Raw genomic sequence first — 72,089 nt, 5'->3', positions numbered from 1 at the left:
CTAAGACTTTTCAACGGTAGAGATGGCCCTGCATTCAGTCCAAACCACAAGGGCAAAAAAGAGAGAATAGAGTAATCGCAGATGAGAAAAAAACAAACCTCAAAAAGTGCTCTTGTATGCTGGACCTCTATCTACCAATGACTGCGAGCATAATCACTGAGATTTAATGGGGCTTGAAATGGGTGGTGTGGCCTAGCTCCCATTGAATGGTATTTGGGCAAAAGCAGTGCCTGGTCACCTGTAGTATTCCAGAAAGATGCACCTGCTGCAGGGCTTCCTTAGTCTGCTCAGGGTATCCTCCGATAAACCAGAGTGTGAGTCTTAATCAGTAATCGGCTATGGGAGATATTGCGAATGAAACTGTGAGTCACGAGTTTGATTTCCATTGCTAACCCTTTATTAACATATTCATTAAAGACATTTCACAGCCTTTTGCTTCCCCACTTGTGACTGCCAGCCAAGATGCCCCCTGCCTGACATGAATAGCTAATAAGGCGTCAGATATAATGAGACGGAGCTCTGCATGTATAAATATGTGGTTGATTTGTGAATCCTGGGAACTCTTTCTCTCTCTGCATTTTTTCTTTTAGACGGAGGAAGATGCCGGGGATTTTTTTTTAACAATCTCTGCCTCCCAGAGTCTCTGCTGAATTCTAAAGAGCTGTCTACACTTGTCAAAGCACTGATGGTTCTTAAAAAAGAAAAAAAGTGGTCACAAAGATTTATGTTAAATGCAAGAGATGGGTCCCCCCCTTCCTTTCTTTCTTTCTTTCTTTCTTTCTTTCTTTCTTTCTTTCTTTCTTTCTTGTGTGGCCATAAAACAAAAATTAATTGGTTTTACTATTCAAAATGTAGATAATTGCTGACAGTGGGATAATCAGTGCCACACGCTGCAATTTAACCTTGATTGCTTTCAAGCCCACAATCCACAGGGAAGGAAACACTTCAGGCCACACACTGGTTTGGTTCAACGCTATCTGCAAACCATATGCAGGAGATCATCTCTTTCTGGCTTTTCTCTGCCCCCTTGACCGTCATCCATCTTCCTTGAAGCAGGCAAAGTGGGATCCTCGGACTGACTGTTAGAAAGAGAACCTGCTGTTAAGGTGATATACAAGGGAGCGGTGGAATCCAAAAAGATAGCAAATCTACTGGGTTTTTAAAATATAAAATTGGCATCTGGTTCCTCACTGAAGTGCTGGTCCGAGTCCCAAATTGGATTGGAGGCCCCAGCATGTATGCAGTCACTGCTGAAAAAGTGCTAGGCCTAAAACAATTAGATAAAACAGTCAAAAGTAATATTTTCCTTATGCTACTTTGACTTCAGGTTTTAAAATATGGGGTCCTCCTCTCTATCCAATGAGAGGTCCTAAAAGGTCCTATGTTCAATCCCTAGGATCTTCAACTGAAAGGATGATGTAAAAGCCTGAGACACAAGTGCTGGTGTAGCCAAGATGGGTGGAATCTTGACACATATAAAAACATTGCAAAAATGCTATTTTAAAAAAAGTTTTGAAAAACATGTTGAATTTGCCATAGCTCACCATCGCCATCTAGTGTCACGTTTGTATAATGCACTTAAAACCTTTTATTTGCAGCTGTATAGCTAAGTCCATGGTGTTCTCCAGATGTTGTTGGACTACAACGCCCATCAGCCAACATGGCCAATGGTCAGTCAGGGCAAATAATATTGTGCTGGATGGACCCAATGATCAGAATCAGTACAGGGCAGATTTCTATGTTCATGACTGTAATCTATATCAATGAGTGTGAATAAAAAACCAGGGGATCTGTATTTAGTCCAAATTAATCAGTGCAGAGCACAGTAGCATATGCAGCGTAAGTCACATAAATAGCTCATTAAAGAAAAAGAAAAATCTGCCACAAGTGATCTCTGTTATCCAAATGTCATTTATTTGAATACACTAGCAGAGACATTATGTTGCATACCTTTTAGCATGCAATTATTTCCCGGAAAAGTAAAATGAGTGAAGTCGCTTTAAGGTTTTCAGAATAGCTACCAGTTACCACAGCAGCAGCTCTGAAACTCCTATAGCATTCCTTTGAAGCATGTGCCTGTGTGGCGCACAGCATTATTATTCAAGGTGTACCACACTGGGGCATCCTACCTACATAACCTTCCTTGCCACTTCATGAATGTTTTAAAAGAGCTGGAATAGCAGCATGAGCCGCAGCAGCAGAAATATAATGGGAAATTCTTGTGCATTAAGCGTAGGGTGGCCACTTACACATTGACCTAAAATAAGACAAAAGGAGACACACAGATCTGCATACAATTCACATGTTCTGATTTATATATACAGGTGCAAATGTGAAATAATTACTATTATTCAAATAGAACTACAGTGGATCTTACCATTGTGTCCGAGGGCCCTGTGCTCAACCTGTTATCCAGTTGCCAACCATTGATGGACAACTTAAAGGCTTCAGCTGCTCTCCTTTCTTGGGGTTCTTTATCTTCAAAGCAAACTGGACAGCCCTCCAAATAGAGGAGGCCTTCAAACAGGTTTCCTAACCTGTGGGTTGCCAAGGCTATGCAAGTGGGTCATGGGTGTTATAACTATCGGTATACCCCCAATAATGATTGATTTTAACCCTTAAATTGTATGATGAATGCTTCTTACAACTTTTGTTCTGCTGGCATGTTATAACCCAGTTTCGATGTTCATCTTCTTTGGCGATCACTCGTAGCCAAATAAGATTGTCTTCCATAAACACGGTCTTAACAATGAGTCTGTAAGTGACTGTGGAGGCCAATTCTGGGTCCACACATCCTTCCACAGGGGGGACATTGGTTTCCAGGCAGGAGTTGATCACGGTGTGGATTTGCCAAGCATGCCTTCCTCCTAGCATGTTTCTTCCTTGCGTCCTGAGTTCGAGTGTCTTCAAAGCCCATGACACCTTTGGTAAAGGCTGTTCTCCAACACTGGCTCGCAGGCCAGTGTTTCCCAGTTATCAGTGTTTATACTACATTTTTAAAGATTTGCCTTGGGACAGTCTTTAAACCATTTTTGTTGACCACCAGCATTACGCTTTCCATTTTTAAGTTCGGAATACAGTAGTTGCTTTGGAAGACAATCATCATGATGTTCATAGCCAAACATTGGAAAGGCTGAATTATTGCATTTTAATACTTAGGAGCCACTCTCTGGTGGCTGGCAGAAGATCTGGTGATGGTTTGCCACAAGGTGCTCATAGGTGTTATGTAAAGTTTTGCTTGGGTGTCTCAGGTTATGGTTATAAAATAGGCTAAAATGCAGGAAACCAATGGCTGCCAAAGACCTAAGGTTCAAAATTATGGTGGCAATTAATCAATGGGTCACCACACCTAGTAAATTTGGACTTGTGAGTTGCCATGTCGAAAAGGTTGGAAGCCACTGAAATAGAGAACTGACCTTTGAGAGTCCTTCAGATGGTCCTCTCTTGGATGTATGGCAACCTTAATTAATCATGGCAGATCTCTCCCTCATGTAGAAGCAAACATGGTACTGTCTCTAGCATTTCCTGTCAGCCCACTGGATTTTCTTTAGTTTTCTCACCTTCACCAGAAGCCATGTGATGCTAGCATTTCACTGTTCTGTAAAGCAAGAAGAGATAGACGGGTTGATTTTTAGAGAGAACTTTTCAGGGACCAACTGGTCACTGAGAAATGGTGGCAGGATATTGATGAGTGGGCACCTGGAGAAGCAGGGTTGGACCTGACTTGGAAGAAGGCATCAGTAATCCGGGGGAGCCTATAACAGCCAGGAGATTAAAGTCAGAGGCAGGAGAAGGTGCAGAATTCAGGAGTGAAGAACAGGTGCAGGAAGCAGGAGAGATAGGTCAGGCTGGTGCAGAGTCAAAGGCTTCTAAACCTCCTCCTCCTGCCCCCACTTTTCCTGCTCCACTTCTATTAGGACCAGAAGAGGAATGAAGCAGAGCAGAAGGTTACCTGTGCCTGCCAGCACCATGACAGAACTTCTCCTTCATCCTGTTGTGACGTGGGGTTTGTGATTTCAGCTCTCTTGACATAATATGCTGGAGACAGTTCTCTAGTAACACTTCTTTATTAAAGCAAACAAGACTGAGACTTGAGGAGGGGAGAGCTACATTTATAGGGACAGGGAACAAGCTAGAAAGGATACATTTTGAAGGGAACACAGTCCTGCCTTTTGGAGGAAACCAATAAGACAGAGGATCCAAATACAGCAGCTTAAATGAACCAATAGTAGCTGTACCCTCTGGAACCAAAAGGCAGTTTACTTTACCCTAATGCAATACAGACAATAATAATACAGATATAAAATCCTTTGACTCAATACACAACACATCCCACAAGAGAGTAAAAGATTCCAGCTGACCTCTGCTGCTTAGCACTTCATCAAACCAGTCAAACCCAATCATTCATTATGAAACACTAATGGGTATTTTTAAACAGCTGTCTTCCTTATAATGAACCTGAGAGAGGTGGTCTGGTTCCTTTGGGATGGGCTTGAATTAGTATCCTCCTTTATTGTTTGTGGAATGCAAAATAACCAGTCGCCTCTGATTCTCATGCAAGCCAAAACAGTAGTGGAGTAAAGCAGTTCATTAAGCAGCAGCTAGACTCAGGGTAACAGCAATGGTTTGGTTGCCTATCATTATGTCAGTGCTGCAGAGTACTTTAGATTAAGGGGTTAAGCAAAACACTTCCTCCTTCCTTTGTGGAAAGACAATTCAGATGTGTCTGATATTCACAGACAGTTGGACAGCAGCTGAGGTTTCATTAAGAATCTCACATATGACCCAAAGAGGCATCTACTTTGGTGTTTCCGGGAGCCGCAGGCAGCCAGAGCAGATGGGAGAGATCATCATCCACAGACAGTCAACAGGGGAACCTCAGGCCACATGCTTGAATTTTTCTCAATGAACCGCATACAAGCGAGGCATTCAATCCATGTGACTGCAGCTGCTCGGTCCTCCGGGAAGAGGGAGGCTTCTGATTGGGCGAGCTCTTTCACAGGTTATTAACAGGTCACACTGTGACATTAGTAGGCCGGAAACATCCTATCTCCCAGGAGGCTGAAACAAAAGCGGGAGAGAGGTTCCTGCTCATAATTCAGCCACAGTTCAGTGCTTACAGATTACGCCACATAATCTGCTTGGCAACCGCACCAGCTCTCAGAGGCGCTGCTATCTGATTTATTTATTTATTCTCCCTCTTTCCATTAGGAACGCCAAGAAAGGCTCTTTTTACATTCTGTGTCTTGCAGACCTCAAAAGGAAAGAGGCTGCTGCTTCCCTGCAGCTTTTCGGCATCAATGGCTGAGACAGAGAGCAGCTCTGATGGCCGCCCTGCCTCGCTCAGATGTCCCTTGCTGCTTTTCTTCCATTCGTGGCGTCTTGTACTCTTATTTCGCTCTTTCATCGTGTGATTTGTCAAGTTGATTCAATCAGCCATCACACTGAGCTATTACCTTTCTACGATGCTGCTTAGTGCCATGTAAGAGGCAACTACAGCTTTCCTGACAGATGCCCCTCCCCATTCTCTGTTTAGATAAAGTGAATGAGAGCCCACTGCAGGATACGGACCCAGCTCATGCCAGAGCCTAGGGCTTGCCAATCAGAAGGCCAGAGGTTCGAATCCCTGCGACGCGGTGAGCTCCCGTCACTCTGTCCCTGCTCCTGCCAACCTAGCAGTTCAAAAACAGTCAAAACAAGTTTTATACTTTTCTACCCAACTTTTTAAAAAGTTGGGTACGATTTCAAAGCTGAGATGTTTCTTTTAAAATTCTGGTCACATCTATGTTCCGTTTAAATTTCTGAGGCATTAAAAAGGGAGATGGGATTGGGGAACTGAATTGATGTTCTAATGCAAATGTATGGACGATCATTTCCAAAGATCACACGGAACAACCTTCTGGTATGTGAGAGTAAACAGATGGGATGGGAGTTCTTTTTCAGACATCCGTTTAAGCAGTTTAAAAGAATGCCAGAGCAATGGAAGCAGTGTCACAAATCAGCCATCTGTTGCGAAAGTTAGACTCTGAGGCATCCTACTCTGCATTCTCTTAGAGAACAAGAACAATGCCTCTTGCTCAGGCTATATGTGGGTTAGCACGGAGATCCGTTGCTAGAAAAAATGCATGACATAAACTTCCTATTGCAAAAATACAAATGGTGAGCGGCCTGTCACACAGAAGCTGCATGTGATCCCTGATTGTTGCCCAAATACCGCAGGCCCTTGTTGGTCTCTAGAGAACCCCTAAGGAATTGCTTTTTCTGCTGCGATATGTAGGCATGAGATATTGGGGTCAGGGAGAGAAGAGACCCACTCTTGGCTTTGGCCCTGTCCGCCACCAGCATGCAACAGTATTGGAAAGAGCAAACTAGTTTACAGTTTGCCACAAAAAAATTGGCTGACGAGTAGGTCTGCAGAGGAAAGTGCCAAGAGTGAAAAGGGGCTGTCACATGGCCTCACACACCTCTCATAGATAGGTTGGGCACAATATAGCATGTCCTCTCAGAAGATCCTGCCAGGGGTGTTGTGAAACTAGATTCCTCTCCCACCTCCCTGAAGAGTTAAGATTTGACTGAATTTGAAAATCGCTATCATGTCCTCTCCCTAATATTCATTTCTCTATGCTAAACTTCCATACGCTTTGCTCCAATTTTAGCATATTTCAGAAGAGTTGTTTTCTTAGGCTAATGCAGATTAACAAAAATGTTACAATATAAGCTTTCAAGGGCCGTATTTCCAATGCATGAAGTAGTCAACTATGTGAGTAGATTAGATTAGATAGGGTGTTGTTGTTGTCGTTGTTAATATTCTGAATTTCTACGCAATATTTTATTGTATTTTTCTTCTCCCTGTACTCATGAAAGCTTCTAATAATACTATACAGGTTCTAGTTGTTATGATACCACAATTCTGTTGTTTTACATCTCCCTTGCTTTTCACTTAACTCTGTTCAATAAAGCATGTGAACCATTTCCTGAATGTGACACAAAATAGAACTAAGCTCCAATAAGCAAGGAGTATAGAAGAGCTGTATTCAGGAAACCTGCCTCTTTGGCTCAGATACAACAACCCACCTCAGCTTGGAGGATTGGACTGACGCTTTGCTTCTCCTTGAAACTGAGGCAAATCCTTACTTCCTCATTTCATTTTCTGAAGCCCTAGCTTTCTTCCCTACTGGAAACCCTATCACACCCTCCAAGTGTCCCTATTTTCCAAGAACACCCCTGATTTAGACAAGCCATCCTGGTTTCTGATTTGATCCTGGAATGCCCTGCTTTTCCTTAGGATGTCCCTATTTTCATTGGAGAAATGTTGGAGGTTATGGAGTTATCCAGCCCCCGAACCGTCTGAAGGCAATCCTGTATAGGAAAGGTTATTTTAAAAATGCTTAATGTTTTATTATGTTTATTATTATTATTGGGGCAACCTAATAAGAAGTGTGGGGTATAAATACTAAAATTATCATTATGGAATGGGATGTCCCTATTTTCATCTGAGAAATATTAGAGGATGTGCCCTATACTGGGGTTCAACCCTGTGGCGACCCCTCATGTTAGACCTCATCTTTCCATTTATTCAAATAGGTGGGTTTTCCCCCTCTGCTCCACTCCAACTTCTTGTATTTCCACACCTATGAGGAAAGGAAATATGGCAATAGTCTAATTTTATGATCCTGTCACTTGTCTGAGGGTTTTGTCTCGGAAACACAAAAGTCTTGATCACTATTACGAAGTTTGAGAAGCCCCCTCGGGTTTTTAAGGACAATGCAATAGGTCAAATGTCAGGCATCTGCTGGCTGTGAATGTCAACTCCGGCCCCATGACAGCAGCTCTCGTATTCATTCATGGCTAAAGTTTAAATGTGAAACAACAAAACGGTATGACTTCCCACCCTGGATATCCTTTCCAATCCTCTTACCATCTTCCTCAGCATCGAAGGCCTTAGCTCTTAGTGACTGGAGCGTGTGCTGACTTGTCCTAGTTTACGTAAGTTTTCAATGCCCTTTGGCATGTACTTAGAAGACTCTGTAGCAACAATGAGCACTCTTGTCAGCAAAGCAGACTGGCTGAATGCACCTCCGTGCCGGAGGGAAACATGCAAAGTTCAGCCATTACAAAACACGACGCAAAAAGAAAACATCCCGTGTAACTTAACTCTAAAACTTTTTTTTTTTTTAAGATGGCAAAGTTTTCTCAATGCATCTTTCTCCTCTCTTGTAAACAAACACAGCAGTCTATCTTTCCCAAGCACCGCCAAGCGAAACAGAGCAATTCAACAGGAAAGCTGGTTGGGCCTCTGATGGTCCTTATAGTTCTTCCTCTTGCTCATTTGACTGTGAATGGGAATCCAACTAGAACCGTGTTTCCCAATTAACTAAGTACTGCAGATCTCCTGTTTCTCAAAAGCCAAGCCATGGACCCCCTACTTTAGATATTTGATGTCTCTATGGTAGTTTTTGTTATTTAAATGGTGCCACGGACCCCCTGGGTGGGTTATGCAGATCCCCTGGGGTTCACAGACCCCTAGAACAGGTAGGAAACCTCAGGCCTGGGGGCCATATGCAATCCTCCAAGCCTCTCTATCTGGCCCTCGGGACTATGCCCAGGCCATGACCTTCAGCCTGGCTGGAATGTGCCCTTAAATTATTATAACAATGCCTCTTTGCTTCCCGTATGAAGCTTAGAGAAGAATGTGTGAGGGTGCATAGAAACCAGCCTACAGTACAAAGGCAACATTCACACTCATTACTCTGCCAACTTTTGCCTCAGGCCCCACCACCACTTTCACCTGTGGCCCCCCAGAAGGCAACCCAGAAGGGAATGTGGATGGAAAATGATTCTTGACTGCTGAGCTAAAACAAGGGTGAAGAACCTTTGGCAAGCCAGATGTTGTTGGACTACAACTCCTATCATCCCTGACCAATGGTTAGGGCCGTTGGGAACTGGAGTTCAGTAACACATGGAGGGCACCAGGTTCCCTACCCCTGAATTAGAAAGTGAACAGCCTATTTGCGTTGACCACCAGATACGACATGGTGAGCAAAGTAGTGGTTTGTGAAGAAAGAGTGGTGTGTGTGTGTGTGTGTGTGTGTGTGTGTGTGTGTGTGTGTAGAATGGCAGCACTGGGAAGGAGACTGGGCTGACATGACCTATTTTCACAAAGTGGCATAGTCATAGCATACTAGCATGCTCACCTCAGTGAAGGAAGTGGGTACGCTCTGCATTCTGCATATGGGCACTTGCACATAATTCTTTAGAAATCATCTCATTTATATATTAGATTCAAGTGTTTGGTATGCACTTTCTTCCTTTGAAGGAAATCCACACATATTAATGGCTTACTATGTGGCCACTTCCCTTTTAGCACACCTGGCAAGGCTCCTGCTTACAAACTGCAAGGAGAGCACAGCAAGGTCAACATGACTTATTTAATACTTGGCATCCGCATCGAAGGACAAGCCTTGGCAGGTTGAGCCACATGTACACTGACAAATTTGTTCACTGGCTTTTCTCACAAATCTATTTCACAGACCTTCTCTGCCCATGTCAGATGTCAGCCTCTATTTTGTTTTGTTTTGTTTTAAAAAACAAAGGTGTAGATTTCCTGTGCCATAAAGCACACCTTAGCTTTACAATCACCATCCTATCTCTATGACTTCAGGACTGATTACAAGTCAGTGGAAGCGAAGGAGCTGCCCTCGGTTTTTTGGCTGGTGGTAGACACCAGATTATCTTTCCTCTCACTTCTGCAGTTCCTGGAGACCTGGGAGTTGTTTCTTCATTTGTCAGTTTGCTTCTTGTTTATTTATTAGGGTTCTCACAGATTGGGCAACATGCATTTATTGGGGAGCAAGCCTTGTTGGGTTCCAGCTCCAACCAAGTTATGAAATAAAATTCACATTAACGCTCTCACCATCAATGTACTTTCTTTGATTACCTATTGCAATTTCAATTCCCTATTGAGTTTGATAGCATTCACTTTCCATTGTGGCTCCATACACACCATACTGTTATAATTGGGAGGGGCAGTCTAGATGAAACCCTGGGTCCCCTTCCAAACCTTGTGATCCTGTGAAGGTCAAATGCATAAGGTGGAGCTTGCCAAACCAGTTCCTTTGTTAAATTAATGGCTTTGGCTGGCTAGTTAAGTACCACAATCTACCATATCTAAAGAAGTTGCTCTGTGCCATAGAACAAAAATGCAGGCCTTTTCCCTGCCCAGCTGGTACATAGGAGAACAATAGCCAGAGTTGTGTGAGAGTGAGCTGGAAGCAGCATGGAAGCTGGAGACACAGATACATGTTTGCTCTGTGCTGGACTTTGGGGGTTATCCCTGGAAACCTAAGGAGAAGCAAGATCTATGGGCATGCTAATATGGTGAGCCCTCCATCCTATGCTGAAGTTGTAAAACCATATATCCTAAAGACACTACAGTCTCCGCTGACCTTCCTTTCAACATAACTGAGCCCTGACTAAGTGCACCCCCCCCCCCCCCGGAGATTGGGGTGTTGCATAACAATACATTGAATGAACATTTATTTTATGGAGAGATAGATAAATGGGTATAATTTATATATTTTATGTATAAAATCCATATATTTTATGGATATATATAGGAATATTAACTAGACATATATATAGCAGTAATCTACCCCTCCTGGAGCTATAATTCCCAGCACCCTTAGCAAACTATAGTTCTCAGAATCCTGGGGAGGATGCTTTCAACATAGGGTATGTACAGCTCTCACACCTGGTGGTTCTTTTCATAGCACTGGCCTAAGGGAGTCGTGGACAGCTGGAGCTGTGCAGCTTTCAGTGCCAACACCCGCCCCCACTGCTACCTTCCTCCAGGATCCATCCTATCTATGATAAGCATTGTGTGGAGTGCAGGGGATGCACCTAGCAAGGGTCCCTTCAGGCCCTGTACCAGCCCTGCCATAGGGATAAGTCCTTTGCACTGCAGGATAGTAATTAGCCTCCATTCCGCATGCAGGTATTAAAAAAATTCTAAGTGGTCTATTGTTCATATTCTTGTGAGTCACTCTGTGCCATTATCCAAGGTGTCCTTTGATCACTAGCAAATGGATGCTAATTCATGTGCAACCCATGTAGCAGATCACATTGTCTGCTCACCCCATCTCTCCAGGGTGAAAGGAGGCTGTAAAACTCCTTTGTCCAGACTCAGTGACACTAAGGACAAGGAGAGTGAGAGCAAAAGCTGACAATATGTAAAGGAGGTGAATACATTTCAGGTAGCTAGTAATCTAATGGGGGGAGGGGGGTGTATTTAAAGAGCTGTTCAAGGGGAGCCAGTCAGGATCAGAACAAGTGCAAAGGTAGATTTCATCCTCAGAAGCTGCCATTCACTTTGGCTAGGGAAGTGGCATTAGTGCCTTTAAAAAGCAACTATTTGGCTCCATATACTTTGTGTTTGTAGGGATCAGACATATTAGTGTGATTTTACTCAGGGTATTGGCACTACACTTCAGCTAGCCAAGAACAGATGTGGCGAAGCTGCTGCCAGTGAAATAATTTGCCCTGATCTAATGCCTACTGCACAGATGGCGCTTCTGCAAACATGGGCTGACTTATTTGTTTCAATGGAGGGGAACAGATCAACATATATAAAGCAAAACTGGCTAGAATTCTGTTGGAAAGTGTGGAAGGTCATATAACCAACATGCACAGGTCTAATTAATGCATGAAGGGGTTAAGATCATAGAGTAAGCTGTCCAGCCAGGCTTAGCTAACTCTGTGTTCTTCCATCCCACCATGTGAAACCTACAAGTGAGGAGATCTGAGCTGGTTGCTCCAAGCTCAGACCACATGGCTTAAGCAAGCCATCCTTTGTGTTTCTATACAAATAATTTAGAAACCTCCACCACTTTGGAACCTAAGTTTTCCTGCCTGTGTTTTCTGACTCTTGTATGGAAAAGCACAGGAATCTGACATTTGTAAGTAAACCATTTTCAACTTACCAAATGTGTGATCTCTTTCTATACGTGAAGAGGGGAACTTTGAAAGCAACTGAAAAGGGGATGTTTTAAAGGTCTAACAGAATATTTTTCAGCACTTCACTGCGTATTTTGTGATTTTGTGATCTCTGATTTAAAACACCAGCAGAGGATACCCAACTGAGATCAATGAAGAGGCTTTTCAAGGTGAAGCTGTGCACCAGACTGCTAGATCAATTGGTATGTTTGTGCACAGGCTAAGCAAATCAGAACTGCACTTGTAGGAAAGTAACTTGACATTTATTTCACCCAGTTCTAAAGCTTTCAGAAAACTATTAAAGAGAATGCATGAAAAAGCACAAACAAAATGATTCTACTGTCTCCTAATCTCCTATAAGGCCTATGCAGCTCAGGACCAGATTAATTGAGAGATTGCCTTATCCCTTATATACCCAGTAGATGGCTGAAACCCATGGGTGAGTTTCTCCTGCTAGTTCCAAAGATCTCAGTAACCCAGAGCAGGGCTTTCAGTGTGTCTGTCCCTCTTCTGTGGAACAGTGTTCCTGTCTAGGCTCCTACTTGATAACACTAAGGTTGCTGGTTCAATTTCCCATATGGGACCCCTCAGGGTCTCTTCCAACACTACAATTCTATGATTCTATCTGTCCTTTCCAGAAACAGCTGAAGAATTCTTGTTCAAACAAACTTTCTCAACTGTAAAATGAGTTTTTGCCCTCAGTGTCTATTTTGTTTTACAAAATGTTTTAAATGTATTGGTGGACAGGTTCTGGTGTTTTTCTGTCTGGTGGTTTTTTTTGGGGGGGTACATCACAATGAAATGATTGCATAGAAGGTGATTAATACATTTGAGCATTTCTGTAGAGTCAAAGTCCTTGTTTTGTCCCGTTCCCCAATAAGAAAAACAATATGCTTGCAACACAAATGGAAACGAATAGAAGTTATCGGTTAATAATGTGCAGTGGATTTAAGCAGCTTAATCGGAAACAACATCCACCATGATTAATAGCTAGGGAAGCACTCATTGAATTGAAGGCTTCAAGGAATTACAATCTGATTAAAATTCCATTTTAGAAATGAAGGGAAGTAGGATGCTAATCAGTCTAAACCACTGATTATTAGGGATAGCTGTTTGCAACAGCTGGAGCTGCTCTGGCCGGAAAATAAAAAAAAGAAATCCAAGAACAACCAAACAACCTTGACTCATAGAAAAGACTGAAAAATATAGAACATGTCACACTGAATTTGCCCCACATCCACATTTAGAACATGTCTACACATCCAGAAAACTTTTAAGCAGAGGTCTTGCCAGTAGTGTTTTTAGATTTTTTGGGATGGTTTTAGATGTTAGAATTGTTTTATCATCAGCTGAACATGTGATAGATAAAGTAAGGATATGTACAATTTTACATGCAGAAAACAATATATGTAAAGAAATCAGGGAGGGGAGCTGAGGGAAGTCCTTGGTGGGGGGGAGAGGGGGGGTTGAGGGAGGGGGGAAATGGGGGGGGAAATAATGTAACTGATTAAGAGGATTGATAAATTGTTATGTGAAAATTGGTTAATTTTTTTAAAAAAAAAGAATTGTTTTATCATCTGTGTTTCCTGGCCTGGGCTCCTTTCGGACGCAGGGTAGGATATAAACCTAATAAATATTAGTGTAGTAAATAATAATTTTAAAGTGGGACAGCCTTATTTGCAGTTCTCCAATTAATACACACCCCTTCATGGATCACTGCCTTGCTGTGGCGAAGGGGCTTGAAGAACTCAGAAAAGCTATGAACTATGCCGAGCAGGGCACCCAAGATGAACAGGTCATAGTGGAGAGTTTTGACCAAACGTGATCCACCTGGAGGAGGAACTGGCAAGCCACTCCAGTATCCCTGCCAAGAAAACTCCATTGACAAAGACAACAGGCATATAAAAGTTATGACGCTGGAAGATGAGCCCCTCAGGTCGGAAGGCGTCCAACATGCTACTGGGGAAGAGCAGAGGACAAGTACAAGTAGATCCAGAGCTGATGAAGCGGCTGGGCTAAAGCTGAAAGGACGCTCAGTTGCGGATATGCCTGGAAATGAAAGGAAAGTCCAATGCTGTAAAGAAAAATATTGCATAGGAATCTGGAATGTAAGAACCATGAACCTGGGTAAGTTGGATGTGGTCAAAAATGAGATGGCAAGAATAAATATTGACATCCTGGGCATCAGTGAACTAAAAGGGACGGGAATGGGCGAATTCAGTTTGGATAACCATCATATCTACTAGTGTGGCAAGAAACCCGCAAAAGAAATGGAGTGGCCCTCATAGTCAACAAAAGAGTGGCAAAAGCTGTACTGGGATGCAATCTCAAAAATGATAGAATGATCTTGATACGAATCCAAGGCAGACCTTTTAACATAACAGTAATCCAAGTTTATGCACCAACTACTGGTGCTGAAGAAACTGAAATTGACCAATTCTATGAAGACATACAACACCTTATTTAAGTGAAGAAGGATGTTCTTCTCATTATAGGGGATTGGAATGCTAAAGTAGGGAGTCAAGAGATAAAAAGAACAACTGGCAAGTTTGGCCTTGGAGAGCAAAATGGAGCAGGGCAAAGGCTAATAGAGTTCTGTCAAGAGAACAAGCTGGTCATCACAAACACGCTTTTCCAACAACACAAGAGATAACTCTACACGTGGACATCACCAGATGGGCAGCATCGAAATCAGATTGATTATATTCTCTGCAGCCAAAGATGGAGAAGCTCTATACAGTCAGTAAAAACAAGACCTGGAGCTGACTGTGGCTCAGATCATTAGCTTCTTATAGAAAAATTCAAGCTTAAACTGAAGAAAGTAGGAAAAACCACTAGGCTGGTAAGATACAATCTAAACCAAATCCCTTATGAATACACAGTGGAAGTGAGGAACAGGTTTAAGGATTTAGATTTGCTGGACAGAGTGCCTGAAGAACTATGGATGGAGGCTCGCAACATTATACAGGAGGCAGCAACAAAAACCATCCCAATGAAAAGGAAATGCAAGAAAGCAAAGTGGCTGTCCAATGAGGCCTTACAAATAGTGGGGGAAAGAAGGCAAGCAAAATGCGAGGGAGATAGAGAAAGATACAGGAAATTGAATGCAGATTTCCAAAAAATAGCAAGGAGAGACAAGAAGGCCTTCTTAAACGAGCAATGCAAAGAAATAGAGGAAAACAACAGAATGGGAAGAACCAGAGATCTGTTCAAGAAAACTGGAGATATGAAAGGAACATTTCGTTCAAAGATTACCATAATAAAGGACAAAAGTGGTAAGGACCTAACAGAAGCAGAAGACATCAAGAAGAGGTGGCAAGAATACACAGAGGAATTATACCAGAAAGATATGGATGTCTCGTACACCCCAGGTAGTGTGGTTGCTGACCTTGAGCCAGACATCCTGGAAAGTGAAGCCAAATGGGCCTTAGAAAGCACTGCAAATAACAAGGCCAGTGGAAGTGATGGTATTCCAGCTGAACTATTTAAAATTTTAAAAGATGATGCAGTTAAGGTGCTACACTCAATATGCCAGCAAGTTTGGAAAACTCAGCAGTGGCCAGAGGATTGGAGAAGATCAGTCTACATCCCAATCCCAAAGAAGGGCAGTGCTAAAGAATGCTCCAACTACCGCACAATTGCACTCATTTCACACGCTAGCAAGGTTATGCTTAAAATTCTACAAGGAAGGCTCAAGCAGTATGTGGACCGAGAACTCCCAGAAGTGCAAGCTGGATTTAGAAGAGGCAGAGGAACCAGAGACCAAATTGCAAACATGCCCTGGATTATGGAGAAAGCTAGAGAGTTCCAGAAAGATATCTAGTTCCAGAAAGATATCTACTTCTGCTTCATTGACTATGCAAAAGACTTTGACTGTGTCGACCACAGCAAACTATGGCAAGTTCTTAAAGAAATGGGAGTGCCTGATTACCTCATCTGTCTCCTGAGAAATCTCTATGTGGGACAAGAAGCTACAGTTAGAACTGGATCTGGAACAACTGATTGGTTCAAAATTGGGAAAAGAGTACGACAAGGCTGTATTTTGGCTCCCTGTTTATTTAACTTATATTCAGAATTCATCATGCGAAAGGCTGGGCTGGATGAATCCCTAGCCAGAATTAAGATCTCTGGAAGAAATATCAACAACCTCAGATATGCAGATGACACAACCTTGATGACAGAAAGTGAGGAGGAATTAAAGAACCTTTTATTGAGGGTGAAAGAGGAGAGCGCAAAATATGGTCTGAAGCTCAACATCAAAAAAACGAAGATCATGGCCACTGGTCCCATCACCTCCTGGCAAATAGAAGGGGAAGAAATGGAGGCAGTGAGAGATTTTACTTTCTTGGGCTCCATGATCACTGCAGATGGTGACAGCAGCCACGAAATTAAGAGACACCTGCTTCTTGGGAGGAAAGCAATGACAAACCTAGACAGCATCTTAAAAAGTAGAGACATCACCTTGCCAACAAAGGTCCGTATAGTAAAAGCTATGGTTTTCCCAGTAGTGATGTATGGAAGTGAGAGCTGGACCATCAAGAAGGCTGATCGCTGAAGAATTGATGCTTTTGAATTATGGTGCTGGAGGAGCCTCTTGAGAGTTCCATGGACTGCAAGAAGATCAAACCTCTCCATTCTTAAGGAAATCAGCCCTGAGTGCTCACTGGAAGGACAGATCGTGAAGCTGAGGCTCCAATACTTTGGCCACCTCATGAGAAGAGAAGACTCCCTGGAAAAGACCCTGATGTTGGGAAAGATGGAGGGCAGAAGGAGAAGGGACGACAGAGGACAAGATGGTTGGATAGTGTCTTCGAAGCTACAAACATGAGTCTGACCAAACTGCAGGAGGCAGTGGAAGACAGGAGTGCCTGGCGTGCTCTGGTCCATGGGGTCACAAAGAGTTGGACACGACTAAACGACTAAACAACAACAACAATTGATACACAGATCAGAACACAGCTATCCTTCAGAGCGTGCCCTTCTTTGAATTTAACAATGCAGTTCTTGGCTCAAAAAAAGGCCACTGTGGTGTAAATGTTTAACTGTTGGACTGTGACCTGGGAGACCAGGGTTTGAATCCCCCCTGGGTGACCTTGGGCCAGTCACTGTCTTTCAGCCTTACCTACCTGACAGAGTTGTAGCTGCTTGGTGAAAAGCTGAGTAATACATGTGATACAAAAATGTGCGTAACAGATAGAAATGTGCACACACCCAAAGGATTCTAGGGAAAATGTTTGCAATGTACATGCAAAATTTTCTGCATTTTTTTAAATTGGAGAAATTAGGACAGAATGGACTTATGATGCAACACATGTGAAGCTGGTATCGATCAGGCATGCATTTAACACCCTGTTCTACATCAACTGTGCAGATCCAGAGTTGTGTAAACTGTTTTATATGCTCCCCTCACAACCCTTTTTTAAACTGCTTCTTCTTTGCTGTCTTTTTCTGGACTAAGCTCTGCCATTTGCTTGGTCCCTAAGAGCATGTTCCACTGAATTATCTTGAAACAGTTCTTGTTCCCTGTGAATGATTTGTAAAGCTGGGGCACATATGCTGTTGCTTGGGATGTGTTGAATTCTTTCTCCTTAGCCTCCATGTGAACCTGACATCACTTTTCTCAAAGCACTTGTTCTGCTCTTCCTAGAAATGTTTTATGTTCTTTGTGTTTTCTTGACTTTGTTATTGGCAAGACCAGTTTGTCCGGCCAAAGGCTTTGTGATTACTAGATACAAGAACAAAGATTCCTGACATTTTGAAGGCGAGCTGAGCCATGCAGCCTCTACGACTGAAATCCTTTAATTGGAGTCAACATCTGCTACCAATTGAAAGGAGCAAGCATTAACCCAAATATGTAACTATCCAGCAAATTGAAATATTTTCTAAACATTTCTCATCATAATCACAAACTTTACTTTGTTTTTGGAGACAGATGGATGAGGTCTCTGTTTGCCTCTCTCATCTAATCTGTACTGTAAACACACCATTGTGGCTTCTTAAAAGGCACAGTGCTTAACATAAAATCTAGATCTTCAGGAAGTATTTACACAACTGAACTGAAAATTTGTATAGATAATTTATGCAGGTCTGAATCATAGTCATTTGTATTGATCCAAGATTAAGGGTGTTAAATGCTAGTGCTAAGAATAGCAATGGATATTGGTATAGTTAATGTGATCACCTAAAAGGTATGGGAGGATGTGATGCTATTGTCCAATACCAAGATGAAGGTCTACCAGGCTTGGGTGTTGAGCATGCTGCTTTATGGAAGTGAGTCATGGGCAACTTACAACCACCAGGAGGGACGGACGCTTCAGTGCCTTCCACATGCACTGTGTAATGAAGATTTGGGGCATCACATGGCAGGACAGAGTCTCAAACAAAATCATAGAACTGTAGTGTTGGAAGGGACCCTAGGATAATCTAGGAAGGTGCAGCTGTCTCATACGGGGATTGAACTTGCAACCTTGGCATTATCAGCACCATGCTCTAACCCAGGGGTCAGCAAACTTTTTCAGCAGGGGGCCGGTCCACCAGTGGCGTAGCGTGGGGGGTGCAGGGGGGCCGGCCGCACCGGGTGCAACATCTGGGGGTTAGGGTTAGGGGGTGCAAATCCATGGGTTAGGGGGCACAAATTACTTGCCTTGCCCCAGGTGCTGACAACCCACGCTACGCCACTGCGGTCCACTGTTCCTCAGACCTTGTGGGCGGCTGGACTATATTTTGAAGGGGGGGGGGAATGAACGAATTCCTATGCCCCACAAATAACCCAGAGATGCATTTTAAATAAAAGGACATATTCTACTCATAGAAAAACATGCTGATTCCAGTACTGTCCGTGGGCCAGATTTAGAAGGCAATTGGGCCGGATCTGGCCCCCAGGCCTCAGTTTGCCTACCTATGCTCTAACCAGCTGAGCTCTCCCTAGCCTACATTCCCAGCATGTTTGCACTCCTGTCCCAGCAATAACTACATTGGCTTGGTTATGGCCACAGAATGGAAGACAGCAGGAACCCCAAAGGACGTGCTCTATGGGGAGCTGGCTTCAGGCACCAGGCCCACTGACATTGTAACTCTGTGTTACAAAGCTGTCTGCAAACATGACATGAGGGCTGGCAACATCCACCCCGGTGTGGGGGAATCCCAGACTTCAGTGCCTAGAGACAGACAGACAGGTCATGCATCCACAGCAGTGACCAGAGGAGGGATGACCTCTGGGAGGAGCACAGAGAGAAGAAATGTCATGGTGCATCTGCAGCAGAACAACCAAACGTCTTTTATCTGCCCCAGCTGCAACAAAACATGTCTCTCCCATATTATTCTCTACAACCACAGCAGATGCTGCAACCTTCCAACAGTTTGACCTCACCCCAAAGGTACATTCCTCCATTATCTTCTGAGACAAACGAATGCCAACTCTAACAGTTTTACTACAAACTGATAGAAGTTTTATACAATGGTATGTTCCCCACCTATAATGGTTCTAGGGGTTGCTCGTGCGTAAGCCGGTGGCAACACCTGGCTGGGTTGCCTGAGTGAACCTTTTCTGTCCAGACAGCCACTCACCCGTGGCTGTCTCAATCGCTGGCAGAATCCTTCAGTGGGCGTTTCTTAAACTTCTTCCAGCAAAGAAGCTCTTTGACGCCTAGTCTCCTCCTACTCTCCCTGCGCGGAAGCCTTCTGCGCAAGGAGGGCATAGGCAGCGGAGGACCCTTACTCTCCCCGCTGGTCCCCGGCAAGGAGTCAAGGGACCGCCTCACCGATTCCCCCATCTGCTCCCTTCTCCACTGGTGCTACGCTGATTCTCTTCCCCAGAAAATGGGCTGCCTCTCCCCATCCCAGGACGCTCTCTGGAATCCCTCTGGAGCTTGCTGTCTCCCTCCGGCACTGATGGCAGTTCCCTGACATCCACCTCCTCCTCAGGACACACCCCCCGGCGCGATTTTTCGATACAACCTCCCCTCCTCGGCCGACGATGCAGGGAATCCCCTGAAGGAGCTGTCATCATCTTCTGAGGATTCAAAACCAGCCTCCCATCCGCTCGGATCTCTTCCCTCTGGTTGAACCTCCCAATCTGATTCTTCTCCCTCGGACACCTCCTCTCCCTCCTCTTCAGAGGCAGGAAAACCCACAAAGTCCCCTTCGTCTGTGGGTCCAAATTCTTCCTCCCAGAATCTAGCTAATGGTTTGGGCTTATCTGGGAACAAACTGTGGAATTCTTCCACCAGATACCCGTCAGTGATTGATTCAGCAGGGACCCACGTGTTTTACGACTTAGGTTCCCCCTCCCAGGCTACCAAGTACTCTACCTGGCGACCTCGCCACCTTAAATCGAGTATTTCCGTGGCTTCGTTACAGTGTTCCCTATCCTCTACCCGCGGGTGGGTGGTAACCTCTCCCTCCCGTCCCGGGAATTCCCGCCCCTCCCTGTAAGGTGAAAGTAGGGACCTATGGAACACCGGATGTATCTTCATGCTGTCAGGCAACTTGAGCTTAAATGCCACTGGGTTAACCTGCTGTATTACCTCAAAAGGCCCCAGCCGCCTCGGCTGCAACTTCTTGCACCCTCCCTTTAGGGGCAACCCTTGGGATGACAACCACACCCGGTCTCCCACCCGTATGGCCTCCCCCTCCCGACGGTGCCTGTCCGCCTGCCTCTTGTAAACTTCCTTGCCCCGCTCCAAGTTCAGACTGAGTTGCTGGTGTAAGGCCTCCATTTCCTCCACAAATTGCTCAGCTGCAGGTACACTCCATCCTTCCTCCCCCCGCCCCGGGAAGGCCCTAGGGTGACACCTGTAATTGGCCATGAAAGGGCTCATTCCCATGGACACGTGTTCAGCGTTATTGTACGCAAATTCAGCCAAAGCTAATTTCTCTACCCAATTGTTCTGTCTCTCGCTGACATAGCAGTGTAGGTATTGCTGGAGTATACCATTCGCTCTTTCGGCTTGTTCGTTGGTTTCTGGGTGCCTCGCCGTCGAGAAGCTCACCTCGACCTGTAGCAAGCTCATGAGCTTCCTCCAGAACCAGGAAGTAAATTGTTTCCCGCGATCCGAGATTACCCTCAAGGGAGCCCCATGCAGTCTAAAAATGTGATCCACAAACAGCCTGGCTGTCTCCTCTGCCGTTGCTGCATGTGAGCAAGCTACGAAATGGCACATTTTAGTCAGTAGATCGACTACTACCATGACCGCTGTCTTTCCCCTTGACTTGGGCAGATCTGTAATAAAATCAATGGACACCACCTCCCAGGGTTTTCCCGGTGCAGGTAAGGGTTCCAGTAACCCCGTGGGGGCAGCCCTTTCCCCCTTAGCCCTCTGGCATTGGTCGCACCCTCGTACATATTCTCGTACGTCTTCCCTCACCTTTGGCCACCAGAACTGCCTGGTGACAAGTAGCATGGTCTTGTGCTGTCCAAAGTGCCCAGCTGTTGGGTTGTCATGGAGTTGTCGAAGTTCCTTCCCCCTCAAAGTCTCCCTCGGTACATACAGCGCCCCCTTATAGTACAGTAGCCCTTCCTTTTCCCCAAACCCTCCATTGTCTTCCTTTCCATCCCGGAGTTCCCTGATTTTTGTCTGAGCGAACTCATCGTCTCTGGTGAGCCCTGCCAGTTCTTGTTTCCCAACCAACGCTCCCACACACACTGGTCCTCGGGGAACACGTGCCTGGTCTCTGGTGGTCCCTCTCCTTCCATGTACTCCGGTTTCCAGGAGAGAGCATCTGCCCTTACGTTTTCCTCTCCCGGCACGTATCAGATCTCGAAGGAAAACTTGGCGAACTCCTGGGACCATCTGATCTGTCTCTGGTTGAGCACTCGCGTGGTCCACCAGTATTCCAAGTTCTTGTGGTCAGTTCGGACCTGGATCATGTGCCGCGCCCCTATCAATAGATGTCTCCATTCCCGAAATGCCGCATAGATCGCAAGCAGTTCTCGGTCATACACTGTGTAGTTTTGCTCTGACTTGCTCAGCTTCCTTGAGAAAAAGGCACACGGCCTCCAGTTCTTCTTGGCCCCAGGCTGCAAAAGGACCAATTCAATGGCGCAGTCGAATGCATCAGTCTCCAGTCTCATGGGTTTCTCCGGATCCACGTTCAGGAGCTGCTCTTCCGAGGCGAACGCCTTCTTCAGTTTTTCAAAGGATTGCTGCGCACCCTCTGTCCACGCGAACTTCTTTTTGCTACTAAAACAATCTGTTATGGGCGCTGTCAAGTGAGCGAAGTTCTTTATGAACTTCCTGTAGAAGTTGCTGAAGGGCCCCAACATGTGGTGCATGAAGGCTTGAAAGCAGGCGGACCCCGATTGTAATCCAAATGGCATGACTAAGTACTCAAAAGCCCCCAGGGGGGTGAACATGGTTGTTTTCCATTCGTCCCCCTCCCTTATCCTAATCAGATTGTATGCTACCCTGAGGTCCAGCTTGATAAAAATCTTCTCCTGAACAGCAAAATATTCTCAATCCTGGGCATTGGGAAAGTCACGGGTTCTGACACCAGGTTTAGTGCCTGGTAACCCACGACTAATCTGGGCTGATTAGTCTCTTTTTTGTCCACAAAGAACACCGGACTGCCCCCCACCGCCTTTGATTCCCTTATGAAACCTCTCTTCAGGTTCTTGTCAATAAACTGCCGCAACTCCTGCAGCTCCCGGTCGGACATGGCATACAGCTTACCCACCGGCAACTGAGCCCCTGGAAGCAGGTTGATCTGGCAGTCAAAGGGCCTGTGGGGGGGGCAGTCTATCTGCCTCCCTCTTGCTGAAGACCTCCTTCAAATCAGCATATTGTGGTGGCACCTCCCCTTTTTGCTCCAGGGTCAACCCAGCCACCCTGGCCACAGTCATTCTTGGTTCCTTCCCTCCCAGACAGTGTTCTAAGCAGTAAACTTACCCAAAGGTGACCGACCGCTGATGCCATGACACCACTGGGTCATGTATTGCCAGCCAGCTCATTCCCAGTATTATTGGGGGTCCTGCCAGCATGGCCACATGAAAGGCAATGGTTTCCGTGTGCCTGGAGACCCTCATTCACATTGGCGGTGTCTGGTGTGTCACTTCCCCTCCCAGGAGTTCCCTGCCATCGATGGTGGTCACCTGCAAGGGAAAATCTAGTGGTAACAGGTGGAGTTGGTGCTCCAGAGCGAAGTCTCTGCTGAAGAAATTACACGAGCTGCCAGAATCTAGCAGTCCCTCCACTTTGACGGGGTGCTCATTTGGGAGTTCTAGCACCACCTCTATGGCTATAGTTGCCTTGGGGGAGGGTCAGGCTGGGGCACTTCTATTGGTCGCTGGCCTGGCTGCTTGGGATTTGAAGAGTTGCAAGATGAGGATGCTGAACATTCTTTAGAGCAAGGGTACCCAAGGGTCCTTTGGATGCTGTTGGATTCCAACTCCTATCAGCCCCAGCCAGCATGGCCAATAGGCAGGGGTGACAGGACTCAAAGACCAAAACATATGGAGGAACAAGGTTGGTAACTCCTCATCTGGAAAGCCCTCCTCTCCCACTTTAGAACCTTCGTTGCCAAGGTTCCTTCTTAGAGATCTGTTAAACCAGTAGGTCCTAGACCAGTCACCAAGTAACAAATGCTGAGGGAATCTGTTGCTGAGCTAAACCTTACAAACCATACAGATATTGGGCCAAACAATTGTTCATCCCATTTATACTCCAGTCCTATGTCGAACTTGTTAGAGTTGTTGTAAACAGAGTCCCTGATCTGGACCTTGTGAAGAGTCAAAATGGTTTCAAAAATAGGTTTCAAAGCTTTACTGGAAACAGCCTTAGAATAATTGCTTTGTATTTTGTGAGTTTTAATTGTAAGACATTGCTATTGACAAGCCAGCAATGTGGTCCATTCTTCTTTAAGTCCTTAATTCAGTCCAAAAAACTTTCCTCTCTGTTCCCAGAGAAAGATTCTAAGCAACTTGCTTGTTCAACAAGGCTGAGCTAAGTTCTTGCTGCTGCTGCTGCTTCCATCTCCTACTGTGATGCTGAGTTCTCAGGTTTCCCCAGGGATGAGTCATCACTTAGCATACTCATCAAAACAGAAAATCTCCAGCCTCTCCTTGCTTCATTTACCTAGAGCTTAAACCTCCTGCCTAATGCAAACTTCTCTTTATAAAATATTTTCAAACACAATGCATACAAACAGCACATTGAATGCATATTAAATTTGTATCTTTAACAACCCACCCCCTGCTTTGGTATCCAAAAGGTTGCTGGAGAAGCTATTGACTCATACCCACCCCACGCTTCATTTGTGTAAGCAAATCTACGAGAAGTACAGTGGTACCTCGGGTTACATACACTTCAGGTTACATACGCTTCAGGTTACAGACTCCGCTAACCCAGAAATAGTACCTCGGGTTAAGAACTTTACCTCAGGATGAGAACAGAAATCGTGTGGTTGCGGCGCAGCGGCAGCAGGAGGCCCCATTAGCTAAAGTGGTGCTTCAGGTTAACAGTTTCAGGTTAAGAACGGACCTCCAGAACAAATTAAGTACGTAACCAGAGGTACCACTGTAGGTTTCTTAACAGAGTCAGCCCTACCACTAGGCAGAGGGAGGAGGTCAGGGTGGGAAACCTCCAACCCAAGCTGAACATCATATGTGATGTCAGATGTTCACATCGCTCCAGAATGACAAAGAGGTTTAGCATTGAAACCCCTGCTAAAACCAAGGCAGAAGCTCTTGGATCTTGGAATACACCTTTACAGAACCTCAGCACCTAATCTAATCATGACATCAGGTGATTGGCAGCTGTGCGGCCCTGCCAGCTGTCAAATTTAGCCTATGAGGAGTAGGGTAGATATAGCTGTGGCCTGCTAGGGAAGAAAGTTCTTCTACCCCTGTAGAAGTGAGTCAGGCCCCTGCAAAATGAATCAGGCTGCTGATGTTGTAGATATCACGGAAGGGCAGCTAAGTGTTTGTTATGTAATATGCCATTAGCATTGTACTTTTACTGCCAAGGAGGGAGGGAGAAGCTCTCATGGGACATCCTGCTTCAGGTGCCAAAATAACTTTTGGTGCTATGCACTTTGACCTGCAGTTCTGAGTCAGGTAGCAAAACACCTTGCACCAGCTTTGAGCAAGTGGAGCAGACCTAGAGGTTCAGCTATAGCCACACAGAGAATCAAGCAGAGGCAAGAGAAGAAAAAGAAGAGGAATAAAATAAAGTTTTTTAAAATCCTGAAGTACTCCCCCACCCGCTCCCCTTTCCATCTGTCTCTCAGTGTCGAGGACAATAAAATTTAAGTGGCCATCATTTCTTCAGGCAATACACAGACCTTTTGCTACAAGTAAAAGACAATATCGACACCCAATTTCTCTGGGATGCAGCAATTCCATTTTAAAGACATTACTGAGATCATAACTAGCTATACATAGCTTGCAGATATTCGTGGTGCACTGTTTGAGAATGACTAATTCCTTACATAACATCATTTAATGTGCCTGTTCCTGTAACCATTAATCCAGTCACCACTGCCAAAGGCACAGACATATCAAAGGAAGTCCCCACACATTCCCTGGGTCAGACACTGCTTAGAGAAGGCTATTTTGAACAGATGTTTTGTTTTCTGGGATCATCTTGCCTGCCCACCCCCCTGCCCCCGTCATTTTGAAAGCATATTCTCACCTTTACATGCAAATATTTTCCAACTAATTGAGGAAAACTTTTTTAAAATAATTAAGATACACATGTCCTGTTACAAAATACTCTTCAAACAGCGAGACGTTCCTGAGGTACTGTGCTTATGCACCTTTATTTTCCTTTGCAAGTTTTGCAATGGAGGCATTGTTGTGTTTTGCAACATTTGGGTGTATTGACTGTTGGAAGTTGAGGTGCAACTCGCCTTAGAAAAGAGAAGTTTGCATGGGCTTAAGACAGAGTGAGGGATATCCACATTCCTAAACTATCCCTGTACCTTTAACCTATCAGCTCACTTCTCTATCTCCTTGTTGTTCAGGCAGATACTGTATGTCTTTGCTTGCATCCTGTTTACAACTTCCTCCTCTCCCCACTTTTCTCTTGGAGCTAAAGATGAGAGGCCATCTTTAATTGTCACCTGAGAGAACACAGGTATATGCATGGCTGCTTTGTTCTTCTCTAGACTAGCTAGTTGGACTGGAACTAGAAACTTTTCTATCCATGTCATACATTTCCTACACAATAAACAACTTTACTTTCTTACCTGCAAGCAACTCTGTATGTCTGATTGCAACAGGCAAGGTCTACTCTCTAGCTAAATGCTGCTCACTCAGCACGCTAAAGGGCTTCAATAGGTAATGGACGCTGTTATCCCAGTATTTGCAAATATACAGGTTGAGCACACTGCTTAAACAATCATATAGACAGCTAAAGCTCATTGCTCCCATCTCAGATTTCCAGCAAGAGACATTTTCCACTTGCTCAGTCTCTTTAGGCAGTCAGCCTGGCCACACAAGAGCTGAACTCCTGAAGAGAGCTTCCTCCTCACTCAAAAACTGCAGTACCCCCTTTGTTCCCTTTTGCAGAATGAGAGCTCGATTGCATCATTCTTTGCTGCAGGGGATGTACATCTGTTTGGTTTTTTTTCCTGTCCAGAACATTGCAGAACAGTCTTGCACAAGAAGCATTCTGAATATTCTCTTGTTGGTAATTAGTGGTAACTCATTTATTTTTTAATTGTTGTTGCCTGCCTTGGGACTTCTTGATGAAAGGTGAGTAAAAGATCACCGCCACCACCACCATCATCATCACTGGTATTCAACTATGCTTTACTCAGAGTAGGCCCATTGAAATTAATGAACATGACTAAGTTAGGTCCATTAATTTCAGCAGGTCTGCTCTGAGTGAAATACCACTCAATAAGAACAATAATAGCTATGATCTGAACTACCATGATATTTCAGTTTGCTTTGCCTCTTATATTATGCTTGCCTTTTTTAAAAAAGAAAGAAGGTAAAACTAGAGTCAATATTGTTGCACAAACACCCAATCTCTAAACGGTGCAAGACTCCAGGGGTTCTAGGTGTTTATCCAGGATTTGGTTTCCTTTGAATAAGGGACAGTGTGTGTGTTTACAATATATGGTTTACTTACACATAAATACAACCTGATCCTACAATGGAGGGGCTCACAGCATTAACACCCCAGGAGGTCTTGCTTCTCCCATAGCCACAGCCTTGGATTCCAGCAGAAATCAAGCATGTACAGTGATACCTCAGGTTAAGACCTTAATTTGCTCTGGAGGTCTGTTCTTAACCTGAAACTGTTCTTAACCTGAGGTACCACTTTAGCTAATGGGGCCTCCCACTGCCACCACACAATTTCTGTTCTCATCCTGAAGCAAAGTTTTTAACCTGAGGCAATATTTCTGGGTTAGTGGAGTCTGTAACTTGAAGCATCTGTAACCTGAAGCGTCTGTAACCCGAGGTACCACTGTATCTCCCTCTTAGGTTTCTGCCTGCTTCTAGCCCAGCTCTCTCCTTCTAACTACCAGCCAGCTGAGGGAGGGGCTCACCCATTTGCCCTCTTAGAGAAAGCCACTTCCTTTGTTCCCCTAATGTCTGATACTGAGGGACTGCTAATTTACCAAGAAGCTGGCCTGGCTGTTCCAACAGTTGAATCCTTCCTGGATCCAAAGATTAGAAAGGACTTTGGCATACAGCCTAACTCCCCTCACCCACCCGCCACTCACAACACTATAAATAGCAGCTAGGATATCCGGCATCACATTTGAATTCACTGGAAGGGGATCCCCTGCTACATTCCAGATCTGGCATCTGCTGGGAATAGCCATCTTTACAAGTGCCTGCTGGGTCCCTAAAGGACAGGGCTCTTGTCCAAAATACCATTGAACACACAGAGATACAAGAGGATATCCCTTGGGAGGGGGAGACCCACAGCTTAGAATATTGGTATACTAATGAAGGACTACCTACAGTTATAAATATGATCTGCTCCTTTCTCCCATAAGCAACCATTCATAGTCTATGCTCACTTATTTAAAAAGCAACAATCATGGAGTCATTTAAAGAAAAGGCACAGCTAGCTCACCTCATAACTCAGGCAGTAGAGCAAGAGACTCAAACTCAGGGTTGTGCGTTCGAGACCCATGTTGCACAAAAGATTCCTGCATTGCAGGGGGCGGAATAGATGACCCTGATGGTCTCTTACAACTCTGCACTTCTATGATTCTATTGCACTGGCTGGGCACAGATAACCAGGACCATATGCAATAGCCTTCTCTCAGGAGGCCAAGCTGCTAGGTCATCAAAGAAAAGTGCCAATGTTTTCCATTAGGGAGCATTAACTGCTCACAACAGGAAAGGTAGTCTAGGATGAGTGCTCTTTGGTATACAGGAATCTGAATTCAGGACATCTCCTGAGTTTCAAGGGAGAGCAGTAAAAGCATCCCAGTTTCAGGGTTTTCTATAAAGCCTGGTTTATTGGAGTATATGGAGAAGGACCATTGCTCAGTAATATTGCATCTGCGTTGCAGGCACAAAGTCCAAGGTTCATTCCCTGACACTTTCAGGTACAGCTGGGGAAAGACTCCCTACCTGAAACCCTGGAGAGTCATTGCCAGTCAATGTAGACAATACTAATCTAGATAAACAGCTTCATATAATATCTACCTAATTGCAACTTTCTATTTGACGTCTGATGGGACGCAAGTGGCGCTGTGGGTAAAAGCCTCAGCGCCTAGGACTTGCCGATCGAAAGGTTGGCGGTTTGAATCCCCGCGGCGGGGTGCGCTCCCATCGCTCAGTCCCAGCGCCTGCCAACCTAGCAGTTCGAAAGCACCCCCGGGTGCAAGTAGATAAATAGGGACTAGCGGGAAGGTAAACAGCATTCTGTGTGCTGCGCTGGCTCACCAGATGCAGCTTTGTCATGCTGGCCACGTGACCCGGAAGTGTCTGCGGACAGCGCTGGCTCCCAGTCTATAGAGTGAGATGAGTGCACAACCCTAGAGTCTGGCAAGACTGGCCCGTACGGGCAGGGGTACCTTTACCTTTACCTATTTGACGTCTGGGGACACGGGTGGCACTGTGGGTTAAACCACAGAGCCTAGGACTTGCCGATCAGATGGTCGGCGGTTCGAATCCCCGTGACGGGGTGAGTTCTCATTGTTTGGTCCCTGCTCCTGCCAACCTACCAGTTCAAAAGCACGTCAAAGTGCAAGTAGATAAATAGGTACCGCTGTGGTGGGAAGGTAAACGGCGTTTCCGTGCGCTGCTCTGGTTTGCCAGAAGCGGCTTAGTCATGCTGGCCACATGACCCGGAAGCTGTACGCCAGCTCCCTCAGCCAATAAAGCGAGATGAGCGCTGCAACCCCAGAGTCGGCCACGACTGGACCTAATGGTCAGGGGTCCCTTTACCTTTTCCTATTTGATGTCTTCGTCAATGTGCCCCTTCATATGTACTTATACCTGCATGCCATGAAGTCCCAGTGACTTCAGAGGACCACTGTACTCAAGAGTGGATATTTTTGGAGTTATGATCTGTAGGCTCAATTCACTTGCATAAGGCTCGTTGAATTAAATGAATCTAAATTACAGAAAATCACAGCTATGCTTCCTCTTCGTTGCTGTGGGATCTGCAGGGCCAAAAAAAGCTTCTTTAGGATGGAGTTCTGTCAGCTTAATACATATAGTGCTGATCAGCTGTTATGGTGACAGCATGTCGCACGGATCTAAAAGAAGTAGGTGATTCTGTAGCCCATAAATTTTCCCTGTGTGTATTCAGTGCCTTGAGGTTTACACATGGGGATAAAATTGGTCTCATTGCTTTACTGATCCATTTCCGACAATTTTCACACACAGTGAATTGCTTCCTGCTAATTATTTTTGGCATTATTTTATACAGGGCTGTTACGTGCCACAGGGGATTTTTGTATAATTTTTCTTTAATCAGTGTCAGGCACAGTCATTTGAGTTTCTGAATAAGGACTTTGAATAGTAACGAGGGAGGCAGCTGTGGTATCTAGGGCTGTAATGCAATAATTAATCGCATTTTCATTATTAAAATTGCTCCTCTACTTCCACTAAGAAACCCTTTAATAGCCCTCATAATGTTCACTCTCCGTTGAATTTTGGAAAACAGGAGCACGCTCACCAGTCTTTCCGTTCTGAGAGCACCAGGCAATATTGCTCAGCTCAGGTTGTATTAAACCGATTCCTAGCTTATTTTCTTGAACAACATGGCACTTAAAACTTCCCATCTAAAACATTTAAATTAAGAACTGCGTCTTGTGAAGTGAGGGCATGCCTGGAAAATGAATGATTGGAAATTTTATTTTTAAATGTTTTGGAAATAGGAATAGTTTGGTTGTTTCTACAGTGACCTTTGCATATATGAAAACCTAGCCCTGTGTAGAACTCCACTTCTTTCTATATTGTCTCACAAAAGAAAGCCATAAAATGCTTAGCAGATAGTTCATTAAAAGCATTCACTATGATCCACATAACTCCTTTAGGAGGGCCCAGGAGAGGCAGGTTCACAGAGGCATCTCTTGGGATCCGGCCTTGGAATACCAATAGCTATGCATGTATGACATATATATAATTTGTTTTTATAAAGAACCACAGCATATAATATAACAATACATGACACTTTCTTCCTTGGCCATTTCCTTATTTCACTTTTATTCCATCTTTGTTCCATCACAGAATCCCAAGTAGGTGATTTTCAGGAGATATCCCATCCAGACACTGACCAGACCCAGGCCTGCTTATGTTTAGTAAAGTAGCAGCCACAGGTGCTTTCAGAACATACCCTAATTTCAAATAGGTCCAAGAGAAGGAACTTTGGAAATTGCTGAGGAGATACCCTTTCTGAAACCTTCACTAAGCAAAGCTGAAACTATTCTTCTGGCTTCAAAACAAACAAACAAAAATTCCTTCCAGTAGCACCTTAAAGACCAACTAAGTTAGTTCTTGGTATGAGCTTTCGTGTGCATGCACACTTCTTCAGATACTTCTTCTTTTCGTGTGCATGCACACTTCTTCAGATACTTCTTCTGCTTCTGGCTTCAGGTACACTGCAGCTGCTTTAAATAGGACAAGAGTAACAAAGGTAGATGCCAGGCCACCTGTTTTTCCATTTCCCTTCCTACTTTGCCACCCAAGATTAAAAAACACACACTGAACACCTGTCTTCTGATTTTCCTGAGCCCCAGTGAAGGGAACACATGAACCTTTAACTTGATATCAGTGCAGCAGAGTTAAATATTGCTGGCTGCCAATCTGTTGTTTCTATTGTTCTCCTCCGTCAGGGCTGGTGGGGAAACCAATGCAATCCCAACAGTTCCTGTGATAATTTTTCTGGCACCGTTGCCAAGTCATTTTGGAAGGCTCCAGGTTGACATTGCAATTTCCGCTGGCAAACCTTCCCTTCCAGTTTCTCCATTTGCTCACTGCAGGTTACACGGCTGGCTTTCTGCTCGCTGTACGTTGTCAGAACAATTTCACAACCCCTTTCCTTCAATTACCAAGTGTGGCTACGGCACAGATGTCACCAGCTGCCACACAGACCGAATATCGCCCACACATGCTTGCAAGTTCTTCCTGTGCAGAAATAATTCGTCTTCAGGTCTGAAAGATTTGGGGGGGGGGGCAAGAACCAATTGATCTTGGTTTCCTGTGTAACCAAGGTACATGTGATTGGCCTCTCAATGTAACATTAACAATAGACATAACAGTGCCTCTTACACGTAACATGAAATAAAAAATGAGAAGCAATAGGTAATAGTTCTTAGTTATCAAGAGCTATGATTAAAGGTTTAATGGATCATTAAGGATGTCAGCCTAGCCCCCTTTAGGAAGAGGTCCTACTATATGTCTGTTAAAGATGGGGAACTTGAATCTTAAGGAAGTGCTCCAGCAGTAAGTGAGCTGAGGGAGGCATTCATTTACTTCCTTTTCAAAGTGGCCCTTCTTCAGCTCTTGAAGTGGTCTACAAAAGCCTCTGATCCACTTTCATGCAAGCTGGGAAAGCTCAGAAGAGGAATGACATTTGCATGTGGCTTTCAAGTACACCAAAATACATTCCAATCAAGTTCCACTACCCTGGGGAGAAAAAAAAAGATCTCAGAAGATGTGAACCAGTGGGATAAAAACGATGACATGTGGAAAGATTTTGAGATGCAAAAATAAAATAAAATAATGCCTGAAGCTACACAAATACCATAATTGAAGCCTGCAGTACTTGGGTGCTGTAGAGGAAGGCTCGTCATCCTCGGTGATGGCCGAACATCGCTAAAGCAGTTACACCCAAAGTTGGAACAGATGTAATGAGAACTGTGGATTCTAAAGTGGACTCCATGTTTCAATCTAGTTCATGATCGATCAGGCTCTGATCATGCAAATCAGCTCTGGAAGCCAATTGCCATGAGCTTCCTCCTCCACACCTCTGGGTAATGTGATGAGGGGATAGATAACACGTTTGGGACTGCTTGGGCAACTGGATGGGTTTTCTCTCATATAAATGGTAAGCTGCATTACAGGGAGTCTTCCCATTCATGATTTTCGTTCTGCAGCTGGTCAGGTCCATTTGTTAGTGCTGACCTCCCAATGCCACATGAGTCTTATGCAAAGAATGTTGCTAGGCCCGTTTCTTTGTCCTGGTGACGTGTAGCATGGAAGCATGTTAGCTATCTCCAACATGGAAATTCTGTCCTCGGTTACACCTGTTCAGCACTTCACACGGCCTTCAGAGGGGTTTCCTGGATTTAAAGAAGAGAGGAATTTAGCCGTGTAACTCTAGGCTATGTGCACCACAGAGAAGCCCCATCAGTTCTTGTCAGTGCTATTTTTGCAGCTATCCTCATCTGAGGTATTCAGTCAGCAGGGGACAAGGTCATTACAGTTTGGCAGCAGCACAGTGGGGAACACGCAGTTGTGAGAGGGCAGAGTGTGGAACGAAGACCTGGGAGATGAGGGTTCAAATCCCCACTCAGCCATGATGCCCATTGGGTGACCTCAGGCCAGTCACTGCCTCTCAGCCTAACCTACCTTGCCAAATTATTGTGAGAATACAACACAGAAAGGGAGAACATTAAGCTGCTTGCAGATAAGGTGGGATATAAATGTAATAATTAAAAAAAACAAAAACCTATGTATCACCTTCATATCCTGCTCTATCTACAAAAAGTTCAGGACATACAGCATCGTTCCCCACCACTTTGGGCCACTTTGGCCATTTTGTTATCTCGGGGACAATCTGAGCAATAGTTAGCCTCATTTTATTTTTGTAAGAAATCTTTTTGTCTTGTTTCAGTACGACTTCCTCTCTTGCAACATCCCTCCCATGCTGTTGCTTTGTTGCCAGACTCTTTAAATCACCAAGTTACATCTCTTTTGCTGACTTGTAGCCAAATCAAACAAGGGAGAAGCATGCTCTGTTTCTTCAACTCAGGTCATAAATTGCTACATAGGGAAACTGTCTGTTTATTTTCTCTCTCTCTTTCACTTCCTCTGTTCCAGTCCTAGGCCTACACCATAACTGCAATTAGCTCTACTGCATAAGCCATGGTTAGCAAAGGAGAAGGAGGAGGAGAATTAACTCTTTGGGGGATTACGTAAAATACTGGTTCTAAAACAGATAGGCAGACAGAAAACTAGAAAAATAAACCAGGTGATGTGCTGCCATTAATACAGTGATGACGAATGTGTGCCCCTGCAGATGTTGTTGGACCCCAACATCCACCAGCTCCAGCCAGCTTGGCCAATGGTCAGGGATGATGGGAGTTGTAGTCCAGCAACACCTGGAGTGCTGCGGGTTCTCCTTCCATGCATTAATGCAAAACTTTCTATCCTATTCAGCTAAGATGAATCCAAAGGAGAGTCTTACTTATAAAGTGAGGGAGAGTTCTCCTGTGCACTTAATGGTAATTAAAAAGATATACTATACATTTAAATTCCTCTTAACGGTTGAAAATAAAAGTTTAAACTCAAACTAGAAAGTGACCACTTGGCTACAGCAAAACTTTGCATTTTGGGTCGGATTCCTTTGTTATGTTTCCCCTCCATCTTGTTTTCAGTCACACAGGACAGCATCCAGTGTTCTGGCTGTGTTTGCAGATAGTTCATTCACAAACTCCTTCCAGGAGCAGAACTCTCCTTTAGGGTGCTTGGCCGTGTGTCCTTCTTTGGAGATAGAGAAGGAAGATCAGGGGCCTTGAAGCCACCCATTAACAGTTAGCACCTGGGCAGCAGACGGATGCAGCTGCCCAGGTCTTCAGGTCTCCCCCACTATGGTGTACTACATTTCTATTTAAACTATTATGATTTATTTATTTTCTAAACTCAGTTCTATACACAAATTAGCATGCGCAAAGGTTATGCAGATCTGTGGCCTTTATTTTTAGTGATACATTTCCTCTTTTTTGATGATGTACAAGTGATCACCTACTTTTCTTTGGTTCACTGGTGGAAAACATAGGAAACCATCCCCCCTGCCTATTGATGCACGTAAAGTTGTGGTGCAAAAGTAAGGACAGGCCAACTTCTTTACATAAGTTTTAAAAAGCTGCCTTATACCAAGTCAGACTACTGGTCCAGCTAGCTCAGTACAGCTGTACCTTGGAAGTCGAACAGAATCCATTCCGGAAGTCCGTTTGACTCCTGCAGCCATTCAGAAGCCCCGTTGGACATTCAGATTCCAAAGAACATTCGCAAACCGGAACACTCACGTCCAGGTTTGCGGCATTCGGGAGCCAGAATGTCTGAGTACCAAGGCGTTTGGAATCCAAGGTACGACCGTATTGTCTACACTTGACTGGCAGAGATTATCTCCAAATCCTCCCTGGAGATGCTGGGATTTGAACTTGGAACCCTCTGCATGCAAAGCAGATTCTCCACCCCTGACCTACAGCTCTTCCATTTTCAAAACCACGCAGGACCTCACCCACACCTCTCTTGGCTCTCTGGTACTTCTCGCATACACAACTGTGCAAAGCTCTTTTTAAATAAAAGTGGCCTAGTTTGTCAAAACCCTTCCTTGCCACATCCTCTCTCATTTGGCATATTGGCATATTGCCGTTGCCAGGCAATAATGGCCATCCTAATCAATGTTAAGCCCGAAGCCCTTCTGATGGCTGCGTCGCTTGGTGGTTTATTTTTAGATCCTTCTAAAAAACAGCAGGGAAGTTTATGGTTCTATATAGACCAAGCAGCATGCTTGCCTGGGCTGTTGCATATTTAATGTCTGAGCGAACAAAGATTATTCAAGTTTCTTGGGGAGTTTAAAATATTTATGTGACTATGGAAGTCTTTAGGTCAGAATCACTACCACTAAAAGTAAATGTATTGCAGCCATTGGTGTTTACGGTTCTTTCACTACGGGCTGCTGCATTACTCATCCTGCTCAATTATTTAGCTCCAGATAATTTAGAGAATTGGAAGTCCTCACTAAAAGCACATTTTTTAACATAGGGCATAAGCACAGACGATGTCCTACACCATGCCCTCTGTTTCTCCAATGAAAATAGGGACGTCTTAAGGGACATTCCAGGATCAAAACAGAAACTGGGATGGCATCTGTAAATCCAGGACTGTCCCTGGAAAATAGGGACACTTGGAGGGTCTGCTACACAGACATACACACTGGTTATTGTGTCTGTAGGGAGAACTTCCAGAGATACCTCCTGGAATCTACAACCTTGCCTTTAAGCAACAGCAGTTCACTTTCTAAGTACAGTGGTACCTCAGGTTACATACACTTCAGGTTACATACGCTTCAGGTTACAGACTCCACTAACCCAGAAATATTACCTCGGGTTAAGAACTCTGCTTCAGGATGAGAACAGAAATTGTGCTGCCACGGTGCAGCGGCTGCGGAAGGCCCCATTAGCTAAAGTGGTGCTTCAGGTTAAGAACAGTTTCAGGTTAAGAACAGACCTCCAGAATGAATTAAGTTCTTAACCTGAGGTACCACTGTAGAAGGCACAGGGAAGATGAGGCATTCTTTTCTGCCCCTCCCCCCCCAAAAAATAATACTGTTTACAATGGAGTTTGCGGAAGCAATCTGCAGACCTGGGAGCAGAGCTTGCCTGAGACATTTTCAATTTTGAGTGTCTGGATCTCCACAGATTCTATTGGGAATCTTAGGGTCTGACTGAGATGAAAGCTTGTCTGGTGAGCGACCATCTCCATGAGAACTCAGGCCTCAAAGTTCTCTTCAAGCGGAGAAGGGAATTGAGTTCTGCAATACCAATTACTCTGACTGGCAGGAGACAAAATAGGGCATCTGCATTACACCTGGCTAAAAAATTCCTTCCAGTAGCACCTTAAAGAGCAACTAAGTTAGTTCTTGGTATGAGCTTTCGTGTGCATGCACACTTCTTCAGACACACTTCTTCAGATACTTCTTCAGTATCTGAAGAAGTGTGCATGCACACGAAAGCTCATACCAAGAACTAACTTAGTTGGTCTTTAAGGTGCTACTGGAAGGAATTTTTTTGTTTTGACTATGGCAGACCAACACGGCTACCTATCTGTAACCTGGCTAAAAGATCAGGAGTTTGGATTTCTGTCTTCAGTTGGTCAAGAGGGCAGACAATGCCTTCTGCTTACTGAATCTTAGGTTCTGGTTTCAGCCACTGACATCAGCAACTATCAGCTGGGAAGCACACATTACACACCCTCCAAAATTTCTCTGATGAAAATAGAGACATCCCATTCCATAATGAACATTTTACTATTTATACCCCACACATCTTACTTGGTTGCCCCAGCCACTCTGGGTGGCTTCCAACATATATAAAAACATAATAAAACATTAAACATTTAAAAAAAACTTCCCTATACAGGATTGCCTTCAGACGGCACAGGAGTTGTATAATTACATACCCTCCAACATTTCTCAAATGAAAATAGGGAAAAGTGGGACATTCCAGGATCAAATCACAAAGTGGGATGGCTTTTCTAAATCAGCGACATGCCTGGAAAATAGGGACACTTAGAGGATCTGACATTATCTGGGGGAAAGGCCCATAGCTCAGAGGTCAAACATATTATCCCTGCTGCATTGCCTCTGTATTCCTTCTGTAATTCACTTAATTCCTTCCCCCCCCCCCTTAAAATAAACACCCCAATGTTCTTTATAATGCAGACTCTACATCTTCTACTGCTTTGTAATTCAGTGCTCTAAATCCCCTGGGACTCCATTCATGCACAATAAATATTCTGCAAAATTCAGGTGCCATATACTTAAAGTCATCTTTTCTTGAGAGCTGAAAGACAATGTTTTAAAAGTAAGCTTGAACAAAAATGCTGTGACATGGCAGAGACAAATTCATTTATTCTGGCCCGAGCTTCGGCAGACTGAGCTGCGGAGACGTGATTAGCCTTACATCCTTAGTTCGTTGCTTCATGGGCACCACGTAGGAATTGGAAACATCTCTACTCCCAAAGATAACCCTGCCATGGATAATGCCTCTCTCTGACTGTCCTGACCTCCTTGGATATGCAATATTTATGGCTAAGCATTATAATTCAATGTCAAGGCAATATCCATGCTGGGTAGAGCTCTGCTAACTTCTGTGGGGTGATTCATTCACTTGGTGAGTCAGCCGTGCATAACATTAATTGCCAAGTAATAATGTGTTCTGCTTTAACACTCCATGAAAATTTACTTCCTTGGTACCCTTCACTTTTCTTTTCCTTTTTGCCAACCAACACACCATGCTACATAGTTTCTGTTCCTGTTTTTCCCCCACTTAAGCTTATAGAAACAGAAAATATGAAGAGCAAATGAATACATTGTGCATCTATTGTAACTATCCATTGTCACACAACCAGGTTGCTTGAATATAAAAAGAGGTCTGGCTCGCAATTGCAGGGTACAGAACATGGTTTATCTGTATGGAATTACCAGGTGCAATAGCACCATTGATTTCAATGGGAACTGCCTGCAACGAAATCTGAACTTAGTGCACTGTATTCCACTGAAAAGCATGGCATTTGGGGGACATGAAGGTTCTTTGTTGTTGTGACAACCCATTCACACATGGAAATCTTCAAGTAATGAACAGGCATGTGTGAACCAGTTCATATTTTCAGGTACACACGCTATCACAGATATGCAATCATAACATGCACAGAAATATGCATGAATAGAAACCTGATGAACTATGGTGGCATTCTCTTACCTGTTCCTGGGTGTGTGTTTTTTGTTAAACTTTGCTAAACTTTGTCCCTCTCCCTGCAAGCTTTTGCCCACCAGTGTCTTTCTCCAATCTCATGCAAATACTAATTGCATAGTTTGCCATTTCTAATCCCAAATTATGAAGAAACAAGCACTATCAGCTTTCTGATGTTGCACAGTTATTATTATTTTCTTTAAAAAATAATAATTCAATTTTCAATAATTTACAAATGCAGATCTTACAATCGCATATTTCCAATACAAATACAAATCAGACTTCCCTCCCCCTTTTGTAGTTTCTTCTTATTTAAATTTTTAACACTGCATTTTTCACTTTACTCCATTTTTTAGTTATTCTACAATTAAGCTTTATCTGCAAACATCTTTAATTTATAAGATTTCTATCACACTGTTATTCCTTTTATGTCTGCATTGTCTCTTATTCTTTTGCTGAACAGTTATTCTTATTGCTGTTCTTGGGCACAGAATTTGGGCAATTCAGTTTTTGAAACATGGAGGTTTACATGCCAAATTCTCAAACTCCTGGTGTTGGAAGCAAAGAATTTACTTGCTGCTGTTTAATTTAGACACGTAAGGGAGAATAATGAAATAGGAAAGTCAGTGCAGTTCCCATTTTAAACCATAAATCTTAACGGTGTCCAAACTCAGGAAATTTTGACTTGTTTAAACTATGGTTAGTAAGAACAAACCAAGATCCTATGAAGAAAGCATTGTTTCTGAGAGTGATTCCCCCACCCCATTCCTGCTTCCTTTTTAACTTCGTGTCTCTATCTGTAGGGAATACGATCCTGCCTTTTCCAAGCTTTCTCAATTTTATGTTTGGCGTTCTTTCTCCCATAACACAGGAAACGGAGCTAAAGTTTCACATTGTTAGCCAAAGCCAGAGTCCTCACCAGCTTCTTTTTTCTGGCATGAATGAAGACGAAAACCATCACAACTAGGAAATGCAAAACACCTCTGACTTCGTTCCTTTCTGGGGATGTGAACCTGATCCTAGGAAAGCACATGGAGATTTGGTCGCTAACCTTGATGTGGAGCAGATAAAAGTCCAGAGAGAGCCAGGTTGCTTCTCACAAAGTGCAGCATGCTGAAATTCCAGACATGCCTGTAACTCTATAAGCAGTCTAAACTTTTTTCAGATATGTTTTGTGGCCTTCTCTCACTGGAGAGCATGGTGCATTATCACTTTGAATTCCATTCTCTGTCTGTTTTTCATCCTTGGAACTGTGCTACAGAAAGCCCAGTTCCCACATTCTGGATGCTAGCAACATCCATTTCCCCATGCGACAGCAATAGAACTTGCTCCTGAATCCAACAGGAAAGGAAGGAGCTGTTACCATAAAGCACCAATGCTGCAGCAAGCAAAGGCTCTAGCAGCTCAGTCAGCTGCAGGTGGCTGCAAAGCCAAACAGGATGTTTGTGACTGTTGCCATGGGAACAAAGGGGCAGTCCATTCTGTACTGAGCACCGGATGTTAGCTCAGTGTGTGTGTCATATGACCCGTACTGGAAGTACATGGGTGGAGATTAATTCTCACTGCTGTGGAGTGCAGACATGTTTCTCTGTACTGATGTAAGAGACAGAAATAAAGGATGTAAATAGATTTCTGTCTGCTTCTTTCCCCTCCCTGGGGATACCAAAGGGGAGAGAGAATGAACGGTGTGTTCTTCTCACACATCTGGGAAGAATCGCCAAGACCTCGCCTGCTTATCTGCCGGGAGTAGCAGCGGGGAGGTCGACAAGGAATATCTGCCGGTGCCTACGCTGTGGCACATTCCTCTGACCCAGGCAGAATTCCAACAGGAGCAGGCAGGAGCGGTTTGGCACCATCCACCAGCACTCTGTGCATTCTCGCTAAACCATGGTTAAATTTAAACTATAGTTTACTGTCATACGTGAGCTATATAGTGAAGCCCTTTACTAGTTGCTTTCCACTGGAAAGTTTATAACAGAATCCTAGAATTTAAGAATCATGTCTATCTCAAACCAAGTGCCAATCATTCTGTAGCCAAAATGGCAACATCCAACATGCACGTTCCTGGGAACCCCAAAGTTTGTAGAACTAGATATATGAAAAAACCCTAAGGAGGGGACTCCCCAAAGTAGCCCACTGAGACTTTTCAACCACTAGGGAGAAAACAAAAGCACAGTGGGGTGGAGTGGGTGGAACACAGTATCCTGGAAGGACATATTGCTAGATAGCTTGAATCCTGAACAGAACAACTCTGGTCTGCAACATTTCATTGTCAATCCCACTTGTACTTTTCTATTTACCAAGGCCATTGCCAAAAATCGAGCGGTAACATTTTATTTATTTTTTTCTGCCACAACATTTAATCTTGTTTTATCTTAGGATTTGTTATTTTCTGTCCTTTATATTGGTGCTTTAAATTGTGTACACCACTTTGATTCATTTTATTATCAAAGCAGCCTTTGAACATTGCGATTATTTTAGCAACCAGAATAATGTGAGCCGGGAGTATAAAACCTAATCTCTCCAGATGCAGTTGGACTCCAACTCCCATCAGCCTCAGCCAGCTTAGCCAATATCAGGAATGAGGACAGCTGTAGTCCAGCAGTATCCAAAGGGCTGCAAGTTTCCCATTCCAGAATTAAGAGACCCAATGGAGGGTAAAAAAATTATCTAGAAATACTTTTGTGATCTGAGCGGCCTATCTATCACCCCATGATACAGGGGTTTCCATCATGGGGTAGTGAAGTGCTTAGCAATTAAGTCATAAAGGGAAAACAAGATACAGCTTGTATGAGCAGAGGTCTGTTGATTGTGATATCCTACCTATTTCATCTCATTTTCCCAAAATGAGTAGATGGATGAGCCTTGACTATTTCCTATAATGTTATTCTTGGGAGTCAGGTCAATCAGTAAAGTTATTTGGAGGTTTTTAAACAGAGGTTGGATGACCGTCTGTCATGGATGCTTTAGATGAGATTCCTGCATTGCAGGAGGTTAAACTAGATTGCTCTCAGGATCTCTTCCAGCTCTACAATTCTTTAATTCTGGCTGAATCAGTATTAGAATACAGAATGGACAACGTTAATGTCACCTTTTTGTTGGATGAGAAATCGGAGAATACATCATGGGTGAGAATTGGGAATTCAGGAAAGGAACTCAGGAAACGAGTGTAACTATCACCGCAAAACATTTGCAGTTAGCTAGTTAATATGTACAACGCTTACATATGTAAACGGTCTCTTGGCAATTCTTGAAGAGAAACATACAGAAGTGGAAGTGTCAGGTACTTTCAGATCAGGTACTTTTGCTGCCAGGATTTAAACATCCTGCTTACTGTATCTCATGTGAGACCTTGCTTTATGTTCTCTCAATCCACTCTGCTCACTTCAGGTTTTCAAAAATGAATCCTGCTGACTTTCTTTCATTGTTTCCCAGGCTTGGTGGATGACTCATCCCACAAAAATAATCCCTGAGACTTTCATGGAAGCACTTTTGCTCTCCCACCAGCTTAGTAGGGGAAAACGCATAAAGCCATTATGTTTCCTGATCTAGGACAACCTATTTCCTGCCGTGTGCCTAACACAGGATTAGTCTGGCTGACCACCTTTGGTCCAATGTCACAGGAAGCTGTGGAAGTTAAGGGATTCTGCCTGAAAAGGAACTTGCTGACATAAAAAGCAGCCCACCAAGGAGTCCTTGGTTTGCAGTCACCAGGTTTCCTCTTCACTCTGATGAACGGCCTGTCTCACTGAGCCATCCCAACAGCTGCACATTGCCCAGCTCTGTTTCCCTACCTGTTACTTGATTATTTCATTGTTGTGGGGGGTGAGTTTCTTTCCTGTCGTGAAACTAGACCAGAAATGGGCCTCATGTGAGGACATGGGGAGGGAGAGAAGATTGTGTTTTATAAAGTCAATTCCACATATACACACTCTAAAAAGGTAAAGGTAAAGGACCCCTGACAGTTAAGTCCAGTCGTGAACGACTCTGGGGTTGCGTCGCACATCTCGCTTTATTGGCCGAGGGAGCCGGCGTACAGCTTCCGGGTCATGTGGCCAGCATGACTAAGCCGCTTCTGGCATAACCAGAGCAGTGCACGGAAACACCATTTACCTTCCCACCGTGGCGGTACCTATTTATCTACTTGCACTTTTTGGGGTGCTTTCAAACTGCTAGGTTGGCAGGAGCTGGGACTGAGCAACAGGAGCTCTACCTGACCCCATATTGGTCTCCTCACCCCATGCCCAAAACTCCTCCAAATGCCAATGGAGTGTCAAAAGGTGGAAATGTCACTGTACTTGAAACAGGGGGGAAAGAAAGATTAGGATCAAATAGGGCCTTTCTTTGTTTCTTAGGATGACCACTTATGCATCAGCAAAGAAAGTATCCCGCCAGCATACCTTGAAAAGGCAAGTGAATTTTTACTGACAATCCTTCTGCTTTCAAGGTCAGTGACCAAGCAACTGGATAAAAGCAGTATGGCTTTTAGAGAAAGGGTTGTCTTCTTACCCCTCTTAGGAGCATTCAGAATTTTAAAACAAGCACATGAAATCAGACCAGATGACTCAGAGTTACAACTGTAAATCATGCTCCATTGAAACTGAATGCCCCCAACAAATGCCCCCCATTTGTTTTTTGTTCCTTCTGAATACCTTGAAATGCAGGAGCACACTGGGAGATTTCTTTTCCTTTTGTTTTTTGGGAGGTGGGATAATGCAACCAAATTTTGCAGGAAGGAGAAATCACAAGAATTAGTGCTCAAATTAGTGCTTCATAGAGAGAGCCCCTGCCTTAAGCATTCAGTGTAGAATAATGGATACCTTTTCCAAGATAACTGGGGTGGTGTGTGTTTTGAAAAATGTAACACCTATTACATGCTCCAGTTCACTTTACCTCAGTGGCAATGCAAACTGATGCACATATTTTGAAGGCAGAAAATGCAAAGAAATATCTATTGACCTACTCAAAGTCGGTGGGGAAATCATAGAATTGTAGAGCAGGAAGGGATTCCAGGGGTCATCTAGTCCAACCCCCCTGCCAGTGCTAATCCAGAGTCTTAAAGTAAATAAACCAATCTTTGTTTCTGAATTGGTTTCTCATGGTGAGCATGTGAACAGCAAATCCACAGGTGGAGTCCTATTATTATTATTATTATTATTATTATTATTATTATTAACATCATCAGTATCATCATCATCACTGTTATTTATATTATTATTAAGTTTCTGGTGTGCTGAGCTACCAAACCACAAACTACACAGCATTTGTGTAGACTCTAAACCATTCATTCTCCCTTTTGTTTGAACTGGCAGCTGAATGAATGATGGGATCGCTACAGGCTGTATTGTAGTCCACCTGAGAGAAACATAGCAACTTTTCTCCAGCATAGCTTCCACGAATTTTGGTTGGGCATTAAGGTATAACCTATGTAAGGACTCTATATAGGCTCTTGGATACCCCATAAGGGAAAAGGGCATATTTTTATTTACAACAGTATCAAACCAGGGACATACGTTACTCCCATCTGGGCATGTCTTAGTCATGCTCCCCCAAACCTGTTAGCTCAGTAAGGGCCAATTTATACAATCAAGCACTCAAATGGTAAATCATTTTCTGCTGGAAGTGGGGGGCAGGTGCATACTTGAATGTTTTTCCTTCTAAAAACAACTCCCAATACACAAAAACTGTTTGACCTTCCCCTTTCCCTGACATTCTACATTTCTCAGGGCAGGCATCGTTCATGCATACAATGCCATCACCTCTTCCTGCTTCCGCCTGACCTTCAGGAAAAGCTTTGCCATTAAGAATGTGTCCAACTGTCCATGTTGTTTCTCAGAGTTCATGGAATGAGGAGGGAAACATTTTTTACATTCCAAAACCCTCAGGGGAAGATTTAGGGAGCATGGAGAGCTGCAACAGTGAGGGAGAAACAGCCAATTGCTTCACCATCAGTTGAGCAACACCATCCTATACAACCTCAAGAGCTAGCACATTTGCAAAGCTAAGCAGGGTCCAGTATGGTTTCAAATTGGATGGGAGACTGCATGCTGCATTGCAGGGGTGGACTCGATGACCCTTGGGGTCCCTTCCAACTCTAAAATTCTATATTCTATTATACATGAGAACAGCCTGCTGATTCAGGTCTCTGGTCCATCTAATCCAGCATTGTGTTCTCAGAATAAAACCAGGATAGCAAGCTTTATCAACAGGTAGTCTAAAGGTGCCCTGGGTTGCTGAGTTCCATTTCATAAGTTGTTGTTGTTGTTTAGTTGTTTAGTCGTGTCCGACTCTTCGTGACCCCATGGACCAGAGCACACCAGGCACTCCTGTCTTCCACTGCCTCACACAGTTTGGTCAGACTCATGTTTGTAGCTTTGAGAACGCTGTCCAACCATCTCGTCCTCTGTCGTCCCCTTCTCCTTGTGCCCTCCATCTTTCCCAACATCAGAGTCTTTTCCAGGGAGTCTTCTCTTCTCATGAGGTGGCCAAAGTATTGGAGCCTCAGCTTCATGATCTGTCCTTCCAGTGAACACTCAGGGCTGATTTCCTTAAACATGGATACATTTGATCTTCTTGCAGTCCATGGGACTCTCAAGAGTCTCCTCCAGCACCATAATTCAAAAGCATCAATTCTTCGGCGATCAGCCTTCTTTATGGTCCAGCTCTCACTTCCATACATCACTACTGGATTTCATAAGTTACATAGGCCTGAACTTAAAGTTATAGCAGATCCTCTTTTTCATCTCCTTTAACAAGTCTACAACAACAACAACAACAAAGAACAAAGGGAACCCGGTTGTAAAACTAAATTGCATGGAGAAAGTACTACATATGTTTCTCTATTACACAAGCTAATCCACATTATTTCTCTTTCATGATTTTGCAGCGAATGCATTCAATCTGGAAATGCTAATCCTGTTTACCTTGCGCCTTCTGGCCTGGCTATTTCCAAGTGAAATGTCCAGGAAGAGGAGAATGCCCAAAGGAATCTGCCTGCTTTTGAAACTGTCTCCATGATATCGCTTGCAACAAGCAGCTGTAGAACATTTATTGGTGGCTCACAAACATGTTGCACCTCTGGCTAAACCCAAAACATTTGAAGCATTGAAGAGAGAACACTTCTCAGACAGGAAATGTTAAATATTTAATGGCGATTTATCTTCCCCCCCCCCCCTTAACTGCTTGGCATGGAATCTTACAACCCCAAGCTTTTTATATAATATAAAAAGTACACCTGTCATTTCCTGAGAGAACATGAAACTAAGACTTTGCAAAAACTAAACACAGCTGTGACAAATTGTCTCCATTTCCAAATGCAAAGATTTATTTATAGTGAATCATGCCTTACAGACCACTCTTTCATGTGAAAGCACTTTGCATTTTTTTAAAATTAACTTGATCAGAGAGGAATTATTACAGAAGAGAAAACAATGAATATGACACCATAACTGTCTGCATGGACTTTGACGTAATATATTAACTTTGTCATGAATGCCAGGATCCATATTTAACGTAAGGTTGTTTTCCAGTATTTTAAAAACCTAGGACAGTTCTCTTTTTTTAAAATCCTGCCTGAACAGCATTCCATTTTCGTGAGAGTCGATTGACGACTAATGGAGGCCTTATGCCATTTTTTAAAATAATATTTTTTATTTGTTTGTTTTTTTACATAAAGATTATACATCACATGTATAACAGTTCGAAAGGAAGAAAAAAAGAGGGGGGAAAGGTTCTCTTGAACCTTCAGACCTCCCTCCCTCTCTCCATGGGTTCCATTTCTAAATTTTATTCCTGCATCTTTAACTGTAATCTATCTGTTATATATATCCATCACATCCAAAGTTCATGTTACTTTGCAAGTGTCATTGTATTCCTGCCAATGATTTCAGCTGTTTATAGTGGTCTCTCAAATATGTTAAAAAGTTATCCCGGTCTTTCACAAATACATGGTCTTCCTGGTTTCTGATCTTTCCCGTCAATCTTGCCATTTCAGCATATTCCACCAGCTTGGTCTGCCGCTCTTCTCTGGTCGGCACTTTTTCTTCTTTCCAGAGCCTTACGCCATTTTATACTGGGGGACTAGGAATGGCAAATGGTGAGAGCTCTGCTGCAGTCATATTGATACGATATGATACGATACGATATGATAATCTTTATTGTCATTGTCCCATACAGAACAACAAAATTGAAAAAATCTACATCAGACGTTCAAAAGCCAACAAGCCTGCTATCCCAGTTTGGTTAGCCCCCTAAAAACTCAGATACCCCATAATTAAATACAATATACTCCCATAGAGACTACCTTACACTGTGTTTAAAACCAAAATCGCATTTGGATAAAAACTGTTTCTCAGGTGGCTAGCAGTGGCGTAGCGTGGGTTGTCAGCACCTGGGGCAAGGCAAGTAATTTGCGCCCCCTAACCCGATAGTCCCTCGCTCTCTCTCCGCACCACACCGCACGCCTGACACACCCCCCCTCCACAGTGGGCGGCAACCCGGCGGCTCGGATCGGATTCGCACAGCCAGCACTGCAGTGAGAGAGAGTGAGTGAGCCAGGTAGGGGCAGAGAGCTGCAAGTGCGAGCGTGCCCACCCCAGATGTTGCGCCCGGTGCGGCCGGGCCCCCCGGAACCCCCCATGCTACGCCACTGGCAGCTAGTCCTAGTTTTTATAACCTTGTACCTTCTTCCAGAAGGCAGAAGCTGAAAGAGATAATTTCCAGGGTGGGCACTATCCTGCACTATCTCTGCAGCTTTCTTATGACACCTGGAAGCGTAGATTTGATCCAAGGTGGGATGAGTGCACCCAATTATTCTCTCCACAGTCTTTACAACCCTGGACAGCATTGGTTTTTTCCCTGACCGTGCAGCTCCCAAACCACACACAGAGACCATAAGTCATATCTTGGTTGTGGACTTCCTTTAGGCAACTGGTTGGCCACTGTGAAAACAGGATGCTAGACTAATATGAAGCTTTTGTCTGATCTCCTTGCCTTATGTTCATAAGATGCTACTGATATTGCATGTGCAATGTCTTATTCTACAACCAATGCCATTGGGCAAGCTATAACTCTTCCCCGTTCCCCTACACCCTTGGCACCCAAAAAGAATCCTGTGTGCTATTTGCAGCGATTAATAATGAATAAATTTGTCTAGCCAAATCTTTTTGATCTGAATCTTTGTCTGCCTTGTTTGTATGAATTGGAGGAGAGGGACAAGCAAGGGTCTTTTCACTTCTTCGTAGGAGAACACATGGCTTTCCATAATTAGATCCAATACAGTTTCAATCCTATAATTATGCCGCAATTAAACAATGCCAAGTTTGTTAAATGTTAAGCTGTTCACTGTTTTAAAATGCACTTTTTTAAAACAGATGGTTTTCAGGCCTTCGGTTTTCTCTTCAAAACAGGAAAGTTGCCATTGCTTATCCAGGAGACATTCAGCTCTATTTCACTTCTTCATCCACCTCATGTTTTCCCGCCATTTTGGTGCTTACTCGGTGCCTGGCCACTGTGTGCATTTCCTTAACTTGGAAAAATGTGGGAGTAAATGGTAATGTTTGGGGTGATATTCCAGCATACAGAGTTATTTCCTGCTGTTTTTGTGTGGGAATCCTGGTGCTACAGAATAATGTATGTGCAGAAAGGGTGCAACAATGTTTGTTGTTGTGTCACACCATGGACACTGGTGTGAATGAAATCTAGAGCAAGGTGCTGGTATATTGGTAAACAAAAAAACAAAACAAAAAACCCCAGATCCATAATATAACAGGTACCATAGTGTGCAAAGAGTGTTAGAAAATGGAACAGAAACACTAGCTTCATAATTAGAAAACGAATGCAATATCCCCCATGTCTAAATGTGCCGTGAGTTGCTTTGAGGATTCCTGTACAATCTCTCAGCCTAACCAGGCTCACACCCAAAAATTACAGAGAACTTTGAAGATTTACAAATCTATGAAGCTAAAGTAGTGCCAGCCCAAGACATTCTTCTGTCTGAGAGCCTGAGCAGAGTCATGTTCCCCACACCAAGTCAAGATACATAACATACCAAAGGTCATCCACATTATTCTGATATTTGAGACAGAAAACCCCCACAAGCATCCTCTTTCCTCCAACCGTAAAAAGGCAACGGCCACAAATGAAATAACTAGCACCTTCCTGCCCTTTCACGACCCCAAAAATCTGCTGCCTGAGGTTGTCATTTTATCCTACCTAGCAGTATGGTTGGCTCCTTCCATTTGTTCCAGAGACTAAATGAACTTTCCTAAGTAGGGTAGTGGTGTGTCCTACTTTACAGAGGACACTCCTCCATTTTAAGGACCATCTGCTCCAAATCCAGTATAAACATAAAGAACCATAAGAAGGGAGAGGACTTTGAGCTTGCCCATCAGTGGGTAGCAGACTGAGAAGGCATAAGGAAAAAAGGCCCAAGGGTTCTTAGCATATCTGGACTTGAGTAGAAATGGGGTCAGAAGGGAAGCATGGAAGCCAGGCAGACCCTGAGTGTGACATAAAATTCAACAAGAGTTGCCTGGCCTAATACTGTAAATCTAAGAACTGCATTGCCTACTGTACAACAGCTTTACATTGGTGGCTTGTAGAAGTCAGCCAAAACCTTGTAGATCTTGAGTCCTTGAACACTTGGTAGGAGGGAACAATTCACAGCTTAATCAGGAATCAAGACAGATAAGACAGGGGCCCACCTGTGATTTGTTTGTAAATGCCCTTCGGGGGGGGGGGGGAATAGTTCAAGTTGGTGATCATTTTTATCTGCAGTCTAGACAAGATTGGTGTCCCAGAAGAGCAGGCTGTTCAGCCCTTGCAGTATAGAAGGAAGCCCCAAATTTCAAGAAGACAAGACACATCTTAAGAAATAGAGTTTTCCAAAAAGAAACGTTGACAGTTACTAACAGCTACATACTGAGAACAAAGCCTTGTTAACAGTCTAATGTGGTTATTATTCTTTGCTGATTGATTCAGGTCAGGGCTGGCGTCAGCACTTGGCATCTTTGGACAGCTGCCAGGGTCCCAGCACCCTGGCAGGAACCGCTGCTGATACCTAGCCTGTTCTGCCTATTATTTTATCCCTTTGGCCAGGCCAGGCAGCCGGATCCTGCCACCCTTTTAATTTCCAACAATACTCCACATGTGGCTATTATGCAATTCCTGGGAGGACACCTTTCTTTAAAAAAAAAGCTTTGCCCACTGCTCAGCTGATTCCTGTGCACATGCCCCATTTCTACAAAAGTAACACATTCGAATCAACTAACTGGAAAGCAAAACAAGGCAAAAGAGAACACCTAAGTGGTGTGGAGGTAACAAGTGGATTCGTCTTCCGCTTCAACTGCAAATGTCAGGTCTAAATGGAGAAAACATGGATTCCAAGCAAGATCCAACACAAATATGGGAAAGTCACAGGGTTTGAGACAGGTGCATATTTCTGCAGAAAAGTTAAATAGTACAGACATGCTAATTGATCATTTCCCTATATGGACCACATTTACATTGCCTTGGGTTAAAAGACAGGTATCTATGTATTTTAGTTAGTTCTTTTCTATTCCCTAAACTAGCCAGTCTGGTTTCAAAAACCATGGGGTGCAACAAACAATGAGTTTAATGTGTAATGAAAGGCCAAGGAATTGGGGGGGGGGGAGACACACACTAGGGAATCTAAGTTTATCCATTCTAAAGTCAACCTCCTGGCAAATAGAAGGGGAAGAAATGGAGGCAGTGAGAGATTTTACTTTCCTGGGCTCCATGATCACTGCAGATGGTGACAGCAGTCATGAAATTAAAAGACGCCTGCTTCTTGGGAGAAAAGCAATGCCAAACCTGGACAGCATCTTATAAAGCAGAGACATCACCTTGCCAACAAAGGTCTGTATAGTTAAAGCTACGGTTTTCCCAGTAGTGATGTATGGAAGTGAGAGCTGGACCATAAAGAAGGCTGATCGCCGAAGAATTGATGCTTTTGAATTATGGTGCTGGAGGAGATTCTTGAGAGTCCCACGGACTGCAAGAAGATCAAACCTATCCATTCTTAAGGAAATTAGCCCTGAGTGCTCACTGGAAGGACAGATCCTGAAGCTGAGGCTCCAATACTTTGGTCACTTCATGAAAAGAGAAAACTCCCTGGAAAAGACCCTGATGTTGGGAAAGATTGAGGGCACAAGGAGAAGGGGACGACAGAGGACGAGATGGTTGGACAGTGTTCTCGAAGCTACCAGCATGAGTTTGACCAAACTGCGTGAGGCAGTGGAAGATAGAAGTGCCTGGCATGCTCTGGTCCATGGGGTCATGAAGAGTCAGACACAACTAAACGACTAAACAACAACAAAACTCAACAAAACAGAGTTGCTAATGGCATGTCCCTTCCAGGAAATTTCATTAGAGAAAGAAATAAAAGTGAGAGATCTGTGGTGCAACAGTATTGTCCCACCATTAAATGAGTTATTTGAACATGAGTTTCTCAGAACTATTTCAGAGGGCCAGATCAATTTCTTGAACACCATTAACTGGGAGTAAGTAAAGTGTTCTCTATCAGTCTTATGTTTTTTGTAATCTGAAGATGGTTTTCTGTAGTCTGCAGTACAGGAACAAATTGGAAGAGTGCAAAATTGGCACCACATAGCACCAGCATTTCTGTATTGTTGTGTTTCCATGGTCACAATCAGGCAGGTAGCACAGAATGGCTTTGTAAGGTGCTTTCAGTTCTAGGTCATGCTGCCTCCTGACATCACCTTCCAATATACCTGTAGCCAAATTTCTATATGATTTGCTTCATCCTGGATCACCTTGCTGACCCCATGGTCTATGCTGAAAAAGATGTGTAAGAACTCTGCAGAAATTCTTAAGAGCTTTTCTGTTTTGAGAAGAGCTACTTTTTAGAGAACATGTAACATATCTGTGGCTCAATTCCTCTAGAAGGCATGGAAGCAGGGTCAATGAATGTTCATTGGCTGGATTGAGACAAAAAGACACTGGTTACTTTGAGCCACGATTCCAGTGACCATAGGAGCATAAGAAGTTGCCTTGTACTGAGTCAGACCATTGGTCCACCTACCTCAGTTATGTCCACACTGACTGGCAGCAGCTCTCCAAGATTGTAGACAGGGGTCTCGCCCAGCCCTACCTGAAGACACTGAATATTGAGCCTGGGACCTTCAGCCTGTGAAGCAAATGCTGTGCTAGAAGAAGAAGAGTTTGGATTTGCTATCCCGCTTTATCACTACCTGAAGGAGTCTCAAAGCAGCTAACATTCTCCTTTCCCTTCCTCCCCCACAACAAACACTCTGTGGGGTGAGTGGGGCTGAGAGACTTCAGAGAAGTGTGACTGGCCCAAGGTCACCCAGCAGCTGCATGTGGAGGAGTGGAGACATGAACCCGGTTCCCCAGATTATGAGACTACCGCTTTTAACCACTACACCACACTGGCTCTGAGGTGACAGGCAGAAAAAGAGATGGTGTCAAGGAACTCCCTGACTGACTTAGAACAGGATCCATGAGTAAGGAAGTACCTCAGACCTTCTACATCCATGATTTGGAGGGTGATGGATATGGTGATGATGTAGCTTAACACCCTTGTCCCTACTCTCCCTGCTCATGTGTCGTTTCTACACATGAGCATAATGCCCAGATCAGGCCATTGTAATTTCTCTAGTAAACAAGGAAAGGGGTCTTTGTTTTCTACCACCCGCTCAGCATCTACAGGTTTTCCTCCAAAGAGAAGAACAAGCACATGAACTTCTGCTCCATGATGACACATGCTCTTATGGAACCATCTGATTTAAAGGCTGAACCTCCTGCTGGAAAAGCCATTCCTTGGAGAGAAGATGAGTTCTTCTCTTTGGGGTCTTTGTTTTCAAGGGAGAAATATGGAATTAATAAATTCCATGTAATTACCCACACAACCAAGTAGTAGGGGCTGCTTAATGGATGCTGCCATTCCCAATTAACCAGATGTTTTAAGACCAAAAGGAACTGGTAAGCAACCCAAATGGGTACACATGTTACCAATTAGTATGTCCAATGGGGCTGGAATGAAAGCATGCCTTTAAGCTTTGATTTTATTCTCTCATTAGCTCCAGACAATTTTGTAAATTAAAGCAGAGGACACCCCCACCCCGCACAAACTACCCCCTTATAAATGAGAAGGCCTAAGGCGTTGTTTTTACATTTCGGTAGCTGAGTGTCTCAAAGCTTCACATGAATGTTTCTGTGGAGCTTTTAAGACACCGGTAATTGACAGTTCCTGTCTGCTCTCTTTAGCCTGTGCAATCAAGTTAATTTGTGCTGGTTTCAAGCTGCAAGGCATATTTATGGCCATTTAGGACTATGGGTCTAGCAGACCATTATGTGTTGCATATACTATGTCAGGAGCCCACGGGAATTAAGAGGTTTCTGCACAATGCCAAGGCAGAGGGTAATCTTTTTACCATAGCCAAATCACAGCCAAAGACTGAGAAATCAAGTTGTCATAAACCATAATTCCATATTAAGCTGATTTTTTAAAGTTTAGGTTGAGAGGTTGTGGCTGAACAGGGTTTTGAACTTGTTTCCTCTGCATCTCAAGCCATCATTTCATCCACTGTGACCCAATGTGCACAATTAGGTACCCATTACTGTATGAATGTTTAAATATGACTCTCTTTCAAGGTGGCCTCATGTGAGTCTGTGGACACGGAAACTACGATTCCTTTGTGAATATTAGCAGACATTTTCCGTAACAGTGTCTGAACGGAATGGTACTGCATGGTGGTGCAGATACCTGTAGGTTAATCCAGAATGTAGACCTAATTCTTGAGGAAGGAAGGGGAATAAGCTCAGTGGTAGTGCACCTGCATTTCATGAAGAAGGTTCTATCCCTAGCATTTCAAGGTAGAACTTGGAGAGGCCCTTGCCTGAACTCCTAGAGAGGCACTAGTTGTGATCAAGATGGACCAATAGTCTAAGCCAGGGGTCAGCAACCTAAGGCCCATGGGCCGGAAGCGGCCCATGGAGGCTGTTTGAACAGCCCATGAGCTGCCCCTGAACCGAGCTGCCCGCTCTCACGCTGCACTAAACTAGCTTCCGTGGTGCCAAAAATTGCATCTGCGCAGACGCCAAAAATTGTGGGCACACACACGATACGGCCCACGGAGGGATCTCTGCAGGAACAATCTGGCCCAGGCAAGATAAACCTTGCTGACCTCTGATCTAAGCCAACTTTGCATGCTCCTCAGTAGGCAGTAAATCTGTGTCTAGACTGGCCTATTACAGGTAGAGATTCACAAAATGAAATAATCCTCAATGAGGAAAGGATATACACATTATAAGTTTTCATGTGGGCAGATTTCTGTAGAGCTGCACCCCCTCATTGGAGCCCCAGATGCAGCTCAGATGCAGGGGAGGACTACACCGTTGTGTGTGTGTGTGTGTGTTTGTGTGTGTGTGTGTGTGTGTGTGTGTGTGTGTGTGTGTACCACCCGCCATGCAAAAATGGCTTTCAGGGTGGTATACCAAGACATTTTTTGAATGTAAACACAGGAATATAAAACATAACCAACACCACACTAAAATTAAAAGGGACAAAACCATTTAACCAGTTAAAAAAAACCCATAATCTAAAACGCCTAAGCAAATCCAAAGGTTTTAAGCTAGCACCAGAACTTGCACCCCATTCTCTTGAAGTTGAAGCACCTTGTGTTTTCAGTGTTCCAAAATACTTAGCTTCATAACATGCAGTTGCTTAAATAAACCTCCCCTTTCAAGCTCTTTGGATGGTGATAAAATGCTGGACCCTCAGCAATCCCAGGGGACTTGTTCGTGTGCCCAGCCTAGGAGAAGCGCCTGGGTGTGACAATACCTGGCTCCTTTGGCAAGTTGTGCTGATACTAATCTGAGCAAGCAAAGGCAATTTCTTATGAAGTATGACAGGCTGGGAAGGAAGCGAAGCTTTTAAGAAAATGAAGTACCAACAGCCTGTGTTGGGCTTTATATAGCACCTGTTCATTGTCCTGGTATCTAAGCACTGAACAAAGACCCAGATGAAAAGCAAGAGGCCTAGAAAGGTATTTCGTGACATGACATTCATATTCTCATCTTGCAGTGACCTTTCCCAGGGACCTTGTCAGCCGGGAATAAAAGCAAGAAGTTCCTGTACAAGTGAAAACTGCGGCCCCAGAGAATAGTGTGCGGGTGAGGGGAATGAAAGAAACAAGCCAATGGGAAGGCAGAAGAAAGAAGCATAGAACAGCAGAGTTGGAAGGGACCACAAGGGTCATCTAGTTCAACCCCCTGCAATGCAATAATCTTTTGCTCAATGTGGAGCTCAAACCCACAACCCTGAGATTAAGAGTCTCATTCTGTACTGACTGAGCTATCCAAGCTGGGAGGGAGGGAGGGAGGAAAGGAAGGAAGGAATGCTATTGTTTTTTTTTTTTAAATATAGGTAAAGGTAAAGGGACCCTTGACCATTAGGTCCAGTCGTGGCCGACTCTGGGGGTGCGCCACTCATCTTGCTTTATTGACCGAGGGAGCCAGCATACAGCTTCTGGGTCATGTGGCCAGCATGACTAAGCCGTTTCTGGCGAACCAGAGCAGCGCACGGAAATGTCGTTTACCTTCCCACCGGAACGGTACCTATTTTATCTACTTGCACTTTGACGTGCCTTTGAACTGCTAGGTTGGCAGGAGCAGGGCCCGAGCAACGGGAGCGCACCCCGTCGCGGGGATTCGAACCGCCGACCTTCTGATCGGCAAGCCCTAGGCTCTGTGGTTTAACCCACAGCACCACCCGCGTCCCCCTTTTAAAGATACCAGAGGAAAATATAACAGGATACTGCAATCAAAAAAGGGCTACCAAAATAATCAAGGGAATGGAACAACTCTCCTATGAGGAAATGTTGCAATATTTGGGGATCTTTAGTATAGAGAAAAGGAGAATTAAAATGATATTTAGAGAGGTATATAAAATTATGCATAGTGTGGAGAAAGCGGATTTTTCTCTCTCTCCTTCCCTCATAACACAAGAGCTCAGGGACATCAATTAAATGTTGGAAGATTCAGGACAAAGGAAACTACTTATTCACATAGTTAAAATTCTGGGATTTGCTCTCACCAAAGGTAGTGATGACCATCACCATGGATGGCTTTAAAAGAGAATTAGACAAATTCATGGAGGATAAGGCCCTCAATGGCTACTAGCCAAGATGGCTATGTTCTACCTCCACTGCCAGAGGCACTATGCCTCTGAATGCCTGGTGCTGGGAAGCACAATTTGGGGACGGTTCTGTTGTGCTCAAGTCCTGCTTTAAGGCAGCAGTTGGCCTCCATAGGAACAGGATGTTGGACTAGATAGGCCATCGGCCTGATCCAGCAGGACTGGCCTTATGTTCTTAAAACGATAACAAAAAATTGTCTCTATTTTTAAGGGGCTGAGGGCAGTGAAATCTTTATATATTTAGACAGTTGCTACATTGCTTGTAGATTATGGTATGAAGTACCATTTCTGGCCAAACTGGAAAATATATAGAGGCTGCCTGAACTCCCAAGTGTTGCTTGAAAGGCACCTTGTACCTTTACTGTACAAATGTAGAATATAGATTCATTGCTCTGTACACTTTTGCCTTTGGCCCCACCTGCCACTGGCTTATGGTCCCCAGAATGTTATCCAGAAGGTGATGAAAAGAAGAAAAGGTTCCTCCTCACCCCTGTTGAAAAGGAACAATTCATATAAACTACTAAAGTTGGTCTCAGCATGGGCTGACAATACTTTCTCCTGGTTTTGTTCTACACAGGGGTAGGAGGTGGGACAGTCATGCTCGCTGGGAAAAGTACTGCAGACACATATGTGGGAGGGGAAATCCAGTCTTAAAACAGCACCCTGGATTCATCCTTGCTGATTCATAACTTCCTACATGCATTTAAAAAACCAGTTCAGCCATTTCCAAGAGATGCAGGCTAACAACAACAAAAAGTGAGATGAAAAATTCAGGCACCATTTAGTTCCTTTCTTCCCATGAATTTTTTTGGGGGAAGAAGGGACATCTCTTTGATCTAAGCTTTGCAGGACAATCCAAATGACAGCCAGAGTTCAAACAAGAGCAGCTCTAGGAGTGCTCATGAACCTTCAGCATGTGGAGATATTCTCGGAGTTGTCCTTTTTCAGGTGGGTTCAACAGAGGGAATGCTCTCCAGTTTTGCCTCAGCTGGCTTTGTCTCCCGTATTCATGGTGAAGCCAATTGCACTTGCTCTGACAAGGCTGCTATAATGGGGACAAGTAGGAACCTGGAAGTTGCCTCAGACTGAGTCAGCCCATTGGTCCATCTACTGAAGCTTAGAATTGTCTACACGGTAGCATGAAATTTGGCCCCAACTTCCTACAAATCCTCAAACAAATATACTCCCAAGCCTCAGCAAAATGCAGCAAAATCCAAAGAGGCATAAAACAAGGATGCCCACTGTCTCCCTTTTTATTTATCCTGGCTCTGGAACCCTTAGCAATCCGAATCAGAGCAGCCACAGACATCAAGGGAGTGGGAATAAAAGGCAGAACCTATAAATTAGGGCTCTTTGCAGATGACCTAATGGTCACGACACAAGACCCCTTAAACACAGCAACCTCCCTAATCAGAGAACTCAACACATTTACAATGGTGTCAGGCCTACAAGTAAACTTTGCAAAGTCAGAAGCTATGTGCTTCAACACCCCTCCTCACACCCAAAAAGAACTCACTAATCTCACCAAGATAAAACTTTGCTGCACCAAGTTCAGATACCTAGGGGTAGAAATAACCAGAAACCTCAATAAGTTATATCTCCACAACTACAAGCCCTTGTGGCGCCAAATAAACAAAGACCTAAAGAGATGGAACAACACAAATTTCACTCTCTCAGACAAGATAGCCATGATCAAAATGATCACCCTCCCAAAATGAACCTACCTATTCCAAACCATCCCAATCTGGATTCCCCAAACCCAACTCCACAGATGGCAGAGAAAAACTACACTTCTCTATCTTCTCATACACAAAAACAAGAATAAGCCCCAAATACCTGCACCTCCCCACCTCAGAAAGAGGATGGGGAAACCCCAACATAGAAACATATTACATTGCCAACCAAATATGCCATATAATCCCATATATACTAGAAGATGAGACAAAACAATGGATACACCTAGAGAGGGATACAATTGAAAATACCTGCACCACAGCATACCCTCTCATGGCAAACAAACTAAGGAAAATTCCCACAACACTTAACAGGTACACACAGACCATGCTCAAAACATGGAAAACAGTAATAGACAAACCATCCCCAACCCCATCCCCACTAATTCCCATTGCGTACCACCCATTATTCCACCATGCAGCACAAAACCTCCAGATTAAAACCTGGCTAACTAAAGGCTTATATCACCTAATATTCTATAAAAATAGCAAACCTTTGTCAACACAAGAAATACAAGACAAACTAGAAGACACCCAAATGCCCTGGTTAACACACCACCAATTACATGCCCTCTTAAACAATCCAGTAGTAAAATCAGCAGCAACTAGGCCCCTGACAACCTTTGAAAACCTCCTCCTAACAACAAAGGGACACGGTAGAGGGATGGTATTGCAATATTCAAAATACTACTCCAAAATCCCACAAACTCCCTAGATGCAATCACAAAACAGTGGGAGGATGACATAGGCTATGAGATTAACCCCACTCAAGGGACCAGAATGTGGTCTAAACCCCCCTTTAAATCCATATCAACGAAAAGAAATGAACTCATTCTGAAACTCACCTACAGAAAACTAGAGCTGATGCACCCAGGAACCTCACCAAAATGCTGGAGAGGGTGCACCTCCACAGGCACATACCTCCACATGTGGTGGGAGTGCCCCAAAATCCAACTATTCTGGAAAACAACCATACGAGAAATATGTAAACTAACCAAACAAGTATTAGAAATCACCCCAGAATTGGCCTTACTAAATATCTTCCAAGACAATAATGCCCACTTACACCAAAAGAACTCATAACCCACCTACTTTCAGCATCTAGAAACTTCATAACCAGACACTGGAGAGACCTGTCAGGAGTAAGCATGGGCAAAATGAGATCTAATGGGGTTAAGTTGCGGAATGGTTAAATTGCTGTTGAGTATTAGGAGAAACTGCTCAATGGCAAAAGCAGCTGGATAATGAAATAGATACCTAGAGATGTGGTGAGCTCTCCTTTTCTGGAGGTCTTCAGGCAGAGATTGAGCATACATCTCTTGTGGGAAGCACCAGGTCTGATTCTGCTGCGTTGAGCAGGTGGTTGGATTAGATGGTTGGTCTAGAGGACCCCATCCAGCTCTATGATTCTATGAACATAGGCCAGGAATGGGGAACCTCTGACCTTCCATATGTTGTTGGACTCCAACCCTCAACACCCCCAGCTAGAATGGTCAATAGTCAGAGGCGATGGGACCGGGTAGTCCAACAACATCCAGAGGACCACAGGTTCCTCTTCTCCGTAGAGCAGTACAATGCCAAATGCTAAGCTTTGTGAAATACAGCATATTTACAGAAGTAAAATAGAATGGTCTTCAACAAACTTAATCTTCAGACTGTGTACACATTACCAGCTTAAAATGCAGCTAGGTCATTCTTTGGATCAATATGGATTGAAGTTGGCTTGGGGTGAACTGCATCAAAATGCAGTATTTCGCAATAAAAATGGTCACATGGCTAATGTTGCGCATCCACCACTTTCCAAACCAGGGATGGGATGCAGAGGAAATAGGGGTGTGTACGCACAGCAGACGTAAGAGAGAAAATGCTTTCTTTCCAAAGCATTTGCATATCTTACTGTCTTCTCGCTATGCATCTAAAAAGGAAAACAAATGAACTGCACTTCGGCTTCATCTGAAGGTACCATTCATTTTTATAATGGTTTCAGAGCCTGGGGGGAAAAACCATTAACTTAATTGTAACTTGTCTCGCCCCCTTACTTTTTCTTGTAGCAATAAGAGGACATGTGAGAAAGTTTTTTTAAGTGTCTCATTTAAGCGCTCATATCAAATCTGAGGCTGCAGCCTTCTTTTCAGTTCTGAGAACATAAGTCCCTGGAAACCCATTGTTATGTAATCTAGGTATAAGGTACCCCAACCAATCATTCTGCTATATTGCCTTGGGGAGATGATGTATTTCTGTGAAGCTGAGCCATGGAACACTTTCTGGGGTCATTTGTGTCCTCAGAAATATTGGAGGAATCTCAAACAGCGTGCACCCTTTGCCTCCATCATTGCTCAGAGATGAGTATTTAGAATGGCGCTACCCACTGTGAGAAATGTTCTCCTTCCAGTTATTAGACCTTCAGTTTCTAGTATTTTCTGTTATTTTCTTGAGCTTATAAACATTGCATGTTTGGGGGTATATGGGGTGCTAGGGGAGGGGTAGTACCTCTGATGGGGGGCACATCATGCATCTTCTGGGCTAGTTTGATCCCCTTTGATCCCCACCCTGCACTCAGCTCTCACCTGTGGGGCCTAGAAGCTGTCAGTATGTGACAGTAGCCACAGCCTGTGAAAACAGCTTCAACTGGCCACCTCAGCAGGTAAGGGTAGCCGATAGGTCTCAAACCCTCAGTGAGTTTGGAACTTGCCCTGCATTTGGCAGATTGAGCAGAAGAGACTAATAGTGGGTCCAATGGTCAAGAAGGTGGTTTGTACAGAGAAATGAGGGGCAGGTGGGGATTGTCAACCTGGGAAGGTAGTCCATCTAGGAGAAGGAGAACTCTCATCCTAAACCTCTGCTGCCTTGCAGGATATCTTCGGGAGAAGAAAAAGCTAAGGGGTAAACCCAACACAAATCCAGAGTCCCTAAGACGGTTGGATGGTGCCTTGTACACCAACTTCCAGCAACTCTTGCAGTCAGGCTGGTGCCAAATGTATTGCTCTGCTTTCCTTTGGACCACATCAGAGAGGCTGAGGGGGGTCTTGTCATCTGGGCAGCACAGGACCTCCATACACATTGCCCAGGCCAGCACCCTGGGAAGGTCACTTTGGTGCTGCTAATGCGGTGGTTTGACTTCACCCCCAGAGGCGCACTCCATTGTCTCTCAAGACAGGCAGATGCCAACAACATTTAATGTTCTGCAAATCTGATGCACCACTTTGGGGTTTTCCTAAATATTAAGCAGCTTATAAATATTTGTAAATAAAGAATGAATGATAAAGAAGCATTTGCCTCAAGGCAACCTTCCAGGAGCTGCATGCCCACAGTGGGCAGGGTCAGAGGCAGGAGTGGGCAGAACACATGGTGTACATTTCAGCTCCACATACCCTCTCTATCCAAACAAGGAACAGACTTTATCAGACAAATTCTTGCCAGGCAAAAACACTTGGGGTGGGATGCAAAGCCAGTGAGGGCTGTGGCACGGGGAGAGATCCAAGGGAGATGGAGGGCCATTTTTCTCTCCCACGTCTGAGGTTCCCTGTCTCTGAGCTAGACAGACTGTGGTTTGATTCGGTATAGGAAAACTCCCTACATCGCACCAAAGTACTGTATTCCTCTTCTGAATACCCTGTTGCTACACACCTTAGCATTTGGGAAGCCATGAAAGGCACCAGAGAAGGAGAATCTCAGGTTTCACGTCTCCTTCTGTTTCCATGGACACCGTTTTCTAAATCTGTGGTGGATGCGTTTAAATCTCCCAACCTTGTTAATTCTGCTCTAGGAGCTTCTTTGCTTAATATTTTGCACGAATGCCCTGAAATAGTTTGGCATCAGCAAAGAAAGTAAACAAAAATAGAAGATAAAGCACTTCTTCCAAATATGTTCAAGTGGGCAAGGTGGTGAAGATGAATGGGAGACACAAAAATCCTTAATAATCCTCGTGACTCTCAGAGAAGCGGTCCAGGCTAGAACTGTCTGGATAGCTCAGTTGATTAGAGCGTGGTGCTGATAATGCCAAGGTTGCAGGTTCAATCCTTGTATGGGACAGCTGCATATTCCTGTATTGCAGGGGGTTTGACCAGATGATGCTCAGGGTCCCTTCCAACTTTACAACTCAGTAATAATAATAATAATAATAATAATAATAATAATAATAATAATTTATTATTTGTACCCCACCCATCTGGCTGGGTTTCCCCAGCCACTCTGGGCGGCTTCCACAAAGACAAAAAATACACTAAGATGTCACACATTAAAAACTTCCCTGAACTTCCACAGGGCGGGCGCCACTACCGAGAAGGCCCTCTGCCCGGTTCCCTGTAGCTTTGCTTCTCTCAATGAGGGAACTGCCAGAAGGCCCTTGGCACTGGACCTCAGCGTCCGGGCAGAATGATGGGGGTGGAGACGCTCCTTCAGGTATACTGGGCCGAGGCCGTTTAGGGCTTTAAAGGTCAACACCAACACTTTGAATTGTGCTCAGAAACCTACTGGGAGCCAATGTAGGTCTTTCAAGACTGGTGTTATGTTGTCTCGGCGGCCGCCCCCAGTCACCAGTCTAGCTGCCGCATTCTGAATTAGTTGCACTTTCCGGGTCACCTTCAAAGGTAACCCCATGTAGAGCGCATTGCAGTAGTCCAAGCGGGAGATAACTAGAGCATGCACCACTCTGGTGAGACAGTCCACGGGCAGGTAGGGTCTCAGCCTGCGTACCAGCTGGATCCAGTAGACAGCTGCCCTGGATACAGAATTGACCTGCGCCTCCATAGACAGCTGTGAGTCCAAAATGACTCCCAGGCTGCGCACCTGGTCCTTCAGGGGCACTGTTACCCCATTCAGGACCAGGGAGTCCTCCACACCAGCCCGCCCCCTGTCCCCCAAAAACAGTACTTCTGTCTTGTCAGGATTCAACCCCAATCCATTAGCTGCCATCCATCCTCCAACTGCCTCCAGGCACTATGATCTAGGGCACCAGAATCTCTTCAAGCAATACGAATGCCATGAGTCTTTTGACTGCTTTACAAAAGTTGGTTGTCATCCAAATCACATCCCTTCACCTTGCTGTGGTGCAGGTCCATCCCTGGCTTTGAGCTCTATTCTTCTCATTTCCTGTCTTCTCCCTTCTGGACACAAGGTATGGTAACTCCCCCAGGTAACTAGCATTGATTGTCACTTTAGTCTAATAAAACAAATTTTGCCATGAAGGTTTTCCGCCGCTCTCACAAAAAAGCAAATAGCACAAGCCGGGAGGCCTGATAATTATTGGTCGGGGTAAATTTAACCACTTCTGTGATCCTATGAACATAAAAAGCCCTGCTTCACTATGCCAAAGACCCATCTAATCCAGAATCCTCTTCTCAGAGTGGCTAACCAAATGCCTGTGAGAAGCCTACAAGCAGGGGGGGCAAGTTGAATTAAATATTGGGTGGCAGGTAAGCCCCATGCTGCATAATCGATCAGAAGACATGGCACATGCAAACCATTTGAATGGCAATGCCCATCAACCGGGGAGGGCAGCCCCCTCAAATATTTTATTGGGGGGCAGGGTGGTGAAAGGACCTTGGCCCCTGGGAGTTGGCTCCCATGCCTGCAAGTAGCCCCTGAGAGTCTCTGCCCTCTCGCCTCTTGTGATTCCAGGCAACGGGCGTTCAAAGGCACCCTGTCTCCAACAGTGGAGAGAGAACAGAAACCGTTATAGCTAGTTGCCATGGTGAAAAGCTCTCTTCTGAAGCTAGTCTTTGCTGGGGGAGGGAGTGCTTGGATGTCAATGAGGGATTTCCTCCGAATGCAGAGCTACAGGGGATTTTCCCTCAGGGCTTCAGCAAGGGAGGAAAGGGCCAAATTTCCCTTCCATACCTGCTGCACTCCTAATAAGTACTAACTCTTGATGCTGCCTGTGTTTGGGGATGGTAGCCCGAGAGGAACTCTGCACTTTAGAGGCATTAATCCACAAACATAGTTTGGCCATTAAGTTCTTCATGGCAGAGCTCCTCTTCCCCGCTTTCCCCAGAACCTCAGCCAAGGATTAGTTCCTTGGCTCACCAGAGCATTTCCTTTTGCCCAGAGGCTTCCTGTCTGGCATCACAATCTGCCTTCCATAGCCCAGGGCTGGAGGCTCCCCGGCTGGTTCTCTCTCTGCCGGTTCTCGCTCTCTGCCAACTGGCTGCCTGTGTTTGCTTTCCTTCCTCTCCTGTCTTCCTTGCCTCGTAGCTTCCCCTGGGTTCCTTTCAAAGCCCCATCTGCTGGAGCTGTGGCGTGAGTCATCAGGACAGAGGAAGCTCCTTATATACTGTCAGATGCATTGCTCCGTCTAACTCTGCACCCTCGACACGGACTGGCAGCGGCTCCAGGATTTCGGATTGAAGCCTTCCTCAGCTCTGCCAGGAGACGCCGGGGATTGAACCTGAGACTTTCTGTATGCAAGACCACTGTTCTGCTGCAGAGCCACAGCCCTTTCTCAAAGACATCTGCTTCCACAAATAGCCTTGGGCTGTTGCCTCGCAGCTCATGCTTTGAACAGTCCTTGCATTTGCCCAGTTTGCTTTTATATCAGGGGAGCTGTGTTAGAAAGGAATTAAGCAGGCTCTGCAGTTGGAAAGCACGGGCCTGGATTGGAATAGTGGCTGTGTCCTGGCCCCTCCTCCAATTCCATTTCTTCCACACTTCCATTTACTAGTTTAAACTAGTTTATTCTCTTGTTTATTTGCCCTGATTAAGGGTAGGGTGGGAATACAGGCCCCTTCACACACACCCCTACACACCCCTTCAAACAAGATAAACAGAGACAGGGGCAACACTCGGAGATCCGCCATCACTGATCCACGTTTGGCCCTCACTCTCCATCTGAAAGCCAGCCAGGAGCATTTGGGGCATGTTAGAATGAATGGCCTTTGTCAGAATTAAACTTTCCACTCACCTTGCCAGAATTTCATGCCCACAGGAACAAGAGGGCCTGACACACTTGGTTAGATCTACTGTCCTGCAATGGTTTGTTTTGTACGCATTCGTATCTGATCGGGAGAAAACTGTCCACAGCAGATACAGTGTTTGTTTTCTGCATCGCATCGTTTATATGCAGACGGCACATTCGAAGCATCAGAGACCTCCTGCAATTTCAAAAGACCATAAACACCATTTGCAAAGAGAAGTGTTCTCTGTTAAATTCCTCTATCTCTGGCAGAAGGTGGCAAAGCCCTTCTGTTTTCTTAGACAACCTTTCTTTTACTGCTCCTGTCCCTAGAAAAAAGGGGGGGGAAGTTTAAGGAAAGTAAAAGGGATGTAGCCCAGCAGTAGAGCATCTGCTCTGCATGCAAAAGGTCCCAGGTTCTATCCCTACATCTTCAGGAAGGGCTGGGAATATCTCCAGTTTGAAACCCTGCAGAAATGCTACTAATCAGTGCAGACAACTGAGTGAGAGGAACTCATTGTGCAGGGTAATGAAAGTTAGCCAGAAACTTAGTATTCCGTGGGCAGCCATGGAAGCACATCACCACCCTGTAGGCCTGGAATGATCAGCTGGAAGTTAGCATGAACAGAGCTTTGCTCCCAAGTAAAAATGGGTGAAAAGGTGAAGGACCCCTAAACGGTTAAGTCCAGTCAAAGGCGACTATGGGGTTGTGGCGCTTCAGGTCCAGGGAGCTGGTGTTTGTCCACAGACAGCTTTCCAGGTCATGTGGCCAGGATGACTATGCCGCTTCTGGTGCAACAGTGCTCTGTGATAGAAGCCAGAGAACATGGAAATGCCGTTTACCTTCCCACCACAGCGGTACCTATTTATCTACTCGCCCTGGTGTGCTTTCGAATTGCTAGGTTAGCAGAAGCTGGGACAGAGCAACAGGAGCTCACCACCATCAAGCAGATTCGAACTGCTGACCTTCTGATCGGCAAGCCCAAGAGGCTCAGTGCTTTAGACCACAGTGCGACCCACATCCCAAGCTTTTTGCTTGCTTCAGTCCAAAAATATTTGCTTTAGCATCTATAGTACTTTCTTGCGAGAGAGAGAGAGAGGGGGGGAGGGAGAGAGAGAAGAGCCCCCCCATATCATTAAACAGCTATATTTCCTAACAAGCTCTATGATAATATGCCAAAATCCTTGGGATTTCAAGCATAAAAGCATCCTCTGAAGGCAAACCTCGTCACCATGGTGTTCCACAAGCGGTAGGAAGTTCCAAGAGCAATCTTAGTTCATTTCCCTCTGGTGACATCACCAGTAGTTTAGAGTGTATTTTGAAAAATGGGTTTTTTATGGTGCCCACAACAGTTTCTTAGACCTCCAGGTATACCCCTGGGCTCAAAAACGTTTGGGGGTCCTGCACTGCACACATGACATGGGGATGCTGTATAAAAATTAAAATAAAGCCTTCCAGTCCAGAATGTCACATCTGGAACTGCTTACCATGTGACTCATTGTCATCATCTTGAGAACCTTCCACACTCCTGCCAGATGCTCCTAAAAGTCCCACTCAGTATGGAAGTGGGTTACGTAAATTCACAACGTGGCAGCAGTCGCCCATGGGATGATGGAGATGATTTTGTCAACTTTGTAACACTGAAGTCTCTCAAAGCCACTTGCTTAATAGGTACCTGCCTCCTCAGCTGTGTCCCATGTAAATAGGCCAGGGGAGTCTAGAATATACGTCGATCAGTATCAGCTAGGTAAAAGCACACTAATTCGCCTCCATTACCAAATTTGTTCATTAAAAAATGATGAAACGGCAAGCAGAGTCGTGACAGTTTGGCACAATGTGGGTGATCAGCCTTTAGCAGCCTCCAGCTACAAATAACACTGTTCAGGAGCGCTCTCCCTTAGATGGAGAGAAGAGAGACAATCACTTTTCTGACACCTTGGAATAAAATTAGATCCCAGGATTGCAGATAAAAATAGACTGAACAAATGCACAAGAATCTGGGAACTGAGTTACTGTCTCGTTAACGAAGGATATACACAGTCGTGCCTGACAAGCGTTGTGCTCAAAAGTTGAAGGCTCAGATTTTGGGGAAGTGAAAGTCACCGGGGTGGGGGGGGAAGGGAGCACCAAAAGCCCATCACTTCCTAATGCTTAGTAAGTGTTGTCAGAACTGATAGCACTACCACAGTTCTGTGGGGCAGGTGCTGCATGCAGAATATCTGTACTGCATCCCACAGCCTTTTTGCAAGAAAACATGTTGTTCTTTTGCTAAATCAGGATAAGCAATTGTTTTAGACTGCAGTCCGAACCCCACTTACATGGGAGTAAGCCTCAATGAAATGGTTAGTATTCTGCTGTTAGTCAGTAAGAGGGTCACAACTTTGACTCCAAAGAAAGCAGGCTGTGGGGCTAAAAAGAAACATCATTTCAGACAGTGACATTCTACAGGGCAGAGAGGTGTTAATCTGGATATGGGATGACACAGAGCCTGAGGAAACTCGGTACTTTTTTTCAGGATGCATAAGGAGAGAAATGTTGCAAGCAATGTTTAAAACAGGTTCAACCAATCCAAGGGATTTCTAATAAAAGATATGCAATGGGACCAGCTTTCTCACTGCACTTTGTACCCTTCTTCTTCTTCTTCTTTGGCAATCACTCATAGTCAAGTAAGATTGCCTTCCATGAAAATGGTCTTAACAGTGAGTCCATAAGTGACGGTGGAGACCAATTCTGGATCCACATGTCCTTCCACAGTGGGGACATAGGTTTCTAGGCTGGAGTTGATCATGATAAGGGTTTGAGGTTTCTGGGTGGGAGCTGATCATGGTGAGGGTTTGCCAAACATACCTTCCTCTTAGCATGTTTCTCCCTTTCATCCTGAGTTCAAGTGTCTTCAAAACCCATGACACCTTTGGTAAAGGCTCTTCTCCAATTGGAGTGCTCACAGGCCAGTGTTTCCCAGTTGTCGGTGTTTATACTACATTTTTTTAGATTTGCCTTAAGAGAGTCTTTGTACCCATTTCATACCTGAGTGGTACATCTGCCTTGCCATTTCCTACTGCCCTCCACAACACACCCTGGTTCCATCTCTGAGTGCTATTTCTGAGAAGTAGTGAACACTGCTACAAAGAGCCATCCTTGCCCACTTAATGTTCCTTGCATTGTCTTTGCGGTTAAGAGGAGGAACTGTGGGTGTGATTCCATCTGCCTCTCCATCCCACACAGTATATCATCTGGAAAGTGCTCCAGCGTGATGGAATAGACAGAAGGAGTCGGTGAATTTAAGCCAGCTACTTCTTCTCAGCACAAATAGCCTACATCACAGGGTTGTTTCGGAGAATAAAAATCAGGTTGTATCATGTATGCAGCCCACTCTCTGGATTTGTTCTGTTTCAGATGATTCACTTTGTATTGTTCTTTTTAATTATTATTTAGAGAAAGGCCATTCATAAATACTTTAAATCCATCCATCAATCAATTAATTTCTTTGAAGGAAGAATGCACTGAAAATGTAATAACTTAATAATACACTATTTAGAATTTCAGACCTGTCAGTCACCTCACTTTACGTACACTTGGATCTCTGTTGGACTGTTATTAAGTAGGTTGAAACTGTTTATTAATTATTATGCATGTTTTAATTGTATTGAATACTGTTTTATTGATGCATTATTATGGAAACAGTTTGGAGATCAATTTGTTAAAAAGCAGTATATAAAAGCCTCGAATAAATTAAATAAGTGGTCAGGAAACACATAAAGAAAATGGTTGTCCTTCAAAAAGTTGCAGTGGTGTATTTCATTTCTGGCCATTCTTCTGGTATTAAGAAGCGACCTAGTGGAAGACATAGCTAGTTTCACATTAGTAAATTGGTATGAATGAACGTTTCAATAGGTCAAAGTAAGCACAACAAGTTCTGTGCACTATGGTATGATTTTATTTCCTATTCAAGCTATTAAACTCTAGGAAGGGAAGTTCCCTTGGTTTATCATGTACTATGGCTTTCAATATCTATTAGTATTGTTCTTCTATCTCGCCATTCAAATTTTATTTCTTTGTTTTTCCCTATGTATTTTAAAAACTCAAGGAAAATGTGTCTCTAAAAATACATTGGTATGAAGCTGTCTGCAAAAATGTTTTATTTAAATATTCATTTATGGAGATAAACAATTCAGAAGAACCACAATTATGTTATATCTGATGTTATAGAAACAAACAAAGCCTACTTGATTTAGATTAAGAGAGCAACCAAAATTGAGAATTTAGGCTATCAAAAATACCACATGTTTAACTGGTAAAATAAATAATTTGATTCTGCCGTCTAATTGGAAGCTAATTTTATTACAGAGTAAACAAGTAGCTTTGCAATCATATTTGTTTAATGTTACATTTAGTTCATTTAAGAAATACTTTGTTGGGGCACAACCCAATGTGCAGTATCACAATTTTAAAGCATGAAGTGACTTCAAAGAATTTCAGCGTGAAGCTTAATTAACAACGGAAAGCCTTGCATTCTTTACAAAACCTTTTGACCTTTGGGTGACATTTAATGACCAAAAGTGAAGGGATGACTGACTGCTTAACACTTTGCCAAAAGATCTAAAACTGTCTTGCTGTCAAAACATTTTCAGCTACTTGTTACCAGAAGCCACTACCATGATCTATCAAAGAACAAGAAACTAGAGTGAGCCACCTCAAAATATTAGTGCTATATACAAAGTTTATGAAATCTGTTGGAATTGTGCTTTGAAGTGGGAGCCAATAATTATGGTCTAAGAGACCATGCCTGTTGCCTTTGTCCATGGAGTTTTCTTGGCAGGGATACTGGAGTGGCTTGCCGGTTCCTGCTCCAGGTGGATCACGTTTGGTCAAAACTCTTCACTATGACCTGTCCATCTTGGGTGGCCCTGCACAGCATAGCTCATAGCTTCTCTGAGTTATAAAAGCCCCTTCGCCAGGGCAAGGCAGTGATCCATGAAGGGGAGGAGGAGACTCTTGAGAGTCCCATGGACTGCAAGAAGATCAAACGTATCCATTCGTAAGGAAATCAGCCCTGAGTGCTCACTGGAAGGACAGATCGTGAAGCTGAGGCTCCAATACTTTGGCCACCTCATGAGAAGAGAAGAATCCCTGGAAAAGACCCTGATGTTGGGAAAGATGGAAGGCACAAGGAGAAGGGGATGACAGAGGACGAGATGGTTGGACAGTGTTCTCGAAGCTACAAACATGAGCCTGACCAAACTGCGGGAGGCAGTTGAAGACAGGAGTGCCTGGCGTGCTCTGGTCCATGGGGTCACGAAGAGTCAGACATGTCTAAACGACTAAACGACAACAATAACAAGAGACCATGAGGATCTGGGAATAAACACAATCCTCCAAAATAAGACCAACCTAAGCAGAACCAGTGTGGTGTAATGTAGAGTATCAGATGGGGACAGTGCCAGATTTACGTATAAGCTAAACAAGCTATAGCTTAGGGCCCCACTCTCTTGGGGTGGGGCCAAAAAAAATTAAAAGGGAAAAAATGTACATTTCCAAAATATAAGATTGAAAACAACTAAAATAAAACCTACATACAGCAGCAGTGTTTTGTATTGTGTAGGCTCCTATGATGTAAGTATGGCAATAGGCCCCGCCTGCTAGCCTGCTTCCTAAAATATCACTGGTTTGCTCATTTCTATATATAGGGTGCCTACATTCTGCATGGACTGGTTGCATAGCAACATGTGCAAATGGCTTTAGATACCTATTAGGTCCATAAATTACCATATAGCTTATATTCAACACAAAAAACAGTGACAATTTGTTGTTGACAGCTGGACATATAAAGGGCCTCATTACTTTCAGTAGCTTAGGGCCTCATCAAACCTTAATCCGGCCCTGGACGGAGACTTGGGAATTTAAACCCCACTCAGCCTAACCTTGGGCCAGTCACTGCCTCTCAGCCTAACCTACCTCACAGGGTTGTTGAAGGGATTAAATGAAGAGAGGGAGAACCATGTGTGCCATCGTTAACTCCTTGGAGAAGAAGGTGGGATGAAGATACAATAAAATCTTTAAAAAAATAAGGAGTGGTATTCAAATAAGTGCTACACAGACTAGACCCACTTAAATTAACAATCATGACTAGATTAGGGCGATAAATCTCAATCAATGTTATCTGAGTAAAACTTAGTTGACTACAACCCAAGGTCTTCTGGAACCTTAAAGACTAACACAGTTTATCACAGCACAAGCCTGAACTCTAGTACATGAGACGTGGGTGGCGCTGTGGGTTAAACCACTGAGCCTAGGGCTTGCTGATCAGAAGGTGAGATCCCATTGCTCAGTCCCTGCTCCTGCCAACCTAGCAGTTTGAAAGCACATCAAAGTGCAAGTAGATAAATAGGTACTGCTGTGGTAGGAAGGTAAACGGCGTTTCCATGCGCTGCTCTGGTTCGCCAGAAGCGGCTTAGTCATGCTGGCCACATGACCCAGAAGCTGTATGCCGGCTCCCTTGGGCAGTAAAGCAAGATGAGTGCCACAACCCCAGAGTTGTCTGCGACTGGACCTAACGGTCAGGGCTCCCTTTACCTTTACCTTTACATGAGAATGTATGAGACACAAAATGTGCTAGTCTTCATTGATTTTACTGCAACAGACCAGCACAGCTATCCTTCTAGAAGTTGCTACAGTAATTAACTGGTTCTTAACATGAAAACTGTTGCTAGGCTGTCTTATGAGAAATGCTGTTTTTTAAGAAGGTGACAAATGGACAGGGCGATCGGGTGGTCTCTTGGACATTGCTCATATGTCACAGGAGCCCATCTATAGCTAAATGATGAGAATTCTGGCAATCGCACAAAAGAAGAACTCCAAGGAGCTCATCTATTAACAAGCCAGTGAGAAGTCAATTGGCCCCCATGCTTGCAGTAAAGAGTAATGGCCCTGCCATTATTTCCTTGGCTTGGGCCTCTCAGAATGTAGACTGTTTGCATTCAGTCAACACTCCCATTTTATAGGTCTGCCGAGCCAAGCACTGCTAGACATTTGAACCTTGGGCTGCCTTCTGTCTGGCTACACCCTCATCTTCTGGAGCCAAAATCTTTTTAACAACTACACAATAACAGGTAATTAGGATGAAGTCTGCTAATCCTCTCTTTTAGGCCTTGAGGCGATGTATTTAGCAGAATCAGCTGGGGTGAAGGTTGAATTGCTGTTATCAAAGCCTGAGGTCACTATGTGAAAGGCTGAACTATGGGGTCAAGGAAATGTTAACTGAATAAAGGAAAGCCCAGTCAGGTAATGTTCAGATTAAGATCACTCCATTGAGACACTGGCTGTGGTTCCCTTTCAAAACAAGTCAAATCTGTTTGATGTCTCTGGACTAGAGGAAAGTTGACCCATTCCTTAAAAACAAAAGAGCTTTCTAACACTAGCTGAGACAGTTTTCCACTCATATCTATACCCCTATCTTAGGGTCAAGTTAAGATCTTAAGTCAGTATACCAATTATACTGCACTGTTTATCGCTTGTGCAGAGGAGCTTTTGATAGCAATTACAATTAATCTCAGCGGTTTTATCCAGAGTCAATACCCAGGCACAGAATTTCCATAGAGGAAACTTCCAGACAGAGAAGCCACTCTGCCACAATTTTGATGTAAATAAAGGGAAGTGTAAAGAATTATACTGTGGTGGTTGTCGTGGAAGGCTTTGATGATATTCCAGTCAGGAAGCTAGTGGAGAAGTTTATTGTTGCTCAATAAAGGGACAACTACTCTAAATCAGGGACATCCCTGGAAAATAGGGACACTTGGAGGATCTGAGATGTATGATGAGGCCTTCCTCCCCAATGGGGACATGCCCCAGCCAGTAAGTGCTAGGAGGTAGTCTGAAGGGGGCTGCCACACTCACACATGGAGTTTTTAACACAGGGATGGGTGCCTAAGTCAGCCAAGGTTGATCTAATGCACAATCTGACAGCTACCTTAATTCAGAGCAGGGACAGCCAGCATGGTGCCCTTCAAATGCTGCTAGACTACAACAAACCCCAACATCCCTGACCGTTGGCCACGCTGCCTGAAGCTGCTGGCAGCTGAGTGTCTCCTGCCCCTTCCCACCCACAAAGCCAAGGTGCAAAGGATCCAAGACTAGTTAACTTATTTTTACACCAGAGTC

This window comes from Podarcis gaigeae (assembly GCF_964106915.1).
Source record: "Podarcis gaigeae genome assembly, chromosome: 10".
Lineage (NCBI taxonomy): Eukaryota > Metazoa > Chordata > Lepidosauria > Squamata > Lacertidae > Podarcis > Podarcis gaigeae.
This window is presented reverse-complemented; position numbering follows the sequence as displayed.